The sequence below is a fragment of the Cherax quadricarinatus genome, chromosome 27 (assembly GCF_038502225.1).
Source record: "Cherax quadricarinatus isolate ZL_2023a chromosome 27, ASM3850222v1, whole genome shotgun sequence".
NCBI classification, from domain to species: domain Eukaryota; kingdom Metazoa; phylum Arthropoda; class Malacostraca; order Decapoda; family Parastacidae; genus Cherax; species Cherax quadricarinatus.
In genome coordinates, this window is record NC_091318.1 from 18,351,713 (window position 1) to 18,418,604 (window position 66,892).

At 42.1% G+C, this 66,892-nt stretch overlaps 1 protein-coding gene across 1 annotated transcript; it reads right to left on the reverse strand.

Annotated features, from left to right (window-relative positions):
* Positions 1–19,962: 19,962 nt before the first annotated feature.
* Positions 19,963–58,583, reverse strand: LOC128691213 (guanidinobutyrase). Its single transcript, XM_070089060.1, is given in 11 exon segments — positions 19,963–20,767; positions 22,979–23,073; positions 23,974–24,118; positions 34,725–34,792; positions 34,795–34,878; positions 34,881–34,922; positions 35,334–35,374; positions 35,376–35,447; positions 44,789–44,978; positions 48,530–48,828; positions 58,428–58,583. Coding segments are annotated over 10 exon segments (1,122 nt in total). The 5' UTR covers positions 48,813–48,828; positions 58,428–58,583; the 3' UTR covers positions 19,963–20,665.
* Positions 58,584–66,892: the final 8,309 nt, after the last annotated feature.

Sequence of the window (66,892 nt, forward strand, 5' to 3'; positions counted from 1 at the left end):
TGAACGTATAGACTCAGGCTGAGGGACTGATTTCCTCAAACTTCTCATCCTCCCCCTTTCTTTACATTGGACTAAAGAAGCCACTGAGTGGCGAAACGCTGCCAGAAATAAAGATACCCAATTGTTGCACGTGTCTCATTAATGTATCAACTTGATTCCTCATAGCACTGCCAGACATACTTTTAAGTATCCCTCGGACCACAGCATGCAACTGGAGTTTATGTTCCCATTTTACTTCACATTTAATGTTTTGTTTGGAAGTATTCTATATTTGTATTTATGCCACTGTAGACTTTTACTGTAGCATGTTGTAACTTATATAGTTTCTCATCATATGGTAGTTTAAATTTTTTTAAATAATTTACCTTCATACCGTGTGATAATAAATTTAGAATAAATACTGTAATTGCTGTTATGTATGATTTCAACATTTTTGTGGGAAAATATGTGGGTTTACATATGTCTGTGGAAAATTTGCGGGAAAAAATCTCACTCATTTGTGGGAAGTGGCCGAGATCTAATTGGCAACACTGATGTCAAGCTTCACCAGTGGTGTACCCGCCCTCGTGTTGAAGGACTCCCGGTGTCCACTGCACCCAGTCAAACCAGTAGTGCCTTTGTTTGCCAAAGGCACTAGACAAGTGCAACGACCTTCATGGCGAGTAATTAAGCCCCTGGCATAGCAATATACTATACCATTGAGATGCAATGCCTCACTACATATACCAGAGATGAACATGGGGAATATGTATTTGCTCAATATACAGTTAAAACATAAGGGCCCCATTAGCACTAATTATAAACTCAACAAGCATCACTTTACTGATGGTAACTTGACCATTAATGTTACCCAGACAGAGGACTCACAAATGTACCAAACCCATGCGAATTACCGAGACATCTGCATCTTCTATTGACCACACCCCTCAAGGTTCCTCGAGACTGGTGAGGGGCTCTTGATCAAGGGAATTGGATCTGTGTTCCAGTTCCGTGAATTAAGCCTGAATACCTTCTACATCCCTCTCCCCACAGGCGCTGTATAATCCTACAGGTTTGGCTCTTCCCCCTTGATTATAATAATAATTCTCTTGACCACATTTGGACACACAATATCTAATAGTTTGCATCATCACTGCTAACAACTATCATTACCTAACTTAGCTTACCTCCAACTCGCTAGACCTTATAAATATTCTGTTTTTTCCCCAGAATATGCCTGCCAAAATTGAGGTGCGCCTTATATGCTCGCGCGCCTTGTATGCCAGAAAATACAGTACATCTTGTGCAAACTGTTATTTTGGGAGATATTAGCAATGTGGTCCGAATGAAGTGTCAGCGCCAATCATTTAGTATTAAGAGTTAGTCGATGTGCCTGGTAAATAAAGACACGTTACTTCCATTTGTGCCAATAACGGAAAAGTTAGGCTCTGTTACGTAGGGTAATTTATGTTTGGTTACCTTAAGTTACGTTAGGTTTCGTCAGTTTTCCCCCCGGGGGGGGGGGAACTAACGAAACTGGGGAGCCCCCAATTTCACAACATAATAAGTTATTATAAAGCTCCTCTATACAGTTTTTTTTTTTTTTTTTTTTTTTGCAAATGCAATTATAAGAGCTGACTGTAAAACTATTTCCGTGGTAGAACTATTTAAAATTGAACATCTTAAACTATATTTTACTGCTAAAAAATGTAGAAGATAAACATTAAATTATTACTACTGAACTTACTGACATATTAAATGGTTTCTAAGGACAATTAGGCAAAGTGGCCGTCCATAAAATATAACCTCAATCAGCCAAGTGGAAAAATCCAAAATGGACGCCGCAAATAATAAAACTCCAAATCTAATATCTAGCACTGCATTTACCCTTGATTCAGCCATGTTACATACATTCAGAATGTTGTCACAGACAACTATACCTTAGCCTACAAGGGAATTCAACCTTTTTCCTTAAAATTTTATCGGAGTGGCACTTTAACATTGAATTACACAAGAGCCTTTCCCCTGACTGTGCAAGTCGGTGTCCTTAATTAGGCTCAGTTCTTCCCACAAGTATCTGGTCATCTTTATATGTTGATAATTTTGCAGTTGGTTGGGTTCGTAGCAACCACTCTGAAGTACATTATATTACTGATCGTGCTACTTACTTTACTTCACATGATTTCAAATTTTCTATTGCTAAAACAAATTAGATTTTCTTCACAAGATGCCCTATCATCGCACAGCGTATTTTATACCTGTATGGTTTCCCTATCCCAGTACATAAGGTTCAATTTCTAGGCCCTCTTTTTGATTGTCAAATTCTCACATCTGTCTTAGCTGAATCTATTGAGAACTTCAGCTCACTTGTCTTGGGGAGCAGATAAACAATCCTTTCTTCGCCTTCATTCAGCCCTAATCTTCAACACTTCCAATCACATCTTCATGTCAGTGCAGCATACACCAATGGATCCAAATCCCCTGAGGAAGTAGGAGGTGAGGCTGGCTTTCCAGATAGAATAATTCCAGGACATTTACTAAAGTCTGCCACATTTTCACAGCAGAGAGATATGCAGTACTTGCCACTTAATCTACTGCATCTGACCATCTCCATCTGTTTCAGACTCCCAAAATGCATTACAAGCTTCCTAGAAATTACTATCATATATCCTACTGTGCTTACTATCTACATCCTCCTGTGCTTTATTTACAAGAACGTGGCATTTTCAGCAGACAAATAATTTTTTGCCAAGTCAGGGCAATGAAATGACTCGACCGCTTGATCCGCTAATCAATTCAATTCAATTCAAAGTTTATTCTCTATAAAGATTACAATGTTGAATTTACAGAATTTGGTTGTTGTGTGGTTTACATGTAGTTAAATAATGATTACAGAGTGTACCACTAGAACGCCAAGCATGGCTAGGCATTTCGGGCAGACTTAGTTTAATTCTTTATTTTAAAATATTACAAATTATGAGGTAAGTTGGTATTATGGCTAAGTGACTAAATACTAGTTTGTGAGTTTAGCAATGTGAATGCTTTTGTTTTGGCACAGTACATAGTTTCAGTATTGGAGTATCATAGGATTCATTATTTTAAGATTGAGATTAATATTTCTGTTTATGGTCAAATGGGTGAGTGAGTGTAAGTGTGAACCATCAGGTGGTATTCGTGTAGTTAGTTGATGGGGTTTATCAGGGAGATAAGGTGTTTTCTAATGGTAGTTTTGAATGATAAATGTTCAGTTCTAGAGTTCTCGGGTAGGGTTTTCCGATTTTGGGGGGTTTTAATACATTGAATTTTTGTAAATTTTTATGGACGGGGGAATGTCGAGATGTTTGTGTCTGGGTTTCCCTGGGGTTCTGTCACAACTATCAAGAAAGCTTTTTTGTAAGGGGATATTGGAGTTTAAGGTCCCAGATGAAATTGACAGAGAAATGGGGATGTACTAACGGGGAGTAAGTTTAGACTATAAGAGGGGGGTTGAGGAGGGGATTTGTGATTATTCTACTGCAACTTTTTTGGGGTTATAATTTTTTAGGTGTTGGCAGTTGTTTTCCCAAACACAAATAGCATAGGTGAGGATGGATAAAAAGTGAGGGTATGGGGAGAAGGGCTTTTTGGGCATGGATCGTATCGGGGAGAGGACCCCAAAAACTGTTTTGGATACATTTTTGGTTATGTGTTGAATGGGTGCTGAAATTTCAGGTTGTCAAGGTATAGGCCTAGAATTTGCCTCATTATGTCTGGAATTAATGTTGGATCTTAATTTTAAATTTTGGGCTTTCCCCGCTCTGCTCCCAAAACATAATATAGTAGGTTTTGTCGGGAAGGTAATTTATTGGCTGTCATCCGCGATATTTTGATAGCCCCTGCAATGGTGTTGAGGGTAAGATTGGGGTGAGATGAATAAGTCGTCCAGCAAAGAGAATGGGTTTGGGTTGGGATATTTTTAAGATCATTGATGATATGGGGAAGAGCGGGGGACCAAGGAACTTCCCCAAAACCCCCATCCCCGTTTGTTGATGCGTCTTTAATGGTAAATACTGATACCTTTAGTAAGGTAAGATTTGAAAAAACAAGCCCAGGGCCCCTTATACCAAAATTTAAGTTTGGGGAGTGGGATTTTTGGTCTACTGTGTCAAAAGTTTTTTCTTAGGTCAAAAAAAATTTCCCTAGGGGATATTCCTATTTCCAATGCTTTTAAAGAGTTTCAGCATTTTAGATTGCATCATTAGTGCTTTTTTTTTTCCTAAACCAAAATTGGTTGAGATTTTTGTGCGAAAAAATATTTTCCCCTGATAGTTTCTCAAAGTTTTTGGATAGAAATTTAAGTTTGATTTTGGGCCATAGTTGTTTAAGTCTGTAGGGGCACCATTTTTGATTGGGTAACTTTCCATCTTGAGAGTTTGGAAGGTGCTAGTTTCTAGTGACTTGTTAAAAATAAGAAAAGCATAAAAGGGTATGGGGCCCGGAGAATGGTGGGACATTAAAAATTCCTGAGTTGTTTTTTGGGGCTTTATAACCGGGGACTTGAGGGCCAGGGCAAGATAGGGAATTTAAATTCCCATCTAGGTAGTTCCCCGAGGGGTTAGTATGTTGGATTTTATTGGCAGATTAGACCTATGGTTGGGAAAAAGTCGTTTATCTTTTTAGCTGTGTCAGTGGGGGTGTAGTGGGGTTTCATTAGGTTTAGTTAGGACAATATTCTTTTTTTTTTTCAGTTAGGTCCCTAGAATCTGAGAGAGGTTTTCCGGTTTTATATTCCCCTAGTGTCTTAATTACTGGAGTAGTATAGTTGTTTGGCTTTCTTTATTACTTTTTGGGGAGAACTGATGAATAGTGTTTAAGAAACTTTTGGGATTAAGCCCGCATATTGCTTTTCATATTGGTGTTTTTGTCAATGGATTTAGAATGGGGCTGGGTTTGCCAGGCAACCGTTTGTTTGGACTTTTTGTTTTATAGGGCAATTTTGTTGTATAGTCTAAGTAATTTGTTAAGAAAAATTCTGTCCATATCAATACCATTGGCTTGAGAATTTGGGCCGCAACAATTTAGGTCAGGGAACTTCCTTTTTGAGGTTTTTGCATGGAGCAAAAGAGACTTTTTTTGTATTCAAGGGTGGTTTTTAAAGTTTTTCGGGGGAAGGTAGGGTAATGGTCTGTAGTGCATCTGTGATTATCCCCGATTTAAGGGGGTGTATATTGGTCCAAAGTGGGCTATTATGGTAATTGTCTCAGGGGCCCGGTGGGTTTAGTTTTTTTGGGAGAATGGTTGTTTATATTGTTTATGAAATAGTTCAGGCTGATCACAGTGCCGGTGATGTGAAGTCTCCAGCTGAGAAGGTGGTGCATTCATTTGTTTTTGTTATTTGTGACTTTAATTTTCCGAAATTTGGGATGTTTTGTGAGGTATCCGAAAAGGCACGATTGTTTAAAGGGGTCTAAGGTTTTTTTCAGAAATTAGCAAAAAAGTATTCCCCTATTCATCATTAAAGCAAGTGGTGCTATACAAGATAACTGGGTTTGAGTAATAGATTGCAATACCCCCCCAACTTGGGTTTTGGGCGGGGAATTGCTGTGATCCTGGTAGAGGGAGAATTATCGGTCCCTTGCCAGGTCTCAGTAAGAATAATGCAGGAGAAGGGGGCTTAGTGATTAAGGAGTGCCGGGGGGTCATCATAGTGTTTGTTAAACCTGATGTTGATTTAAATACTGATAGGTTTTTGCATTGTTTTTGGGTAGTGCTCTTGATGCGGGAATAAACAGACCTTCTAGTCTTCCAAAGAGAAGTCCTTATCAGACTATTTTTTGCAGCACTCTTTCATTAACCCCAAAATGCTGGCAACAAGTTTGGGCAGAATGATAGATTTTGTTCCGATTTTAACCTCAGAAGGTTAGCCGCCCAGGGCCCAAAAGAGCCAGTGCGCATCAGGGATTATTTCCATTGAGGTCTTTAATTTGTCCCCCGGATGCGAAACACCAGTCACCAACACCACCCGGTACTAACATCAGGTAAACGGTAAACAGGTGCAAGGAAACATCCTGTTTCCACCCTTCCGGGGATCAATCGCGGCACAGCATGAAGCAAGAACGTTGCTTACCAGGCCACGGCCACCCTACAAACATTTTGCACAAACTGCATTAGATTTCCTGACCATTTTTCTATCCTTCTAGGGTGGGGGAATCTGCGATACAGGAGGGAGAGATGCCCAACACACGAACACTGCCGGCCCGAGTATTAATTCGCCATATCTTTATAGTCGGGTCCAGAGCACTCAAAGTTCACCTATTCTTTGTTAACAGAAACTAACCTATTACACCGACTTTGATATTAATCTTGCAACTGAACTCCCAACTCAACCCCTACCCTTTAAAAAGTCTCCACTACAGCACTGTACAACCTATATGAGTGAGGCGTTTATCTTTAATATGATGCAGCAATAATATTACATGATACAGAATAAGGCAGGCTAGTGATGTACAATGGGACTTTTTTGGCTGAAACTGAAATGATCTAACAAAGAAAAAAATTATAGTTTTTGTACAAATCAGTGTATATAGTAGTACCAATCCTCTGCCTAACATGACTATATTGTGAAATTATCACCCCGCTTGCAACGTCTCACCACTACGAGCCACTTTACATAAATAGGTTAGTTAGTTTAATATGTTTATTATGCACCCTATACCCATCCTGTGGGTGGAAAGTCAAAAGATTACAGAGGTATAAATGGGTCCGGGGACTGCATCCAAAGATTGATAGCTGAACTAGGTACAAAGGTAATGAATCCTGTAAGTAAAGTTATTTACTTAAGTTTATACATGGCTACAATCATGAACAAATTATAGAGTAATGAGTTATTCACACGTCCACACCCGGTCACAACTGTAATGAGTTATTGGTGCAAAAAATTTTTGGGTCACACACACACACACACACACACACACACACACACACACAGACACACACACACACACACACACACACACAACGCGAGGCGAGAGAGAGAGGAGAGAGAGAGAGAGAGAGAGAGAGAGAGAGAGAGAGAGAGAGAGAGATGGACAGACTGCATTTTCTTTACTGCAAGAAGGCCTTCACACGGTTCCTCATAAGAGGTTACTGGAAAAGCTAGAGGATCAGGTACATACAGGAAAGGCATACAATGGATCAGAGAATACCTGACAGGGAGGCAAAAACGAGTCATGGTACATGAGGTGTCAGAGGGGCGCCTGTGACAAGGGGTTCCACAAGGGTCAGTCCAAGGACTGGTGTTTTTGCATATGTGAATGACATAACGAAGGGATAGACTCAGAAGGTCCTTGTTTGCAGATGATGGAAGTTAATGAGGAGAATTAAATCGGTCGAGGATCAGGCAGGACTAAAAGTGACCTGGACAGGCTAAACAAGCCTGGTCCAGCAACTGGCTCCTTGAATTTAACCCGCCAAATGCAAAGTCATGAAGATCGGGAAGGGCAAAGAAGACGAGACAGAGATATCTAATGGCCAAAGATTGAAAACCTCACTCAAGGAAAAGGACCTTTGGGGTGAGTATAACACCGAGCACGTCTCCTGAGGCGCACATCAATCAGATAATCTGCAGCAACAGGCGTCTGGCAAACCTAAGCATAGCGTTCCGATACCTCGAAGGAATCGTTCAAGACTCTGACACCATTTACGCCCGGCCCATACTGAGTATGCAGCACCATTTTGGGAATCCACACCTGGTCAAGCACGTCAAGAAATTAGAGAAAGTGAAAAGGTTTACAAAAGACTAGTCCCAGAGCTAATGGACTGCCCTACGAAGAAAGGTTAAGGGAAATTGACTGACGACACTGGAGGACGGGAGGGTCCGGGGAGAATGGTAACGACATAGAAAATACTGTGCAAATAGACAAGGTGGACAAAGACAGGATGTTCCAGAGATGGACACAGAAACAAGGGGTCAACTGAGTTGAAGACTCAGATGAGTCAAAGGATGTCAAGTATTTCTTCAGTCAGAGTGTAGCAGTGGAACAGCCTAAAAAGTGACATAGTGGAGGGGGAAACCCATACATAGTTTTAAGACGAGGTTTGATAAAGCTCATGGAGCAGGAGAGGACCCAGTAGTAATCAGAGAAGAGGGGGGCCAGGAGCTATGACTCGGACCCTGCAACCACAAATAGGGAGTACAAACAGGTGAGTACACATACAACACAAAACCAGAGACAGACAGACAGACAACACACACACACACACACACACACACACACACACACACACACAAAAAGGTTTCAAGGAAAACTGGACAGGCTGGACCCCTGGTCCAGCAACTGGCTTTTCGAATTTAACCCTGCCAAATGCAAAGTCGCCAAGGAGAAAGATCTTGGGGTGAGTATAACCCCGAACGTCTCTGGAAGCACACATCAACAAGATAACTGCTGCAGCATATGGGCGCCTGGCAACCTGAGAACAGCGCCCGACACCTTAGTAAGGAATCGTCAAGACACTGTACAAAGTGTACGTCAGACCCATACTGGAGTATGCAGCACCTGTTTGGAACCGCACTATCAAGCACGCAAGAAATTAGAAAAGTGCAAAGGTTTGGGGACAAGGTTAATTCCAGAGCTAAGAATGTCCTATGAAGAACGGTTAGGGAAATCGCCTGACGACACTGGAGGACAGGAGGGGCAGGAGACATGATAACGACATACAAAATACTCTGGAATAGACAAGGTGGGCAGAGACAGGATGTTCCAGGAGGGGAACAGAAAAAAAGAGGTCACACTGGGGTTTAAGACCCAGATGAGTCAAAGGAATTAAGAAGTATTTTTCAGTCATAGAGGTGTTTCTTTTTATTTTTCATGTTCCCATTAGAAAATGGGTACCTGGGTGTTAGATGGTGGTGATCCTGGGACAAAACCTAATTTTCCTGAAATGCTCAGTATAACAAGCGGCTTTCTATATAGTACTATGTCACTAATGTCAGCTAGACTGTATACCTTGTACATGTACTTGTAGTAAAATAAAAATATTATAGTCTTATTAATACTTATTAAATATCATTAATGAATTTTTCCCAAATTGCTTGTACTATAATGTTTTTAATAGGACAACAGTACATATAGTGATATTTTCTGTCTCCTTTACCTGTCCGTTGTCTTCTATTAATGATTTGTTAAACGTTTGCTTAATTTAGGATATTTTTTGTCTAGTCTTAAAATTCTAAAGCATAGTCATCTAACCCAGCTGATTTGTTGACATTTAACCTCACTACTGAAGGTATCATAGGAATGTGATCCTTGAGGGGATGAACGCACGGGCTCAGATTGAACCACTTGCCTTGTGCTGCCGAAGTACGCTGTCTTTTTATTTCATTAGTGATGATTAATTATACATAAACAATATACACTAACCTGACCAAGAAAATTAAACTTCACAGGTGGTGCCATCGAAGATAACCAAACGAATAAAAATTCAAAAAAACTGAGCACTGTAATACGAGAGGTTGATCGTGTTTTGAGAGGATGGGCCCCCACGCACACACGGTTAAGGGAAGGAAATCCGTCAACAAACCTACTGAGTTTTATGACAAGGTAACAGAAGTAAGAGGAGAGAAGGGGTGGATGGACTGCATTTTCTTGGACTGCAAGAAGGCCTTTGACACAGTTCCTCACAAAAGGTTAATGCAAAAGCAGAGGATCAGGACACAACAGGAAAGGCACTGCAGTGGATCAGAGAATACCTGACAGGGGGGCCACAAGAGTCATGGTATGACAGGTGTCAGAGTGGGCGCCTGTGACGAGCGGGGTTCCACAGGCAGTCCTAGGACCGGCTGTATTTGGTATATTGAATGACATAACGGAAGGGACAGAATCAGAAGAAGTGTCCTGTTTGCAGATGTGAAGAATGATAGAATTAAATTGACGAGGATCAGGCAGGGCTACAGAGAGATCGCACAGCCTGGTCCAGCAGCTGGCTCTCAAATTTAGCCCCGCCAAATGCAAAGTCATGAAGATCGGGAAGGGCAAATAAGACGGCAGACAGAGTATGCCCCCGGTGGCCAAAGACTGCAAAACCTCACTCAAGGAAAAAGATCTTGGAGTGAGAATACTAGCACATCTCCTGTGGCACACATCAATGATAACTGCTGCAGCATACGGCGCCCAGCAAACCGAAGAACGGCGCAAAATAGAGATACTGCTGGAGATGGATCAAAATGGGGTGATGCCTCGGGGAATAGTGTCGACACACTACTAGCAAAACCTGGTGGAAGCACTGATGTCCATACAGGGGTAAAAGATAGGGAGGAAACAGGAAAAATAAATGCACCAGCAGCGAACGCAGCTACAATAAATCCTAGCAAACAAAATTACAATCTATGTAAATACTATGCCTTGGGTATCTGCAGGCATGATATATCTAGTAAAACAGGTGGGACATACACCTTTGACCATCCCAAAAAATGCCGCACCTGCATGACAACAGGAAAGTGCAACTTCCCTTCTTGTAACTTATTTCACCCAGAAATGTGTCACTCATCAAACCATGAAAGAAAATGCTACAATGCATACTGCCAGGCACATCATCTAAAGGGGACTAGAAGACACAGACCAGCCAGACTATGGGAAACAAAAGAGAGGAGCCACAACCTCTCTAGGGACAGACTTTTTTTTTTTTAGGGCCAGAAGGTAAAAGAAGACTGGCAAGAAATGACAATAATCCTACACCACCTGAAAACACTTCTGAAGCAGAGGCATGGACATTGGCCTCTACCCCAGAACAACAGATATTAAAGCCAGCAAATAAAACCCCCCTAAATTCCACCAATACGACATTTGTCTTTGCAAACATACAGGGTCTAAAGCTGAAAAAAAAAATCCTTACATCAAGGGACTGCTCATGGAGTCAAATGCAATGTTTGCAGCATTCACAGAGACCCACATAAAGAATCATTATGACAACGAAATATGGATCGCAGGTTATAGCCTATTCCGATGTGACAGACTAAACAGGCAACAAGGGATGGTTGGCCTGTATGTCACAGAGTCGCTCATTTGCACAAAACTACTGAACACCTCAAATGATGTAGTTGAAGTTTTGGTGGTAAAGATTGAAAACCAAAACCTTGTCATTGTGGTAGTATACAAGCCTCCAGATGCAACTTCCCAGCAATTCCAGGAGCAGCTTTAGGAAATTGACCACTGTCTGGAAAATCTCCCAACTCCTGCCCCAAACATCTTACTACTGGGAGATTTCAACTTGAGACACGTAAAATGGAAGAATATAGCAAACAATGTTTTAGCAGAGATCACCCCAGGAGGCAGCTCTGATGAAAATCCACACACGAACTATTAAATCTCTGCAACAAATTCACCTTAAACCAGCAAATAGTAGAGCCTACAAGACTAGAAAATAAGCTGAACATCATCTTCACTAACAATGACGATCTGATACATAATATAACTGTATCAAAGACAATTCACTCAGATCACAACATAATAGAAGTACAGACATGCATGCACAGGGCTCCGGACCAGCAAAAGGTGAGCAGTCATGAAGGTCTCTTCACGAAATTCAATTTCAATAACAAAAACATACAGTGGGATCAAGTAAACCATGTCCTAAATGAAACAAGCTGGGAAGATATCCTGAACAACACGGATCCGAACATTTGCCTTGAAAAAATTAATTCTGTGGTTCTTGAGATCTGCTCAAGACACATTCCATTAAGAAAAAGAAAGAGAAGATGTAACCTGGAGTTTACCTGGAGAGAGTTCCGGGGGTCAACGCCCCCGCGGCCCGGTCTGTGACCAGGCCTCATGGTGGATCAGAGCCTGATCAACCAGGCTGTTGCTGCTGGCTGCACGCAAACCAACGTACGAGCCACAGCCCGGCTGGTCAGGAACCGACTTTAGGTGCTTGTCCAGTGCCAGCTTGAAGACTGCCAGGGGTCTGTTGGTAATCCCCCTTATGTATGCTGGGAGGCAGTTGAACAGTCTCGGGCCCCTGACACTTATTGTATGGTCTCTTAACGTGCTAGTGACACCCCTGCTTTTCATTGGGGGGATGGTGCATCGTCTGCCAAGTCTTTTGCTTTCGTAGTGAGTGATTTTCGTGTGCAAGTTCGGTACTAGTCCCTCTAGGATTTTCCAGGTGTATATAATCATGTATCTCTCCCGCCTGCGTTCCAGGGAATACAGGTTCAGGAACCTCAAGCGCTCCCAGTAATTGAGGTGTTTTATCTCCGTTATGCGCGCCGTGAAAGTTCTCTGTACATTTTCTAGGTCGGCAATTTCACCTGCCTTGAAAGGTGCTGTTAGTGTGCAGCAATATTCCAGCCTAGATAGAACAAGTGACCTGAAAGTCATCATGGGCTTGGTCCCTAGTTTTGAAGGTTCTCATTATCCATCCTGTCATTTTTCTAGCAGATGCGATTGATACAATGTTATGGTCCTTGAAGGTGAGATCCTCCGACATGATCACTCCCAGGTCTTTGACGTTGGTGTTTCGCTCTATTTTGTGGCCAGAATTTGTTTTGTACTCTGATGAAGATTTAATTTCCTCGTGTTTACCATATCTGAGTAATTGAAATTTCTCATCGTTGAACTTCATATTGTTTTCTGCAGCCCACTAAAAGATTCGGTTGATGTCCACCTGGAGCCTTGCAGTGTCTGCAATGGAAGACACTCATGCAGATTCGGGTGTCATCTGCAAAGGAAGACACGGTGCTGTGGCTGACATCCTTGTTTATGTCGGATATGAGGATGAGGAACAAGATGGGAGCGAGTACTGTGCCTTGTGGAACAGAGCTTTTCACCGTAGCTGCCTCGGACTTTACTCTGTTGACGACTACTCTCTTTGTTCTGTTAGTGAAGAAATTATAGATCCATCGACCGACTTTTCCTGTTATCCCTTTAGCACGCATTTTGTGCGCTATTACGCCATGGTGACACTTGTCGAAGGCTTTTGCAAAGTCTGTATATATTACATCTGCATTCTTTTTATCTTCTAGTGCATTTAGGACCTTGTCGTAGTGATCCAATAGTTGAGACAGACAGGAGCGACCTGTTCTAAACCCATGTTGCCCTGGGTTGTGTAACTGATGGGTTTCTAGATGGGTGGTGATCTTGCTTCTTAGGACCCTTTCAAAGATTTTTATATTATGGGATGTTAGTGCTATCGGTCTGTAGTTCTTTGCTGTTGCTTTACTGCCCCCTTTGTGGAGTGGGGCTATATCTGTTGTTTTTAGTAACTGTGGGACGACCCCCGTGTCCATGCTCCCTCTCCATAGGATGGAAAAGGCTCGTGATAGGGGCTTCTTGCAGTTCTTGATGAACACGGAGTTCCATGAGTCTGGCCCTGGGGAAGAGTGCATGGGCATGTCATTTATCGCCTGTTCGAAGTCATTTGGCGTCAGGATAACATCGGATAGGCTTGTGTTAACCAAATTTTGTGGCTCTCTCATAAAAAATTCGTTTTGATCTTCGACTCTCAGTCTGGTTAGCGGCTTGCTAAAAACTGAGTCATATTGGGACTTGAGTAGCTCACTCATTTCCTTGCTGTCATCTGTGTAGGACCCATCTTGTTTAAGTAGGGGCCCAATACTGGATGTTGTTCTCGACTTTGATTTGGCATAGGAGAAGAAATACTTTGGGTTTCTTTCGATTTCATTTATGGCTTTTAGTTCTTCCCGCGATTCCTGACTCCTATAAGATTCCTTTAGCTTGAGTTCGATGCTTGCTATTTCACTGACCAGTGTCTCCCTACGCATTTCAGATATATTGACCTCTTTTAGCCGCTCTGTTATTCTTTTCCGTCGCCTGTAAAGGGAGCGCCTGTCTCTTTCTATTTTACATCTACTCCTCCTCTTTCTTAGAGGAATAAGCCTTGTGCATACATCGAGTGCCACCAAGTTAATCTGTTCTAGGCATACGTTGGGGTCTGTGTTGCTTAGTATATCTTCCCAGCTTATATCGGTTAGGACTTGGTTTACTTGGTCCCACTTTATGTTTTTGTTATTGAAGTTACATTTGGTGAATGCTCCCTCGTGACTAGTCTCATTATGTCGGTCTGGGGCTCCACGCATACATGTCTGAACCTCAATTATGTTGTGATCTGAGTATATTGTTTTTGATATGGTGACATTTCTTATCAGATCATCATTGTTAGTGAAGATGAGGTCTAGTGTATTCTCCAGTTTAGTAGGCTTTATTATTTGCTGGTTTAAACTGAATTTTGTGCAGAGATTTAAAAGCTCGTGTGAGTGTGAGTTTTCATCAGAGCTGCCTCCTGGTGTTATTACTGCAACAATATTATTTGCTATATTCCTCCATTTTAGGTGCCTTAAGTTGAAATCCCCCAGGAGCAAGATGTTGGGTGCAGGAGCTGGAAGATTTTCCAGACAGTGGTCAATTTTTAACAGCTGTTCCTGGAATTGCGGGGATGTTGCATCCGGAGGCTTGTAGACTACCACAATGATTAGGTTTTGGTTCTCGACCTTTACTGCTAAAACTTCCACTATATCATTTGAGGCATTTAGCAGTTCTGTGCAAACAAGTGACTCTGCAATGTACAGGCCAACCCCCCCCCCCTTTTTGCCTGTTCACTCTGTCACATCTGTATAGGTTGTAACCTGGGATCCATATTTCGTTGTCCAAGTGATCCTTTATGTGGGTCTCAGTGAAAGCCACGGACATTGCATTTGCCTCTGGAAGCAGTCCACGGATGAAAGGTATTTTGTTGTTTGTTGCTGGCTTTAGACCCTGTATATTTGCAAAGAAGAATGTCATCGGACTGGTGGTATTGTTGGTACTGGGGGGGGATTTTTTTTCCGGCATTAGTATCTGTATCTGTTGGGTTGGAGTGGAGGCCATCGACTGTGGTTCCACTCCAGGAATGACTGGATTTTGTGTACGATTTCTGCCATTTCCTGCCAGTTTTTTTTCCTTCCTGGCACTAAAAAACCTCTCCCTCTTGAGTGGCTGTGGCTACCCAGGTTTTCCCATGGCCTGGATGTTTTGTATCTTTTTGTACCCTTTAGATGGTGTGCCTGGCAATTTAAGTTATAGCACAGTCTTTCCTGTACTGAAGAGGTACATATTTCAGGGTGAAAAAGCTTACAGGAAGGGAGTTTGCATTTTCTTGTTGTCATATGGGCATGGCATTTTCTAGGGTGGTCATAGTTGCACGTCCCGTCTGTTTTTCCAGATTTACCATGTCTGCAGATACCAAGTGCATAGTATGTGCACAGGCTTGGTTTCCGTTTGCCTTGGGTTTGTGTGACTGTATTCCCTGTTGGTGCATGTTTCCCTGTCTTATTCGTATCCTCCCTAGCACCAACAATGGAGCTCCCACCAGTTGTTTTTGGTAATATATCCTCACTATAGCTAGTGGAGTCCTCTTGTTTGCTATTTCCTGTGGTATTTCTAGTTTGCAATATTGGTTTTATCTTATCTTTGACTACACTTGTTTCCCCACTACGGCTCCTGTCCCCTATAAGGTCATTTATTTGTATTCCTTCCTGCATATAATTCCCGACTACCTGGACAAAATCTCCAGCTTCACCATTACTGTCTCCCAGGACAGCACCTCCAGCTTCACCATTACTGTCTCCCAGGACAGCACCTCCAGCTTCACCATTACTGTCTCCGAGGACAGCACCTCCAGCTTCACCATTACTGTCTCCCAGGACAGCACTATCAGCCCCACATTTACTGACTACCAGGACATCACCTCCAGCCTTACAGTTTCTGACTACATGGCCAGTATCAAGGGCAGTACCATTCAGCCCAGACTTTTTATGTTCCCATCTGTTGTAGATAGCTTCCAGGTTGTCTATGAAAGCAGCTTTGATGTTATTCTCTTTTAATACCCTTGTGATTTTAGTCCACAGATTTTCCTCATTTGGGCATACCCAAAAACACTTCCCTGTTTTAATACTGCTTGTAGCTAGTTCTTGGATATCTGCACAAGGGGCGTGACACCAATTTTCACAAAAATGACAATTTATCCATGTGGAAGCCCGTTTGTTTGATTGACTGCAGACTATACAGAGCTTCATAATGATTTGAGTGGTTGATTTACTGTAATTCTACTAGCAACCTCTTGAATACTCTATTAATAACCTCCTTAAATGAAGCTCTAGCTATTTGTATTTCTATTTCTAACTAATTGGACAGCTTACCGTGTACATTCCTGATTTATATTTATTGTTTGTGTTTGATAAGGGCGCCTACAACCCCATCCGTTTACAGTCTGCTTTATTGTCCAACGAAACCGTTTGAAACCAGTCAAGGGTTCGGACCATCAAGGGTTCGGACCAGTCGAGGGTTCGGACCAGTCGATCTGATCTGATCAGTGGGTCACTTATTTAAAACATACTAGTCGGTGATTTGGGCTAACACATGAAGGATCTACTTGAAATTATCTACCCGAGTAATATGTGATTTGATTGATACAAAAGTATAACTTGCGTGTTGAAGAGCCGGTGATTTCTGGCAGCTCCTACAGTGACGAACGGTCGAGCCTCAACCCTTGTTTATCAATCGCTGTATCTAGCTTTTCTAGTTTTTTTTTTCGTCTCCACCACAATAAATGCTATATTATCACTATAGTTGACTGGTGGAAATTTTGGAGGAAGGACGCTTTTTCTGTAGTAATAATTGCTTCTCGTTGTGTATATTGCGACCGCTGGTAACTACAGGTTATATGAAATTCACAGTATACGTCTGGTATTTCAAGAAAAAAGAAACTAATGAAAGTCACTCCACTCCACTAAGTACCATTATAATACTGGTTAGTTGCTACTACAACACTGTATTCTGCTATTCACTGGTATCACTAGATTATATGCGGGTACACTAGCAGGCCAGAAAGATTATTAAAACAGCTGACCACTGTGGTAAGTTTCTGGCGACTTCTGGCACCTGCCTCTATAGGCTTATCACTTCATTTACAAATTAACCTGTTTTCAAATGACACTTTAGCCTTTATCATCTATATACTAGGGAGCCACTGTAGTATACACTATACACTATACACTATGTATACACAATGTTATCAGGGAGACTTTCTTTCCTCTGACAAAGAAAAGTTCTAGTATTATTATTTTGCACACGGAACACAGGCCTATGATTCCCCTCTGGCAGTAAACTCTGCTAGGTAGTGCACACTACAGATGAAGGCGAAGAGTCACAGACCTGCTGGGTGGGGCCAATATATCCGAAATACGAAGGGGGAAACTAGTCAACGAAATTGCAAATATCGAACTTAAGCTGAAGGAATCTTATAGGAGACAAGAATCACAGGAAGAACTAAAAGCCACGAAGGAAATTAAAAAAAAAAACTTCTCTTATGCCAAATCTAAGGAAAAAACATCCAGTATTGGGCCCTTGCTTAAGCGGGATGGGACATACACAGATGGTAGCCAAGAAATGGGTGAGATACTAAAGTCCCAATATGACTCAGTGTTCAGCGAGCCACTGCCCACTCTAAGGGTCGACAATCCACATGAATTCTTTATGAACAAAACCCAAAATTTGGTCATCCCAAAAATCTCAGATATTATGCTAACTCTACATGACTTTGAAGAAGCAATTAATGACATGCCCATGCACTCTACCCGAGGCCCAGACTCGTGGAACTCCGTGTTCATCAAGAATTGCAAGAAGCCCCTATCACGTGCCTTCAGCATTTTTTGGAGGAGCATGGACACAGGGGTCATCCCACACACTAAAAACAACAGACATAGCCCCACTCTACAAAGGTGGCAGTAAAGCAATTCCAAAGAACTACAGACCGATAGCACTAACATCCCATATCATAAAAATCTTTGAGAGGGTTCTAAGAAGCAAGATAGCCAACCACCTAGATACCCATCAATTACACAACCCAGGGCAACACGGATTTAGAGCAGGTCGCTCCTGCCTGTCCCGGCTACTGGTCCACTGTGACAAGGTCCTGGATGCTGTGGAGGAGAAACAAAATACAGATGTAGTATACACAGACTTTGCAAAAGCTTTCGACAAGTTTAACCATTGTGTAATAGCACACAAAATGCGGGATAAAGGAATAACGGGAAAAGTTGGTAGATGGATCTACAACTTCCTGACAAATAGAACACAAAGAGTAATAGTAAACAGAGTAAAGTCCCAGGCAGCCACAGTAAAAAGCTGTTCCACAAGGCACAGTACTCCCTCCCATTCTATTCCTCATCCTCATTTCTGACACAGACAGAGATGTAAGACATAGCTCTGTGTCTTCCTTTATATATGACACCCGGATCACCATGGCAGTGACCTCCATCGAAGACACCGCAAGACTCCAGGCGGACATCAACCAAATCTTCGAATGGGCCACTCAAAACAATATGAAGTTCAACGAGGAGAAATTTCAACTACCCGGATATGGGAAACTTGAAGAAATTTAAAATGTGTCAGGGTATACCACTAATTCTAACCATACAATAGAGTGGAAACGCAATGTGAAAGACCTGGGAGTGATAATGTCAGAGGATCTCGCCTTCAAAGACCACAACAATGTATCTACCTCATCCGCTAGGAAAATTATAGGATGGATTATGAGAACCTTCACAACTAGGGACACCAAGCCCATGATGATTCTCCTCAAATCGCTTGTGCTCTCTAGGCTGGAGTACTGCTGTACACTAACGGCCCCTTGCAAGGCTGGCGACATTGCAGACCTGGAAAGTGTACAAAGAACTTTCACGGCACACTTAAGTACGATAAGGCACCTAAAGTACTCGGAACGGTTGAAGGTCCTTGATCTGTATTCCCTCGAACGCAGGCGAGAGAGAGACATGATAATATATACTTGGAAGGCCCTGGAGGGATTGGTACCAAACCTGCACTCGAAAATCACTCCCTATGAAAGCAAAAGACTAGTCAGGAGATGCAACATTCCCCCGATGACAAGCAGGGTCGCCACGAGTACACTGAGAGACAACACAATAAGTGTCCGGGGCCCGCGACTGTTCAATTACCTCCCAGCATACATAAGGGGTATTACCAATAGACCCCTGGCTGTCTTCAAGAAGGCACTGGACAGGTACCAGAAGTCAGTACCTGACCAACCGGGCTGTGGTTCGTACATCAGCTTTCGTGCGGCCAGCAGTAACAGCCTGGTTGATCAGACCCTGATCCACCATGAGGCCTGGTCTCAGACCAGGCCGCGGGGGCGTTGACCCCCGATACCCTCTCCAGGTAAACAGTAACTCTTCTTAAATTGGCTTCAACTGCACTGAGTGTAGGAACACAGGATTTTATCCTAAACTTATCTCTTGAAGAGAATTCATCTAAGGCATCAGGACCAGAAGCATTTACATCATTCCTTACTCTTGTCTCCTTGTGACAGTTCTGGAGTTAACGTTTGGCAAGGTGGCCTTCGCTTGCTGCTCAAGCTCATCAAATCCTGAAGTGAACTGCACAAACATGCACAAGTACTCAAAAACAATTCTAATTTCTGAATGGCTTTGCTGGCCTTGTGAAACTGACCTATCACACGGGTCCAAAAATGCATCATAAACAAATTCCAGTTCTTCCATTTTCTGCAAAAGTGTGTTAGCTTGAAACTTGGTATCACCCTTCTGATTAACATCAGGGTACAAATAACTGAGGGCCTCAGTCAACTTATCTATCTCACTGCTTTCTTGGAAGGAGAAAATCAACACAGAAATCAATGCTAATGTCGAGTTATTGGCTTAAGACAGTATTATTCTGAAATGGAGTGCAAGAAACATTACAGAAGGGTTGTTTAGAGACTACAGGGCATTATGACATGTGTAAGAAAGGCCTATTACAGTGTCAAAAATATACACTTTGGCCGGAGGCCTCCTTGATTTTGAGGCCTTATGCTTCAGCATGCCAGGCCTATAGGTAAATCCGGCACTATATGGGATGCATAATAAAGATATTAGATTAACTTAACCACTTTCTATGTTCTTGACATACAGTTGGGTGCATTATATTAATCATCAAAACATCTGTCAAGTACACTTTATTGGAATAGAAATTGATACAATGTAACAATGATTTGAGCAGCATGGTGATCACAATTGTCTTACATAATAACATACGTGTAAATTACTTAGGATAACCTCAAAAGTCAAAGTGACTTATTTCCACTGGGGTCCTTGTAATACCTTATTACTAGAAGCCTAACTATTAGATGCAATAGAAATCGGTCATGATTTTAACCATAAAAATAAAACAAGTAAGTCAACTGTGTGAAAATCACTTACCATAAAAGAATATAAAACAAGAATAAAGTTTTATTTGTTTTGAAGGGAAACCAGAATTACAAGAATAAAGTAAACTGAGTAATTTACATGAACATTAAATCGAATGTTCACTATCAGAAATCATTTTTCTCTTTTTCTATGGTTTCATTCATTAGGAACCTTTTAGTTCTCTTCTAGAACTGGTTCATGCTACGAGTGACATTGAAATGTTCAACCAATCCGTTCCACTACTTTACTGCTGCGTAATATTTGAGGCCTGGCCACCTACTCTAGGTATTACAAAATTGTTTACTTTCCCTAGTACCATATTGGTTTTAGTTCTGACTGTGTTTTTATGAATATAACCGTTCACTGGTTTGTTGTTATAAAAATATGCACTTAATTTGTGTTATTGCTGACCTTAATAAACCACAATTTCTGTTTATTATAAAGCTACGAGATATGCTATTTGTTGGCAGTTACTCCCGGGAGAGCACACAGCATTTCGAAGAGCAGGTTAGCGCCAGTAAGAGCAGTCGTTCCCTGGAAGTCATATGGAGGAGATACCTGAAACAGCATAATATATAAATTTAACTTCAGTAACAAAAACAAAAGGTGGGACCAAGTGAACCAGGTCCTAAATGACATAATCTGGGAAGATACCCTAAGAAAGACGGATCCAAACATATGTTTAGAACATACTCGAGGTATGCTCAAGGCATATTCCTTTAAAGAAAATGAAGAGAAGATGTAAACTAGAAAGAGAAAAGTGCTCCCTATACAGGCGAAGGCAAAGAATAACAGAACGGCTAAAAGAGGCCAATATATCTGTAATACGAAGGGAGGCACTGGTCAGAGAAATAGCAAACATTAAAAGAATCGTACAGGAGTCAAGAAACGTGGGGAGAACTAAAAGCCATAAATGCAATTGAAAGAAACCCAAAATATTTCTTTTCTTATGCCAAATTTAACTCGAGAGCAACATCCAGTATTGGAACCCTACTTAAGACGAGACGGGTCCTACACAAATGACAGCAAGGAAATGAGTGAGCTATTCAAGTTCCAATATGACTCGGTTTTTAGCGAGCTGCTAACCAGACGACGAGTCGAAGACCTAAATGAATTTTTTTATGAGCGAGACAGAATTTGGCAGACTCAAACCTATCTGATATTATCCTGATGCCAAATGATTTCTAAAAGGCGATAAATGACATGCCCATTTACTCTGCCCCAGGCCCAGACTCATGGAACTCCCTGGACTAGGTAGCGTATCTTTAATCTATCACTGGACTAGGTTGCATATCTTTAATTTATCAATGGCGAGATGTGTTCATTTATATCCCATACCTGCAAGTCCCTCCCAAGAAGCTCATTACTAGTAATCCCTTTCTTAAATCACTTGTTAAAGCAACTGCTCAAGAAGAAATTTCTCGCCTAGCTGGTAGTAATAAGTTATCCCAAGTTATATACATTGATGGATCAAAGCAGGAGTCTTCTGGCAGGGCTGCATCTACTCTTGTTGCCACCTCCCTAGATAAGAACGATAACAAATTTGTTGAGTTAGGCATAAGAATTAAAACTGGGCGTCTACACTGTAAACTGAACTGTTTGCAATCCTAATGGCGATAAAGCTAACTTATGACACTGAGCTTGAATCTATCATCATTACTGATTCTATGTCATCATTGAAGGCTCTTGACTCATATAATGACTCCAACAACATGCTCATTGGACAAGTCAGGTATAGATACTCAAAAATCAGGGACAAAGGAATTAATGTACAATTGCTATGGATCCCATCACACATTGGATTACTTCATGATAAAGTTGATATGTTAGCCAAGAAGAGTACCCAGAAGGAGAATGTAGAATATAACTTTGGTATATCTGTGTCTAGCATTAGGAATAATACTAGGAGAGAAGTATATAATGAAAATGATTGTTATAGGAATGCAGTTAGAAGTTGTAGTGGCCAGACTTAGGCTTGGTTACAAGTACTTCTGGCAGTTTGGGAGACACACAAATGATGATCAAACTAAATGCAAATTATGTGATCAGGCATATGGTCACTGTCTTGAACACTATGTGCTTAATTGTCCACTTATCGAGGAATACAGAGACACGCAGTATAATAACATATGTGACATGTCAAGATATCTTATTAATGAAAATAAGATACCAGATATACTAAGCAAATTTCCTAAATTTGCATGTAACAGATAAGTGAACTGCAGATATGTAGATAAATGAAAACCCATATGTACACCGGTTAACCCTTTTGGGGCCTAGTTCCTAGGCCTTTTGTGTATCCATATGTTCTTACGCTACAGTCCACAGAATGTATATGGGGTGCACAATAAACTAGCCACTTTGTGGCAAAATCTAAATCTCTAACCAACTATCACAGACCAAGTTGTGGACCTCTGGCCTAACATCAGACCAGGTTGTGAACGGCCCAGGTTATAAACTTTTAACCTAAAACTAGACCATGTTATTGACCTTAAGTCTATCACTAGACTAGGTTGTGGATCTTTGACCTATCTCTGGACCGGAATGTGTGCCTCTAACCTATCACTGGACCGGAATGTGTGCCTCTAACCTATCACTGGACCGGAATGTGTGCCTCTAACCTATCACTGGACCGGAATGTGTGCCTCTAACCTATCACTGGACCGGAATGTGTGCCTCTAACTTATCACTGGACGACAGTCCATCAACAGTTTGTGAACTTCCTCCGAATAGTAGGTATGTACAGCTATCCTTCACCCGGAGACTCACCTCCACTAGGTCGCATCCTACTAAGTTTAGTCCCCGACATCCTCGGACGATCTCCAGCGCCTGTATGGGAGTCAGCCCTCCTATTTCTGGAGTACCTGCAATCCAAAAAGAGTTTTTTGAGTTTTAGGTATTCATTAATGCACAGTCAATAATAGTCTATTATCTGTCGTTATCCATATCATGTGTATATCCCGATAAGTACCCAACTACGGTACTTAAGAGTTAGTTTGTTAACTGAATTATGTACCCCTTACCCATTCTGTGGGCGATAGTCAAAAGATTACGAAGGCATAAAATGGGTCCAGGGATTGGACCCCAAAGTTTTAATAGCTAAGCAAGTTACAGTTTTAATGAAGTTTTTACATGTTTATATCTGGTTACAGTCGTAATGAGTTATTTAAGCGGACATGAAATCAGTCACAAAATATTACAGTGAAACTTATATGTTGATTTGAATTGATCATGTTATCTTATGGCCCAAACATTGTTAGTTAAGGAAGTTATAATAGTAATGAACTATTTATAACAAATGAAAAACTAATAATAAAACAGTTCTATTTGTAGTTGTCTCTAGCGAGTCATATTTTAGTTGTACTTCAATTTAAAGAAATTCTTATAGATGTTAATGTTATACTAGAATGCCTATATTTTTTTACACCTTTTCTAAAGAATTTAGTCGCCAGTTATCTTAATCAAGAAACTTGATAAACAGGTTTAGCATGACGTTCGACAAATCAGAACATATCATTGATAAGCTGGAATGTTAAGTACAGAGCACAGTTTATATTGTTATCAAGATATCAGGACTAGAGTCGTCTTACTAACGTTTCTTGCTCGTGATATTATCTCCAGGTAGTCTGGAATATTCTTACACATGATAAACTTCCAGCAGGACTGGAGTTATCTGATAAATTTAATTAGTGAACCAGCGTGTGTTCCCAACTTGTGGTTTTAAACCACGACGCTCTATATGAGTACCAGAATGGTCAACTTACCAGTGCCAGGACAGAAGCCAGGATCAATACCATCAATATCAAAGGAGAGGTAGACTGGTTTGTCACCCATCTTGGCTCTCACCTCCTCCATGAGTGGCACCAGAGACTTGTGCCAGCACTCCTCAGCTGATACTACGCGGAAACCCTGCCAGGTTTTTGAGTTTTAAGATAATAATAATAATAATAATAATAATAATAATAATAATATTAATAAATAATAAATCTTATAGGTAGTAGGTTGGTAGACAGCAACCACCCAGGGAGGTACTACCGTCCTGCCAAGTATGTGTATAACGAAAGCCTGTAATTGTTTTACATGATGGTGGGATTGCTGGTGTCTTTTTTGTCCCATAAACTTGAAAAAGATTTCAGGTACGCCTTGTTACTTCTACTTCAGATCTAGGGAGGCCAAGCCCATTACGATTCTCTCCAAATCGCTTTTGCTCTCTAGGCTGGAATACTGCTGTACACTAAAGGCCCCCTTCAAGTGTGGCGACATTGCAGACCTGGGGAGTGTACAAAGAACTTACACGACACACATAAGTACGATAAGGCACCTAAACTACTGCGAACGGTTGAAGGTCCTTGATCTGTATTCCCTCGAACGCAGGTGAGAGAGATACATGATAATATACATTTGGAAGGTCCTGGAGGGATTGGTACCAAACCTGCACACGGAAATCACTCCCTATGAAAGCAAAAGACTCGGTAGGAGATGCAATATTCCCCCCGATGAAAAGCAGGGGCCCCACGAGTACACTGGGAGACAACACAGTAAGTGTCCGGGGCCCGCGACTGTTCAATTGCCTCCTAGCATACATAAGGGGGATTACCAATAGACCCCTGGCTGTCTTCAAGAAGGCGCTGGACAGGCACCTAAAGTCTGTACCTGACCAACCTGGCTGTGGCTCGCACGTTGGATTGCGTGCAGCCAGCAGTAACAGCCTGGTTAATCAGACACTGATCCACCATGAGGCCTGGTCTCAGACCGGGCCGCAGGGGCGTTGACCCCCGAAACCCTCTCCAGGTACATTTAGGTCACACTACATATACATGTACACGTTTATATATACACACTGATCTGAGTTTTCTTTGATTTTATCTTAATAGCTCTTATTCTTATTGATTTTCCTTTTATATCCATGGGGAAGTGGAATAAGAATCTTTCCTCCATAAGCCATGCGTGTTGTAAAAGTCAACTAAAATGCCGGGAACAATAGGCTAGTAACCCCTTTTCCCATACAGCCTACTAAAATAGAAAAAGAAGAAGACCATCAAAGTGGGAAGTCTGAATGTGTGTGGATGTTGTGCAAATGATAAGAAAGAGATGATTGTGAATATTATGAATGAGAAGAAGCTGGATGTCCTGGCTTTAAGTGAAACAAAGCTGAAGGGGGTGGGAGAGTTTCAGTAGGGAGAAATAAATGGAATTAGGTCAGGGGTTTCAAATAGAGTTACAGCTAAAGGAGTAGCTATAATGTTGAAGGATGTGTTATGGCAGGAAAAGAGGGAATATAAATGTATTAATTCTATTATTATGTGGAGTAAAATTAGGGTTGGATATGAAAAGTTGGTTATAGTAAGCATTTATGCACCTGGAAAAGAGAGAAGTGTAGAGGAGAGAGAAAGATTTTGGGAAATGGGAGAAGGGGAGGGGAGTTTTGAACAAAGTGTGAGAGTACTTGTGGTTGGGGATTTTAATGCTAAAGTGGGTAAAAATGTGGTGGAGGGAGTAGTAGGTAAATTTGGGCTGCCAGGGGTAAATGAAAATGGGGAGCCTTTAATTGAGCTATGTGTAGAAAGAGGTTTGGTAATAAGTAATACATATTTTATGAAAAAGAGGATAAATAAGTATACAAGGTATGATACAGCACGTAATGAAAGTAGTTTATTAGATTATGTATTGGTGGATAAAAGGTTGATGGGTAGGCTTCCGGATGTACATGTTTATAGAGGGACAATTGATATATCAGATCATTATTTAGTTGTAGCTGCAGTTAGAGTAAGAGGTAGATGGGCTGAAAGAAAAATGGAAACAACAAGTAAAAGAGAGGTGAAAGTTTATAAACTTAGGGAGGAGGAAGTTAGGGTGAGATATAAGCAACTATTGGCAGAAAGGTGGGTTAGTGTAAGTATGAGTAGTGAGGGGATTGAAGAGGTTTGGAATAGTTTTATAAACGCAGTATTAGAATGTGGGGCAGAAGTTTGTGGCTATAGGAGGGTGGGTGTAGGAGGAAAGAGGAGTGATTGGTGGCACGATGAAGTAAAGGATGTGATAAAAGAGAAAAATGTAGCTTATGAGAGGTTTTTACAAAGCAGAAGTGTTATAAGAAGAGCAGAGTATATGGAGAGTCAAAGAAAGGTGAAGAGTGGTGAGAGAGTGCAAAAACAGAGCAGATGATAGAGTGGGAGAGGCACTGACAAGAAATTTTGATGAAAATAAGAAAAAATTATGGACTGAGATAAACAAGTTAAGAAAGCCTAGGGAACGAACGGATTTGTCACTTAAAAACAGAGTAGGGGAGTTAGTAGATGGGGAGATGGAGGTATTGGGTAGATGGCGGGAATATTTTGAGGAACTTTTAAATGTTGACGAAGAAAGGGAGGCGGTCATTTCATGCACTGGCCAGGGAGGTATAACATCTTTTAGGAGTGAACAAGAGCAGGATGTGAGTGTAGGGGAGGTGCTTAAAGCATTACTTAGAATGAAAGGGAGTAAAGCAGTAGGAACTGATGGGATCATGCCAGAAATGTTAAAAGCAGGGGAGGGGGATATAGTGTTGGATTGGTTGGTATTTTTGATAAATAAATGTATGGAAGAGGGGAAGATACCTAGGGATTGGCAGAGAGCATGTATAGTTCCTTTATATAAAGGGAAGGAGGACAAAAGAGATTGTAAAAATTATGGATGAATAAGTTTACTGAGTATACCAGCAAAATTGTACGGTAGGGTTATTATTGTTAGGTAAGACACATATGCAACAGTTAGGTATCTTTATTTCGAAACGTTTCGCCTATTCAAGAGGTTGCTAGTAGAATTACAATAAATCAACCACTCAAATCATTATGAAGCTCTGTATAGTCTGCAGTCAATCAAACAAACGGGCTTCCACATGGATAAATTGTCATTTTTGTGGAAATTGGTGTCACGCCCCTTGTGCAGATATCCAAGAACTAGCTACAAGCAGTATTAAAACAGGGAAGTGTTTTTGGGTATGCCCAAATGAGGAAAATCTGTGGACTAAAATCACAAGGGTATTAAAAGAGGATAACATCAAAGCTGCTTTCATAGACAACCTGGAAGCTTTCTACAACAGATGGGAACATAAAAAGTCTGGGCTGAATGGTACTGCCCTTGATACTGGCCATGTAGTCACAAACTGTAAGGCTGGAGGTGATGTCCTGGTAGTCAGTAAATGTGGGGCTGATAGTGCTGTCCTGGGAGACAGTAATGGTGAAGCTGGAGGTGCTGTCCTGGGAGACAGTAATGGTGAAGCTGGAGGTGCTGTCCTGGGAGACAGTAATGGTGAAGCTGGAGATTTTGTCCAGGTAGTCGGGAATTATACGCAGGAAGGAATACATATAAATGACCTCATAGGGGACAGGAGCCGTAGTGGGGAAACAAGTGTAGTCAAAGATAAGATAAAACCAATATTGCAAACTAGAAATACCACAGGAAATAGCAAACAAGAGGACTCCACTAGCTATAGTGAGGATATATTACCAAAAACAACTGGTGGGGGCTCCATTGTTGGTGCTAGGGAGGATAGGAATAAGACAGGGAAACATGCACCAACAGGGAATACAGTCACAGAAACCCAAGGCAAACGGAAACCAAGCCTGTGCACATACTATGCACTTGGTATCTGCAGACATGAGAAATCTGGAAAAACAGACGGGACGTGCAACTATGACCACCCTAGAAAATGCCATGCCCATATGACAACAGGAAAATACAAACTCCCTTCCTGTAAGCTTTTTCACCCTGAAATGTGTACCTCTTCAGTACAGGAAAGACTGTGCTATAACTTAAATTGCCAGGCACACCATCTAAAGGGTACAAAAAGATACAAAACATCCAGGCCATGGGAAAACCTGGGTAGCCACAGCCACTCAAGAGGGAGAGGTTTTTTAGTGCCAGGAAGGAAAAAAAACTGGCAGGAAATGGCAGAAATTGTACACCAAATCCAGTCATTCCTGGAGTGGAACCACAGTCGATGGCCTCCACTCCAAACCAACAGATACAGATACTAATGCCGGAGAAAAAATCCCCCCCCCCAGTACCAACAATACCACCAGTCCGATGACATTCTTCTTTGCAAATATACAGGGTCTAAAGCCAGCAACAAACAACAAAATACCTTTCTTCCGTGGACTGCTTGCAGAGGCAAAGGCAATGTTCACGGCTTTCACTGAGACCCACACAAAGGATCACTTCGACAACGAAATATGGATCCCAGGTTACAACCTATACAGATGTGACAGAGTGAACAGGCAAAAGGGTTGGCCTGTACATTGCAGAGTCACTTGTTTGCACAGAACTGCTTAATGCCTCAAATGATGTAGTGGAAGTTTTAGCAGTAAAGGTCGAGAACCAAAACCTAGTCATTGTGGTAGTCTACAAGCCTCCGGATGCAGCATCCCAGCAATTCCAGGAACAGCTGTTAAAAATTGACCACTGTCTGGAAAATCTTCCAGCTCCTGCACCCAACATCTTGCTCCTGGGGGATTTCAACTTAAGGCACCTAAAATGGAGGAATATAGCAAATAATATTGTTGCAGTAATAACACCAGGAGGCAGCTCTGATGAAAACTCACACTCACACGAGCTTTTAAATCTCTGCACAAAATTCAATTTAAACCAGCAAATAATAGAGCCTACTAGACTGGAGAATACACTAGACCTCATCTTCACTAACAATGATGATCTGATAAGAAATGTCACCATATCAAAAACAATATACTCAGATCACAACATAATTGAGGTTCAGACATGTATGCGTGGAGCCCCAGACCGACATAATGAGACTAGTCACGAGGGAGCATTCACCAAATTCAACTTCAATAACAAAAACATAAAGTGGGACCAAGTAAACCAAGTCCTAACATATATAAGCTGGGAAGATATACTAAGCAACACAGACCCCAACGTATGCCTAGAACAGATTAACTGGGTGGCACTCGATGTATGCACAAGGCGTATTCCTCTAAGAAAAAGGAGGAGTAGATGTAAAATAGAAAGAGACAGGCGCTCCCTTTACAGGCGACGGAAAAGAATAACAGCGGCTAAAAGAGGTCAATATATCTGAAATGCGTAGGGAGACACTGGTCAGAGAAATAGCAAGCATCGAACTCAAGCTAAAGGAATCTTATAGGAGTCAGGAATCGCGGGAAGAACTAAAAGCCATAAATGAAATCGAAAGAAACCCAAAGTATTTCTTCTCCTATGCCAAATCAAAGTCGAGAATAACATCCAGTATTGGGCCCCTACTTAAACAAGATGGGTCCTACACAGATGACAGCAAGGAAATGAGTGAGCTACTCAAGTCCCAATGTGATTCAGTTTTTAGCAAGCCGCTAACCAGACTGAGAGTCGAAGATCAAAATGATTTTTTTATGAGAGAGCCACAAAATTTGGTTAACACAAGCCTATCCGATGTTATCCTGACGCCAAATGACTTCGAACAGGCGATAAATGACATGCCCATGCACTCTGCCCCAGGGCCAGACTCATGGAACTCCGTGTTCATCAAGAACTGCAAGAAGCCCCTATCACGAGCCTTTTCCATCCTATGGAGAGGGAGCATGGACACGGGGGTCGTCCCACAGTTACTAAAAACAACAGACATAGCCCCACTCCACAAAGGGGGCAGTAAAGCAACAGCAAAGAACTACAGACCGATAGCACTAACATCCCATAATATAAAAATCTTTGAAAGGGTCCTAAGAAGCAAGATCACCACCCATCTAGAAACCCATCAGTTACAAAACCCAGGGCAACATGGGTTTAGAACAGGTCGCTCCTGTCTGTCTCAACTATTGTATCACTATGACAAGGTCCTAAATGCACTAGAAGATAAAAAGAATGCAGATGTAATATATACAGACTTTGCAAAAGCCTTCGACAAGTGTGACCATGGCGTAATAGCGCACAAAATGCGTGCTAAAGGAATAACAGGAAAAGTCGGTCGATGGATCTATAATTTCCTCACTAACAGAACACAGAGAGTAGTCGTCAACAGAGTAAAGTCCGAGGCAGCTACGGTGAAAAGCTCTGTTCCACAAGGCACAGTACTCGCTCCCATCTTGTTCCTCATCCTCATATCCGACATAGACAAGGATGTCAGCCACAACACCGTTTCTTCCTTTGCTGATGACACCCGAATCTGCATGACAGTGTCTTCCATTGCAGACACTTCAAGGCTCCAGGCGGACATCAACCGAATCTTTCAGTGGGCTGCAGAAAACAATATGAAGTTCAACGATGAGAAATTTCAATTACTCAGATATGGTAAACACGAGGAAATTAAATCTTCATCAGAGTACAAAACAAATTCTGGCCACAAAATAGAGCGAAACACCAACGTCAAAGACCTGGGAGTGATCATGTCGGAGGATCTCACCTTCAGGGACCATAACATTGTATCAATCGCATCTGCTAGAAAAATGACAGGATGGATAATGAGAACCTTCAAAACTAGGGAGGCCAAGCCCATGATGACACTCTTCAGGTCACTTGTTCTATCTAGGCTGGAATATTGCTGCACACTAACAGCACCTTTCAAGGCAGGTGAAATTGCTGACCTAGAAAATGTACAGAGAACCTTCACGGCACGCATAATGGAGATAAAACACCTCAATTACTGGGAGCGCTTGAGGTTCCTGAACCTGTATTCCCTGGAATGCAGGCGGGAGAGATACATGATTATATACACCTGGAAAATCCTAGAGGGACTAGTACCAAACTTGCACACGAAAATCACTCACTACGAAAGCAAAAGACTTGGCAGACGATGCAACATCCCCCCAATGAAAAGCAGGGGTGTCACTAGCACGTTAAGAGACCATACAATAAGTGTCAGGGGCCCGAGACTGTTCAACTGCCTCCCAGCATACATAAGGGGGATTACCAACAGACCCCTGGCAGTCTTCAAGCTGGCACTGGACAAGCACCTAAAGTCGGTTCCTGACCAGCCGGACTGTGGCTCGTACGTTGGTTTGCGTGCAGCCAGCAGCAACAGCCTGGTTGATCAGGCTCTGATCCACCAGGAGGCCTGGTCACGGACCGGGCCGCGGGGGCGTTGACCCCCGGAACTCTCTCCAGGTAAACTCCAGGTAACAGTAGGCTTCTGTTGCATATGTGTCTTACCTAACAACCTGTCGGTATTTTATACCATTTTAATGTTCAATCTGTCAGACACTGCAACACAAGGGTATCTTGGTACAGACCTGCAATCAACTTCGACAACCTCTACTAGTGAGAACGGCTGGATTTGAGAGGGACCTGACCTCCCAACATCTGCGTTCTTACTTCTACTAGTGACCTACGTCTCACCTCCTGGCGCTATATAAGGCTCCATCCTGTCACTTCAACTCCATATTGTTTCAGACTATGAAACAATGCTCTTCTCCAGACTGAGGGACTGACCACCTCAAAACTTTAAATGTGATGGACTGATTACATCGTCTTCAAGTCTCTTCTGCTTCTATCAACTTTTCTGTACTCGACTGAAGAAGCCTACTGTGTAGGCGAAACGTTTCGAAATAAAGATACCTAACTGTTGCATATGTGTCTTACCTAACAACCTGTCGGTATTATATACCATTTTAATGTTCAGGGTTATTATTGAAAGAATTAGAGGTAAGACAGAGAGTAGGATTGCGGATGAGCAAGGAGGCTTTAGATTGGGTAGGGGATGTGTTTGCATTGAAGCATATATGTGAACAGTATTTAGATAAAAGTAAGGAAGTTTTCATTGCATTTATGGATTTAGAAACAGCATATGACAGAGTAGATAGGGGAGCAATGTGGCAGATGTTGCAAGTATATGGAACAGGTAGTAAGTTACTAAATGCTGCAAAAAGTTTTATAAGGATAGTGAGGCTCAGGTTAGGGTGTGTAGAAGAGAGGTAGAAAGTTGAAAGTGAACAAAGAAAAGAGTAAGGGTATCAAGTGATTTAGATAAAGAAAAATTGGATATCACATTGGAGAGAAGGCGTATGAAAGAAGTGAATGTTTTCACATGTTTGTGAGTTGATGTATCAGCGAATGGGTTTATGAAAGATAAGGTTAACCATAGAATTGATGAGGGGAAAAAAGGTGAGTGGTGCATTGAGGTATATGTGGAGTCAAAACACGTTATCAATGGATGCAAAGAAGGGAATGTATGAAAGTATAGTGGTACCAACACTCTTATATGGGCGTGAAGCTTGGGTTGTAAATGCTGCAGCGAGGAGGCGGTTGGAGCCAGTGGAGATGTCCTGTCTAAAGGCACTGTGTGGTGTAAATATTATGCAGAGAATTCGAAGTGTGGAAATCAGGAGAAGGTGTGGAGTTAATAAAAGTATTAGTCAGAGGGCTGAAGAGTTGTTGAGGTGATTTGGTCATTTAGAGAGAATGGATCAAAGTAGAATGCCATGGAGAGCATATGAATATGTAGGGAAAGGAAGGCGGGGCAGAGGTCGTCCTCAAAAAGGCTAGAGGAAGGGGGTAAAGGAGGTTTTGTGGGCGAGGGGCTTGGACTTCCAGCAAGCGTGTGTGAGCGTGTTAGATAGGAGTGAATGGAGACGAATGGTTTTTGGGACCTGACGAGCTGTTGGAGAGTGAGCAGGGTAATATTTAGTGAAGGGATTCAGGGAAAACAGTTATTTTTATATAGCCGGATTTGAGTTCTGGAAATGGGAATACAATGCCTGCACTTTAAAGGAGGTTTGGGATAATGGCAGCTTGGGGGGATGTGTAATAGGACAGATATATATAAAGGGGCTGATATTGAAGTTTATTTCAGGTCACTTTTTATATTGTATCTTATTATATGCCTAGAACTTTGTATCTGCATCTCTGCGAAAATAAGTGATTATATGAGTGAGTTGAAAGTGTTGAATGATGAAATTTTTCGTTTGGGGACTTTCTTCTTTTGGGTCCCCCTGCGGGAGAACAGCCACTTGTTGAAAAAAAATTTCTTCTCAAGTACATGTCAACTATAATTCTTTTATAAGAAAAATAATACTAAACCTACGAGGTCATACAGGAAGCAGGCAGGGGTACCTGGGTACCTGGAGAGAGTTTCGGGGTCAACGCCCACGCCGGTCTTGACCAGGCCTCCTGGGGGATCAGCCCGATCACAGGCTGTGCTCGGCTGCACAAACCAACGTACGAGCCACACCGGCGGGTAGGAACTGACTTTGGTGTTTGCCAGTGCAGCAAGACTGCCAGGGTCTGTGAATCCCCCATGTGTGCTGGGAGGCAGTTGAGTAGTGCAGGATCATAGAAAAAACAAGGTGGAGGATAACAGAAGAGAGTTAGAAAGGGCTGTGAGGAGTGCCAGAGGAAGGATTATAAAAGGGGTTGTGTAAAAATCAGTTACAAAAAATGTCAAGGAGTCTATGTCAAAGGTGTGGCCGTCAGCAAGGAAGGAAGGTAAAGAAAGGGCGTTAAGTACTTCGGGAAAATTTGCGTGCTCGTTGATAGACAGGACAGTCAATAGAATATGGGAAATTGAAATCAGACAATTCTCGGGATGGAGCGGGCGCTCTCCGTAGATACGTATATAGGCCTAGCTGACATCAATGATATATTACGATATTGAAATCCCTTGTTATGCAGAGCATTCGGGAAATTGGGTAAATTTTGCCCCAGGATCGATAAAGCAGTCGGCTATTTTAGTGTTAGGTGAATGGGGACAGCAGGTCATGAAGATTAGAGAAGGGCAAAGAAGACTTTAGAGTCAGGCTAGGGGGCAAAAGAATGAAAACCTCACTTAAGGCTAAAGGATCTTGGGGTGAGTATAATACAGAGCATATCCTGAGAGGCACATCAACCAAATAAAGAAAGCAAGTTACAGGATATTGAAAAGTGATAGTCAGCCCAAATTCACATCTAATCACTATCAACTAATCTAGTGGCATATAAAATAATGTTCCCTTTGTGATTAATACACCACACACACAAGTTTTATGTAACTCTCTAATTAATATATATATTGTTACCCTACACTACTATACATCAGAAAATGTTCCAGAAAGTACCAGAAGAGAAGATTCTTTAAAGATCCCTACATTTTTTACCTACTATCATATTTACTCCCCTGCAACAAACACATACTAAATATTGAATAATAACTGATTCCTGATATGAAAAAGCTGAGTGTCTTCTATCATTGGGAAACTTTATTTTTCCTGGCAACACATGCTGCTAGTAAGTATAACAGTCAATCACCTATATGTTGATGGATGTAGTGCAGTTACCTTAACCTGTGATTCAGGATATTTTTAAGACTGAATGTCTATCACTCAGTTCCCAGTTACCCATGTCTACCTTCTTGGTTATCCCAGGTTATCCTTGTGAACTCTTGCTGCGAGAGTGGGATGCTGTCTCAATGATTGGCAGACAGAAATGAAGGCTCCATAACATCTTGAGCTTAATTATCCATATGGGTTTTTCGCTCCACATATATAACATAATAATCTCCACCTTACTGACGCTGAATGACCCACAGAGTTTTAACTTAACATAAATCAAGTAAATTTACCTGGTTTATCTGCCAGGCGTTACCATCCTGTGCATGACAAGAACCTCAGACAATCTGGAAGGTGGCGTGGGGTCTATGAGGTCTTCCCCGAGCGCTCTTCTGAAGGGTGATCCCTGGTTGATCTTGGCTCCTAGGGTGATGTCTGATACATCGGATGAGCATCCACATGCACCAGTCCCCCCCTGCCCCTCTGAGCCTGTACACAAGAAGTAATACACCTACATTAAATATATCTATACATATTTAAACTAGGGTAACTCCATAGCGAGGATGTCATCAAAGGAAGGTGGTGTTCGTTAGTTTAATATGGGTTTTTAGCCCCTTACCCATCATGATGGGCGTAGTCAAAGGATTACAGAGGTACATAATGGGTCCCGGGGGCTGCACCCAAAGTTTTGATAGCTGAACATGTTACAATGGTAATGAACCATCAAAGGAAGGTGGTGGCAACAATGTTTAAACATAAGTATATTAGTCTTGCCATGAGATTTTTTTTAATCTAAATCATTCCTGCTAGGCGCTCTTGGAAAGACATATGCATTTTGAGATTCCTTTCTTTCCCTTGTAAAAAGAAATGGTTATGTATGTACAGTTAGTGAGGGTTACCTTTTATGGCCTGTAGGATGGGGTAAGTGATAGTGTGGTCGCCCCATCGTCAAAGGGAATACAGCCAGTGCTGAGGGTTCCATATGCGATCCTGATGTGTTGCACGCCTCAGGTAAACTGTGGATGGGCCATGGCACCTTCAGTGTCTGCTATTTTGCAACATACGAGGTGCTACCAAAAGTTCCAGGACTGCAGCGAAAAAAAATATATAGGCTTATTTTATCACTTCGTGGAGGTTCTCCATCGAAGTACTCTCACTAAAAGGCTATTCCCCTGATCCCAGCGTCTCTGCAACTTCTCGAAACATTACTGCAATTCTTTCCTAACGACGTTAGCGCGGCCTGCGATTCTGCTTGAATCTCATCCACGTCTTTAAAACGCAGCCAATTTAGGCCATTTTTATTTCTGGGAAGAGAAAGTCACCGGGGCTAGATCTGGGAGCAGGGAGGGGGAGGGACGACCACAAGTAGTTTTCGCCGGAAAATGAGTTTTAATGTGATGAACGACCAGTGTTTATTTCTTAACTGACGTTCGTTCTGTTTTGAACTTAAAAAATTTCAGAACACTGTGTTCGACCCGTGCTTTCATCACCGAATGCTTGCTGAAGCATTTTGTGAGTTTCAACAGCCATTTTACCAACTTGGAAGCTGAGCTTCACAACACATTCTGTTGTTTCTTTTAAAGATTCCTTTCTGTTACACAAAAATCGCAGCCACGCGCTGACAACCGACAAAAATGCCTGTCTTACCTGAACGGAATAACCAACCACATTGAAACTCGCCACATTACTTTCCCCAGGAGCGTACTGCGCAGGTTGACCTGCGATGCCGCCATATTTTACCTAGGGAAAGCATGAAAATTCCAGTCTGGAAGCATTTTGATAGCACATCGTACCTGTTTTATCAATGGAGCATTGATTATATATATATATATATAATATATATATATATATATATATATATATATATATATATATATATATATATATATATATATATATATATATATATATATATATATATATATATATATATATATATATATATATATATATATATATTTTAAGAATCAGCCTCTCCCCCGGGCAGGGTGACCCCAAAAGAAAAAATCCCCAAAAAGAAAATACTTTCATCATTCAACACTTTCACCTCACTTACACACAATCACTGTTTTGCAGAGGTCAGAACAAAACAATTTAGAAGCATATACGTATAAAGATACACAACACATCCCTCCAAACTGCTAATATCCTGGCCCTCCTTTGAGAGCAGGCATTGTCCCATTCAGACTCAAGTCGCTAATAAATAACTTTTTCTAATCCTCACTAAATATTATCCTGCTCCTCCAAAAAGTTCTCAGGTCCCAAATACCATTCGTCTCCATTCCTCCTATCTAACAGCTCCACACGCTGCTGAAGTCCAAGTCCTCGCCCACAAAACCCCCTTCCCCCTCCTCCAACCTTTTCAGTACACCCTACCGCTTTCTTCCCCTACAGGTTTATTAACTCTCCATGTCATTTACTTTGATCCATTCTTCTAAATGACCAAAACCACCCCCAAACCTTCTTCAGCCCTCTGACTAATACCTTTATTAACTCCACACCTCCTAATTTCCACACTTCGAATTCTCTGCATAATATTTACACTACACATTGCCCTTAGACAGGACATCTCCACTGCCTCTAACCGCCTCCTCGCTGCAGCATTTATAACCCCCAAACTCCCCATAAAGTGTTGGTATCACTATATTTTCATGCTTTCCCCTAAAATCTGGAACACCCTACCTGAAAATTCCAAAACTGCAGACACATTCATCACCTTAAAAACTACCATCAGAAATCTTATCTCCCTGATACCCCCTGTCAAGTAATAAAAATACCACCTGGTTTTCACATTACACTCACTCACCCATTTGACCATAAACAGAAATATCAATCTCAATCTCAAAATAATGAATCTTAACTAGTCAAAAGTTGGCCTGTGATACTCCAATACTGAAACTATGTATAGTGCCAAAACAAAAACATTCACATTGCTAAACTCACAACTAAATATTTAGTCATAGCCATAATACCAACTTATCTCATAATTCTGTAACATTTTAAACCCCAGATTTAATATAAGTCTGCCCGAAATGCCTAGCCATGCTAGGCGTTCTATGGTACACTCTGTAATTATTATTTTACTACATTAAACCACACAATAACTAAATTCTGTAAACTCAGCATTGTAATATTATAGAGAATAAAGTTTGAATTGAATTGAATTGAATTGAATTCTTTGCCTCTATAGATAACGTTTTTGTCTCCCCATATACCTCAACGCACCATCTACCTTTTTTTCTTCATCAATTTTATGGTTAACCTCATCCTTCATAAATCCATCCACTGACAAGGCAACTCCCAAATATGAGAAAACAGTCACTTCTTCCTTCCCCCCTCCAATTTGATATCCAATTTTTCTTTATCTAAATCATTTGATACCCTCATCACCTTACCTTTTTTTCTATGTTCACTTTCAACTTTCTACCTTTGCACACTCACCCAAACTCTTCCACTAACCCTTTGAAACTTTTCTTTAGGATTCCCATAAGCACAGTATCATCAGCAAAATGTAACTGTTCATTCCCATTCCCGGAAGTAATCTCCCCCCTCCTACACACCTAACCTGAGCCCCCACTATCCTCATAAAACTCTTTACAGCATTTAGTAACTTACTACCCCATTCCATATTCTTGCAACATCTGCCACATTACTCCCATATCCACTATATCCTATGCCTTTTCTAAATCCATAAATGCAAGAAAAATTCCCTATCTTTATCTAAATCCTGTTCACTATATGCTCAAGTGCACTTGATCTAACACATCCCCTACCCACTCTAAAGCCTTGCTCATCCGCAATCCTACATTCTATCTTGCCTCTAATTTTTTCAATAATAACCCTACCATACACTTTTCCTAGTCTACTCAGTAAACTTATTCATCCATAATTTTTACATTTTTTTTGGTACTCCTTCCCTTTATATAAAGGAATTATACATGCTCTCTGCCAATCCATAGGTACCTTCCCCTGTTTCATACATTCATTAAACAAAAATACCAACCTCTCCAACACTATATCCCCCCTGCTTTTAACATTTCTGTCATGATCCCGTCAGTTCCAGCTGCTTTACCCCCTTTCATTCTACGTAATGCTTTACGCACCTTCCCCACACTCACATCCTGCTCTTGTTCACTCCTAAAAGATGGTATACCTCTCTGGCGAGTGCATGAAATTACCGCCTCCCTTTCTTCGTCAACATTTAAAAGTTCCTCAAAATACTCCCGCCATCTACCCAATACCTCCATCTCCCCATCTACTAGCTTCCCTACTCAGTTTTTAACTGACAAATCCATTCGTTCCCTAGGCTTTCTTAACTTGTTTATCTCCAAATTGTTTCTTAATTTCATCAAAATTTCTTGACAGTGCCTCTCCCACTCTTTCATGTGCTCTCCTTTTGCACTCTCTCACCACCCTCTTCACCTTTTTTTTTTAACTCTCCATATACTCTACTCTTCTTATAACACTTCTGCTTTATAAAAAACCTCTCATAAGCTACATTTTTCTCTATTATCACACCCTTTACTTCATCATTCCACCAATCACCCCTCTTTCCTCCTGCACCCATCCTCCTATAACCACAAACTTCTGCCCCACATTCTAATACTGCATTTTTAAAACTATTCCAAACCTCTTCAACCCCTTCCCCCCACTACTCATACTTGCACTAGCTCACCTTTCTGCCAATAGTTGCTTATATCTCACCCTAATTTCTTCCTCCCTTAGTTTATACAATTTTATCTTTCTCTTACTTCTTGTTGCCATTTTCCTCTTGTCCCATCTACCTCTTACTCTAACTGTAGCTACAACTAGATAATGATCCGATATATCAGTTGCCCCTCTATAAAGATGTACATCCGGAATCCTACCCATCAACCTTTCATCCACCAGTATATAATCTAACAAACTACTTTCATTATGTGCTATATCATACCTTGTATATTTATTTACCCTCTTTTTCATAAAATATGTATTATTTATTACCAAACTTCTTTCTACACATAGCTCAATTAAAGGCTCCCCATTTTCATTTACCCCTGGCACCCCAAATTTACCTACTACTCCGTCCACCACATTTTTACCCACTTTAGCATTAAAATCCCCAACCACAAGTACTCTCACACTTGGTTCAAAACTCCCCACAGTCACTCAACAATTCCCAAAATCTCTCTCTCTCCTCTACACTTCTCTTTTCTCCAGGTGCATATACACTTAATAAAAACCACTTTTCACATCCAACCCTTATTATACTCCACATAATCTTTGAATTAATACATTTATACTCCCTCTGTTCCTGCCATAGCTTATCTTTCAACATTATTGCTACTCCTTCTTAAGCTCTAATTCTATTTGAAACCCCTGACCTTATGCCATTTACTTCTCTCCATTGAAACTCTCCCACCCCCTTCAGCTTTGTTTCACTTAAAGCCAGGACATCCAGCTTCTTCTCATTCATAATATCCACAATCATCTCTTTCTTATCATTTGCACAACATCCACACACATTCAGACTTCCCACTTTGACAATTTTCTTCTTATTTTTAGTAATCTGTACAGGAAAAGGGGTTACTAGCCCATTGTTCCCGGTATTTTAGTTGACTTTTACAACACGCATGGCTTACGGAGGAAAGATTCTTATTTCACTTCCCCATGGATATAAAAGGGAAAAGTAATAAGAACAAGAACTATTAATATAAAATCAAAGAAAACTCAGATGAGTGTGTATAAATAAAACGTGTACATGTATGTGTTATGTGACGTAAGCGTAAGTAGAAGTAGCAAGACGTACCTGTAATCTTGCATATTTATGAGACAGACAAAAGACACCAGCAATCCTACCATCATGTAAAACAATTACAGGTTCTCGTTTTACACTCACTTGGCAGGACTGTAGTACCTCCCTGGGTGGTTGCTGTCTACCAACCTACTACCCACACACACACACACACACACACACACACACGCACACACACACATACGCACACACATACGCACACACATACGCACACACACACACACACACACACACACACACACACACACACACACACACACACACACACACACACACACACACACACACATACACACACACACACACATACGAACACACATACGCACACACATACGCACACACACACACACACACACACACACACACACACACACACACACACACACACACACACACACACACACACACACACACACACACACACAAACTTACTGGAGTTTTATGACAAGGTGACAGAAGTAAGACAAGAGAGAGAGGGGTGGATCGACTGCATTTTTTTGGACTGCAAGAAGGCCTTCGACACAGTTCCTCACAAGAGGTTGCTGCAAAAGCTAGAGGATCAGGCACACATAACAGGAAAGGCACTGCAATGGATCAGAGAATACCTGACAGGGAGGCAACAACGAGTCATGGTGCGTGACGAGGTGTCAGAGTGGGCGCCTGTGACAAGTGGGGTTCCACAGGGGTCAGTCCTAGGACCTGTGCTGTTCTTGGTATATGTGAATGACATAACGGAAGGGATAGACTCAGAAGTGTCTTTGTTTGCAGATGATGTGAAGTTAATGAGAAGAATCAAATCGGATGAGGATCAAGCAGGACTACAAAGAGACTTGGACAGGCTACAAGCCTGGTCCAGCAACTGGCTCCTTGAGTTTAACCCTGCAAAATGCAAAATCATGAAGATTGGGGAAGGGCAAAGAAGACCGCAGACACAATATAGTTTAGATGGCCAAAGACTCCAAACCTCACTCAAGGAAAGAGATCTGGGGGTGAGTATAACACCGAGCATATCTCCTGAGGCGCACATCAATCAGATAACTGCTGCAGCATACGGGCGTCTGGCAAACCTGCGGATAGCGTTCCGATACCTCAGTAAGGATTCGTTCAAGACTCTGTATACCATTTACGTCAGGCCCATACTGGAGTATGCAGCACCAGTTTGGAATCCACACCTAGTCAAGTACGTCAAGAAATTAGAGAAAGTGCAAAGGTTTGCAACAAGACTAGTCCCAGAGCTAAGGGGATTGTCCTACGAAGAAAGGTTGAGGGAAATCGGCCTGACGACACTGGAGGACAGGAGGGTCCGGGGAGACATGATAACGACTTATAAAATACTGCGCGGAATAGAGAAGGTGGACAAAGACGGGATGTTCCAGAGAAGGGACACAGACACAAGAGGTCACAATTGGAAGTTGAAGACTCAGATGAATCAAAGGGATGTTAGGAAGTATTTCTTCAGTCATAGAGTAGACAGGCCGTGGAATAACCTAGAAAGTGACGTAGTGGAGGCGGGAACCATACATAGTTTTAAGGCGAGGTATGATAAAGCTCATGGGGCAGGGAGAGAGAGGACCTAGTAGCAATCAGAGAAGAGGCGGGGCCAGGAGCTATGACTCGATCCCTGCAACCACAAATAGGTGAGTTCACACACACATATATATATATATATATATATATATATATATATATATATATATATATATATATATATATATATATATATATATATATATGTAACAACACTGCACTAGCCAAGGACTCGAACCCATGCTGCTTTGGCCTGCCTCATGGTGGGCGAAAACACATGACGCCCTTATCCACTGGACCATACCATCCTTAGGTAGGGAGTACAGCATTCAGTTCCGCTGGATGCGCTACTCTTAAGGATGGTATGGTCCAGTGGATAAGGGTTTCATGTGTTTTCGCCCACCATGAGGCAGGCCAAAGCAGCATGGGTTCGAGTCCTTGGCTAGTCGCTGTGTTGTTGATTATATATATTATGGAAAATTTTCTAGGGTGGTTACCTGTACGTACCTCAACATTACATGCATACGAGTAATCTCATTGGGAGACAACAACTATATTGTTTACCGTAGTCACCCCGTGTAGACAGTTGAGAAAACTTAACCACCTCTGGTCACTGCTGGTGGCCCCCTCGACCTGGAGTTTACCTGGAGAGAGTTTCGGGGGTCAACGCCCCCGCGGCCCGGTCTGTGACCAGGCCTCCTGGTGGATCAGCGCCTGATCAACCAGGCTGTTGCTGCTGGCTGCACGCAAACCAACGTACGAGCCACAGCCCGGCTGATCAGGAACTGACTTTAGGTGCTTGTCCAGTGCCAGCTTGAAGACTGCCAGGGGTCTGTTGGTAATCCCCCTTATGTGTGCTGGGAGGCAGTTGAACAGTCTCGGGCCCCTGACACTTATTGTATGGTCTCTTAACGTGCTAGTGACACCCCTGCTTTTCATTGGGGGGATGGTGCATCGTCTGCCAAGTCTTTTGCTTTCGTAGTGAGTGATTTTCGTGTGCAAGTTCGGTACTAGTCCCTCTAGGATTTTCCAGGTGTATATAATCATGTATCTCTCCCTCCTGCGTTCCAGGGAATACAGGTTTAGAAACCTCAAGCGCTCCCAGTAATTGAGGTGTTTTATCTCCGTTATGCGCGCCGTTATGCGCCGTTATGCGCCCCTCACAATCTCATCCATATCTATCCAAGACCAGTATAAATTGGATAGCACCCCCAAGTACAGCGCTACTAATTAATTGTGGACTGTATAGATTATATTAGTTTAACTGAATGAAGGAGGGGGGGGTAGGTTACACATGGATATATCCATCAAAGAAAACATATGTACATAATCCCACCACTTACCAGATATTCTCTGGTGGTCACTTGATGTAGCTGGATCACCCATAACCTATCCAATTACAACATACCTAACTGGCCAGTATCAGTCTGCTATAACTAGAAGGGTTACTTAACTGTGGGTGATTGATGCTCCTTATTTCCTCCATTCACCATCTCATTTTGATGTCCTGCTACACCGACACGGTTCTTATTCCAGCAGGACGAGGTATCCATTGGTTTGTCCCGGTTTAGAAGTCGTGACTCCATAAAAACTTCACTATCCTCGGGACGGGAACCACGAGGACAACGTTTTCACTCGGAGCAGGGCGACTTATTTCACTTCCCGCATTCTCTTAACTTAATGTTATTATCACTGATTACATTACCATTCACAAGACGATTTATGTCTCATAATTATTATACACACTGGAGGCCACTCCATTAAGATCTGAGACTGATGAGTGATGATTAAACCACAGGTAATTTTCCCCGGGACACAGTCCATGGCGACGCGCCAGTCACAACCAGTCCTACCCTTATTCACTCATTTTACCACTCTATTAAGGTGGTCCCGTAAATCACGTTCCCTCACTCTTTACCAGGAACAGTTACGACACTTCCTATTATGAAGTGAGGCCTATATTAATCCTTAGGCCGCCGTGAACGCCAATTTCCTGGTCCCATGTTTTCACAGCCTCCTCACTCCATTCAAAACACTCCCGCCTCCCTCCATACCCTGTGTCGACCTCTTCCCCCGCACATCTGCGCAGGCGCAGAAGGAACTCTTGGTTCTATTCTATTTTCAGATACATTTTTGACCCAAATCAACACATTAAACACCTATTAGGCACTATAGCTTCGGAAAATTAAAATATTATATATATATATATATATATATATATATATATACATATATATATATATATATATATATATATATATATATATAGGCTTAAATAGCAGTGCTCTGCTTGCCGAGTAAGGAGAGCGAAAATTTGTGCATGAAATAATTTTGCAAAAATAATTTTAAACATAACGATAAAATATATTTCATTGTGTTTATTATTAAATTATTGTAAACTTATCTAAAATATATTTAGTTGGATTAGTCTAAATTAAATCACGCTTGTTATAATAAAGTTAGGTAAGTTATCTAAGGTTCTTGGGGTACAAAATTATTTATTAATTTTTACGTTAACATAAATGAAAAAATATATCTTTAAACGTATAACAGAAAATTATAGAAAGGACTTAACTTAATTTTAAACAAGTTCTTGCTAATTATCCAATTTTACCTGTTAACACATCGGCCGTTTCCCACCAAGGTAGGGCGGCCCGAAAAAGAAACTTTCACCATCCTTCACTCCATCACTTACACTACAGTTATAAAACTGCAACATTAACACCCGTCCTTCAGAGTGCAGGCATTGTACTCCCCGTCTCCAGGATTCAAGTCCAGCCTGCCGGTTTCTCTGAATCCCTTCATAAATGGGCCAGTAGGCCTGCTGCAGTTAAATGCACAGTACCGTGGCTAGAATAAAACAAAAAAATATACCAACTGAAAATAAAAATATACGATATTTCGGTCCATCCATTACCCCTCGTGACCTGTGAAATGTCTAGGACGGACCAATATTTTTCCAATTTCTATTTCCAGTTTGTAGGAATGTTGTGAATTATTCTGAAGAGAGATGGAAGAAGTGGTGAGGTAACATACTTGAAGATATTAATGAATACATCACCGACGTCTGCCACGTTGAGGCAGTCGTATGGGGCTGCACCAGTGGCAGAGTTGTAAGGCCTCAGGAGGACTGACTCACAGCGGATCTGACGAGGTCCCAGACGTGTTCCACTCCTGTTAGACGCACCAATATCCAGAGGAACACCCACGAAACACGCGTCCAGACCTGATATATCTCTTTATTATCTATACATTTAGGTACTTTATCTGCAGTTAAGTATATTATCTCTACAGTTGGGTGCACCGTATATTGATTACAACACATGTGCAACAGTTGGGTATCTTTATTGTTGAAACGCTTCTCCTACACACTAGGCTTCTTTAGTCAGAGGCAGCAGGTGTAGTAGTGAAATGAAGATGAAATCAGTTTATCAACTTGGAGAAAAAATATTTGAGATGGTCAGTCCCTCACCCTGGAGAAAAGGTCAGCTCCATGGTCTGGAAGATGAAGAAGTTTGTTTGTTTGATTAGTCAGGAACTGCATCCTGACACGGATCTTAATCCTATGATGACCCGTCTGAGGATCTCGAAAAGATGTCGATCTAATTCAACTGTTCTGTGGCCGCGATAAGGGTCTTGCTGTAGTCCCTGTATGATCTACGGCAAAACATTTTATATCATTTTCAACAAAACATTTTATGTAGATAAATGGTTCAGAGAACCGACAACTTGATGAATTAGACACATGTGCAACACTTGGGTATCTTTACTGTGAGAACGTTTCGCCACACAGTGGCTTCATAAGTTTTAAACAAAGAAGAATGGTGAAGATTGAGACATTAATCACACACAAGAATGGTGAAGATCAGGAGAAGTTTGAGGTAATCAGTCCCTCAGCCTGTCTATGTAATCAGTCCATCAATCTTGAAAAGAATACACTTAGCTCAGTGGTATCTGTACTTAGCTTTATCAAGACGTGACTAGTGTGCTCTCTGTTCTTAGCTACCTGAGATGATGGCTTAAGGCAGAATTAACTGAAGCAAGAAGAGAAATTCAACATAACCTTCTTCATGGCGGCGGCGGCGGCGGCTGCTGCTGCTGTTTTAAAGATTATTCCAAAAATCATCAGCTTCGAGGCACCAGATGACTTGCAAGATATGATTTCTGCAGAGGCCACCTGCTCTACTTCGCAATCCACCAATAAGAGACCGCCTCCTCCTCCAGCAACCAACACTTCCAGGAACCAATCAGAGCACTCACTGCCTCACGTACCTCCACCTCCCTCCACCAATGAGAAACCGCCTCCAACGCCAGCCACTACATCTGTCAAGACACGAGCAGCGTCCTCGTCTTCCACCACCAACAAAACTATCCAATCAACGACTTCGCCTGCCTCTGACTTTGAGGATAATCGTCCCAACAATTCAATACGTGGAGTCTCTTTCTTCACCACTCGGCAGTATCCTAATGAAATGCATGCACAGACATTGATCCCACTCCTCCAGAGCGACGAAGTCAAGTACGTCTGTAGACCATCCTTTATCTCATCCTTGCAGAACTCAATACCCTTACTGCTCCAGGGATAGTCCCTGACTGCAAGTTTAAACTCATCTACATGCCAAAACCGAAGTTCAAGACTCTTTCTAATGGGAAAGTAGCCTAACAAGCCTCAAGCCGACTATCACCAATACAACTTATCCTGCTTGTCGCCTTCTGACACTCCCAGCTCTTGCCGCCGCCTTCGCCATCCTCTCCTAGTGAGCCAAGTACCGACGTCGTTCATCCCTCTCCTTCTACGTCTGCTGTACTTATGTACCACATGTCCCAAAGTGGTTGGGCCACTTGCTTTTTTTCCTCCTCCCTCCCATCCTTTTCCAGTATTTCCATCCTTCCTCATCCTTCCCACCTCACGACAGCTCTAGTCGTCTTCGTGCTTCGTGCCCCTTCCCACCTGTCGCCAGTATACAAGGACCAGCCTTCTTGTTTGTGCTCCATAATCTTCACGACTACGGTGCTCTTCACACCAACTCCAAAGCTGATGGACTGATTACATTATCTTTTGTATATAGTTCTTCTGTCATACATTATGTCCTCGAATTTGTATTGATAAAGCCACTGGGTGGCGAAACGTCTACAATAAAAATGCCCAGATGTTGCACATGTGTCTAATTTTTCATCTTATCGGTATTGTATACCATTCATGTAATGTTCGCCAAGACCGGGGTCCAGAATGAAGCATGAGGATGGAATCTTAAATACTGTCGAAGGTGAGGTGGAAGATCTCGAAGATGTTGCAAGGGACGGGATTCACTAGTAGAAGCAAGAAGGTAGGTCTTCACTCACAACTAATAAATACGAGATGAAATTTGGAAGATGTCTTTTGTACCAAGATACCGACCATTGTACTGCAGTGACTGATAGTTATGTCGTAAAAAGTATAAAATACCGTCAAGTTTATGATTAAGACACTTGTGTAACAGTTGGGTATCTTTATTGTTGAAACGTATCGCCTACTCAGTAGGCTTCTTCAGTCAAATACACCTGCTGCCTCTGTAATGTCATGACCTACTGAGGCAACCTGCATTAATTTCTTTGAGAGTGCTGAAGTAGAATGTTTAATTTGCAAGATTTGCCATTTTGTTTGGCACAAAGTAAATAACTCATTGTTCGTCACTAGTAATCATCCTATTAAAAACTTCCGAGTTCGTGAAAAAAATTTACATCTCTCGAAAAAGAAATTCATTTTGAGTACAATGAGGATTTTTTTCTAATTGCCTTTACTGACAGTCTTCTTCCTTATGTGTCGAAAATCAGTAATGAGCGCCTAGACTGAGCAATTTTTGTGTACTCACCTAGTTGAGGTTGCAGGGGTCGAGTCCTAGCTCCTGACCCTGGCTCCTGTGTGTGTACAGGCTGGAAGCTGTACAGTGTACACTCACTTTCATTCATTACAGTCTGTAGAAAACATGAACTCTAGTTTCATGTTCTTTTTGTGATACTCTTATCTTGAGTCATCTTAGCATCTGCTCTATCACTCTTATACTAAGCAAATTTATTTATTAATACACTTACGATATATTAATTCCAAATACTCAACACATGATTATTTCATCTTGTGAAGGGCTCTTCAGATTTTATCTTATTGCCTTCCATTCCCAAGGCGCTATGTGATTTCTGTGGGCTTAGCGTTTCTCAGTGAATGTAATACATTAATACAAATAGACTTAACATTAAAATGGTATAAAATACCGACAGATTGTTAGGTAAGACACATATGCAACAGTTAGGTATCTTTATTTCGAAACGTTTCGAAATAAAGATACCTAACTGTTGCATATGTGTCTTACCTAACAATCTGTCGGTATTTTATACCATTTTAATGTTCATTCTGTCAGACACTACAACACAAGGGTATCTTGGTACAGACCATCAACTTCGACAACCTCTACTAGTCAGAACGGCTGGGTTTGAGAGGGACCTGCCCTCCCAAAGCAACCTACGTCTCACCTCCTGGCACTATATAAGGCTCCATCCTGTCACTTCAACTTCATATTGTTTCAGACAACGGAACAATGCTCTTCTCCAGACTGAGGGACTGACCACCTCAAAACTTTAAGGGTGATGGACTGATTACATCGTCTTCAAGTATCTTCTGCTTCTATCAACTTTTCTGTACTCGACTGAAAAAGCCTACTGTGTAGCCGAAACGTTTCGAAATAAAGATACCTAACTGTTGTATGTGTCTTACCTAACAAATAGACTTAGTGTAGTTATTACCTTGCGTGTCGCTCTGGACGGGTAGCCGCATGAAGGAAGCGATGCCTCCTGGACGTGGCATTTCACTTGAGGCCAGTGGTTTGTTAAGATTGCTTCTTGAGCTGGCTTGACAAGTGACGGAGAGGTGAAAGGACCTGGCTACATTTGCTCCACACCTGCTCCCTCCAACACTTAGGCTGCTTCCATCAAATACTACTGCACACCTGGTACCTCCCACACCTACTACTCCACATCTGGTGCCTCCCAAACCTGTTGCCACCACACTCCGCAGACTTCTCCACATGGTGGTCGCGTCTGTCCTGCAATCATGACATCTTTGATGATGTTAAGTGTGGTGAAGATCTTTATTGATACAGCGTTTCACCCACAGGTGGGCATTTTCAAGTAACTGAAAAAGCCCACAGCAGGTGAAACGTTGTACCAATGAAGGACTTAGCTACACAGTCTTCATAACCGCCACTTGTCTGTGTTACGCCTCCAGTCTGCACCAGCTTTGAGACCTACAAACCTGAACTTGTATGAAATTCTGTATGATGATTATTTTCAGTGTTAGTATAGCACTGAAATATCTAGAAAAAAGAAACAGATTAAGTAATTTAAATATTTATTTAATCTTTATTGTTGATGCAAAGTGGGCTATATTTCTTCAAGTTAGAAAGGAGCTCTGTATGTGTCCACAAGTTGGAAGGGGTCTCTTTATATGACCAAGTTAGAGAGGGTTGTTTATATAAAGGCAAGTTAGAAGTAAAATTGTTTATATGGCTGCATATTAGAAGAGAGGGGAATAGATTATTATTATAATCGTGTGGAGCCCTAAGCTCGTAGGGGTTAGGGCTCCACATTCAGGTTCGAACCAAGGAAGGGGAGCACAGGCTGGCATATTAGTCTCCATACTTCTCTGCCTTCAGAAGAGAAATAGAGAATGTTGACAGTTGGCAACGGTTCTCTCCAGTAGTGAACTTACAACCGGTCAAGCCATTGAAGGTAAACTGCGAGGTATTACTATAATGTTTTTATATTAAACATCATGTTAGACCTTTTAAACTGAACAACAAACAAATATTTGACAAAGAAAGAATAAAAGGTTTCTAGTCGGACTAAAATGTCGTAATAAGTTTGCTCCCTACATAAGGGGTTAGTTGTGTAGAAATTTTCAAACACACACACACACACACACACACACACACACACACACACACACACACAGAAGACTGGGGAATGAAACTAGAAGAGCTTGGCAGGAAAATGGAGGAGAGGTTAGCTGCAGAGAACAGGATGTGGGAGAAACAAGCCATTGTAGCAGAAGCTAAGATACAGTGCTTAGAAGAGGAACTGAGAAACCTGAAACAGCTTAAATGACAGTACAGACATAACATCAGGAACTTCTGCATCAGGCACAGATAAGGGGCCTGGAGGGAGCAAAGAAGCTATCAGACCCACATGGGACCAAGGCAAAGATGAGGAGCACACTAGGAACAAATGAGAGGTCTGAAGATAATGAAGAGCTATGATATATGTGGAGACTCTAACAGACACCTGCAGGGGCCAAGGACAGCTGAGCAGGAAAGACAGTCCACTGAGCACAGGGGCCTCAGCCAGGAAAGAGACTGAAGGAATGCTCCAATGGAAGGAACTAAAACACCTCAGAGGATGCAATGGGAGACAAAGGGAGGACAAACGGGCAAGATCAGTTTTTGTCTACAGGCTCCAGGAAGTTGAAGGGGAAACCTACATTGAAAGAAAACAGGAGGAGAAAAAAAGTGATTGAAGGTATCATGAAAGCAATAGGTGAGGGCGACGTGACCCCAGGTGGCAAATTTTCGGAGAATTGGGTGGTTTGCAAGGGGGCAGAAACGGCCTCTCAAAGTAATTTTCAAGGCAGAATAAACTCAAACCATGATCCTTCAGGAGAAAGCACAACTGAGAGACAAACCCGAGTACCAGAGTGTGTACCTCGATCGAGACAGAACACAAGAGGAAAGGATGATACTGAAAGAAGGAGTACAAAAACGAAAGAAAGAATGAGAGGAAATGGCAAAGATGAGCAGAAGAACCCAGACACAGGTGGAAGGGCAAACACACCCTCCAGAAACACCTGCAGAAGGACTCCAACCACGACAACCCCAGGGCAACTGAACACTCTAAACTGACACTCACACACTGATCCCTCTGTCCCCACCCCCACACCACAAACCCCACCCCTACAGCAACCCCCTATGGGAACTCTGCCCCCACCCCACCACAACCCCCGATGGGAACTCTGCCCCCACCCCACCACAACCCCCCATAGTCCCCCGCCAGGGCTCCCGATACCCCAAACCCCAATCTTCTCCCAGGATCACAGTTTTAGACAAGATGTTGAAAGTTTGGTACACAAACGCGGATGGAATAATGAATAAATATGAGGAGTAGCATGAAAGAATCAATGAGAAGTCCCCAGATATCATAGCAATCACAGAAACGAAACTCACTGAGACAATAACAGATGCAATCTTCCCACCAGGATATCAGATCCTGAGGAAAGATAGAAGGAGTAGAGGGGAAGGAGGGGTTGCTCTGTTCGTAAAAACCCGATGAAGATTTGAGGAAATGGAAGGCATGGACGAGATTGGAGGGATTACATAGTAGGTACACTTCAGTCTGGGGAACATAAGGTAGTTATTGCACTGATGTATAATCCACCACAGAACTGCAGGAGGCCAAGAGAGGAATATGAAGAGAGCAACAGAACAATGGTGGACACACTGGCCGAGGTGGCAAGAACTCACACGAGCAGAGCAAAGTTACTGGTTATGGGCGATTTCAACCACAGGGAGATGGACTGGGAAAACCTGGAGCCACACAGGGGTCCTGAAACCTGGTGACCCAAGATGATGGATGTGGTACTGGAAAACTTTATGCATCAAAATGTTAATAAGATACTACCAGAGAGAGAGAGGGAAGGATGAACCAGCAAGACTGGACATCGTGTTCACCCTGACCAGTTCAGACATTGAGAACATCACATATGAGAGGCCTCTTGGGGCTAGTGATCACATGGTTCTGTGTTTTGAATACATAGTAGAGTTACCAGTGGAGAGAGGGTAACAGGAGTTGAATGGAAAAAGGCAAACTATAAAAGTGGGGACTACACAGGTATGAGGAACTTCCTGCAGGAGGTTCAGTAGGACAGAGAATTGGCAGGAAAGTCAGTAAATGAAATGATGGAATACGTAACAACAAAATGCAAGGAGGCAGAGGAAAGGTTTGTTCCCAAGGGCAACAGAAATAATGGAAAGACCAGAATGAGCCCTTGGTTTACCCGAAGGTGTAGGGAGGCAAAAACTAAGTGCACTAGAGAATGGAAAAAGTATAGAAGGCAAAGAACCCAGGAAAATAAGGAGATTAGTCGAAGAGCCAGAAACGAGTGTGCACAGATTAGGAGGGAGGCCCAACGACAGTACGAAACAACATAGCATCAACAGTCATATCTGACCGGAAACTGCTGTATAAACACATTAGGAGGAAGACAACAGTCAAAGACCAGGTGATCAGGCTGAGGAAAGAAGGTGGGGAACTCACAAGAAACGATCAAGAGGTATGTGAGGAGTTCAACACGAGATTCAAGGAAGTATTCACAGAAGAGAGAGGAAGGGCTCTGGGAAGACAGCACAGAGGGGAACACCAACAGGGAATATACCAACAAGTGTTGGATGACATACACACAACTGAGGAGGAGGTGCAGAAGCTGCTAAGTGACCTTGATACCTCAAAGGCGATGGGACCAGGCATCTCCCCATGGGTCCTTAGAAAAGGAGCGGAGATGCTGTGTGTGCCACTAACCACAATCTTCAACACATCCCTTGAAACTGGGCAACTACCTGAGGTATCGAAGATGGCAAATGTAGTCCCCATTTTTAAGAAAGGAGACAGAAACGAGGCACTAAACTACAGACCAATATCACTGACGTGTATAGAATGCAAAGTCATGGAGAAGATTATCAGGAGAGTGGTTGAGCACCTGGAACGGAACAAGATTATAAACGACAACCAGCACGGATTCATGGAAGGCAAATCCAGTGTAACAAACCTTCTGGAGTTTTATGGCAAAGTAACAGAAGTAAGACACGAGAGAGAGGGGTGGGTTGATTGCATTTTCCTGGACTGCAGAAAGGCCTTCGACACAGTTCCTCACAAGAGATTAGAGCAGAAGCTGGAGGATCAGGCGCGTATAACAGGAAGGGCACTGCGATGAATCAGAGAATACCTGACAGGCAGGCAACAACGATTCATGGTACGTGATGAGGTATCACAGCGGGCGCCTGTGACGAGCGGGGTCCCACAGGGGTCAGTCCTAGGACCAGTGCTATTTTTGGTATATGTGAATGACATGATGGAAGGGATAGACTCTGAAGTGTCCCTGTTCGCAGACGATGTGAAGTTAATGAGGAGAATTAAATCAGATGAAGATCAGGCAGGACTCCAATGAGACCTGGACAGGCTGGTCACGTGGTCCAGCAACTGGCTTCTCGAATCCAACCCCGCCAAATACAAAGTCATGAAGACTGGGGAAAGGCAAAGAAGACAAGAGACAGAGTATAAGCTAGGTGGACAAAGACTGCAAACCTCACTCACGTCTCCTGAGGCACACACCAAATAGATAATTGCTGCAGTGTATGGGCGCCTGGCAAACCTGAAAATAGCGTTCCGATACCTTAGTAAGGAATCAAGACACTGTACACTGTGTACGTCAGGCCCATACAGGAGTATGCAGCACCAGTTTGGAACCCACACCTGGTCAAGCACGTCAAGAAATTAAAGAAAGTACCAAGGTTTGCAACAAGGCTAGTTCCGGAGCTCAGGGGAATGTCCTACGAAGAAAGGTTGAGGGAAATCGGCCTGACGACACTGGAGGACAGGAGGGTCTGGGAAGACATGATAATGGCATACAAAATACTGTGTGGAATAGATAAGGTGGACAGAGACAGGATGTTCCAGAGAGAGGATACAGAAACAAGGGGTCACAATCGGAAGCTGAAGACTCAGAGGAGTCGCAGGGATGTCAGGAAGTATTTCTTCAGTCATAGAGTCGTCAGGAAGTGGAATAGCCTAGAAAGTGATGTAGTGGAGGCAGGAACTATACATAGCTTTAAGACGAGGTATGACAAAACTCAGGGAGCAGAGAGAGAGAGAGAGGACCTAGTAGCGATCAGTGAAGCGGCGGTGCCAGGAGATGAGTCTCGACCCCTGCAACTACAATTAGGTGAGTACATACACACACACACAAAATATATATATATATATATATATATATATATATATATATATATATATATATATATATATATATATATATATGTATATATATATATATATATATATATATATATATATATATATATATATATATATATATATATATATATATATATATGTATATATTTCATAGTAATTAAGGTGTATTATTTCAACCATAGTAATCTGAATTTATATTTTGAAGGCAATGTTGTTATCTAGGGTTAACAGATAAGTAGAGCAGATAACGGCTCTAACAGCGTTATATCAACATATATTGACAAACATACACATCAAATGTACTTGATAATCATCTACCGCCACTTAATATATAAGCTATTCATCAAGATGGTATTACTGTATCCATTCTCAGTAACTCAAGACCTGCTAGAACTAACTGGAACTTTCAGCTAGTAAAACTACTTGGAATAACATAGTAAGTGGCAGCTCGTTAGGAATCGGCTCACAATCGAAGGATCCAGGTTCAATACTACTGACAGTCAAGATGCAAGAGCAAATCTTATTACACTTGCTATTCACCTGCCCACCTAGCAGCAAACAGGTACGTGGGTGTTATCCCACTGAAGTGGGTAGCATCCAAGGATAGAGAAAAAATTAGTCTCCAAGAGAAATAATTAAGCCACGTTTCTTGGCTTCTTGAATTATCGTGGGTTTGTTATCCTCCGGGAATAATCCCATGGATGACAACCATGTTGTGTGATGGGCGTGTTAGGTAAGTGAGTTTATTCTGGTATACACACAGTTTCACAGATTATCATACATAGCAGCATATGTGTAAAGTACCTAGGATAACCCACAAAACTTAGAGAGAGTGACTTATTTCCACTGGGGTCCTTTAAGTAAACAAAGTTCTTGTGAAATGTTTTATAGATCACAGAAGATCAACACTGAGGTTATTCTAACATTTATTATAAAAAATAATAAAAATTTGCCCTACACATTTATAAATTCTGTCCTACAACTCTGGCAATACTGTCCTACAACTCTGGTAATACTGTCCTACACCTCTGGTAATACTGTCCTACACCTCTGGTAATACTGTCCTACACCTCTGGTAATACTGTCCTACACCTCTGGTAATACTGTCCTACACCTCTGGTAATACTGGCCTACATCTCTGGTAATACTGTCCTACACCTCTGGTAATACTGTCCTACCATTGCAGACACTGCAAGGCTCCAGGCGGACATCAACCAAATCTTTCAGTGGGCTGCAGAAAACAATATGAAGTTCAACGATGAGAAATTTCAATTACTCAGATATGGTAAACATGAGGAAATTAAATCTTCATCAGAGTACAAAACAAATTCTGGCCACGAAATAGAGCGAAACACCAACGTCAAAGACCTGGGAGTGATTATGTCGGAGGATCTCACCTTCAAGGACCATAACATTGTATCAATCGCATCTGCTAGAAAAATGACAGGATGGATAATGAGACCTTCAAAACTAGGGAGGCCAAGCCCATGATGACACTCTTCAGGTCACTTGTTCTATCTAGGCTGGAATATTGCTGCACTCTAACAGCACCTTTCAAGGCAGGTGAAATTGCCGACCTAGAAAATGTACAGAGAACTTTCACGGCGCGCATAACGGAGATAAAACACCTCAATTACTGGGAGCGCTTGAGGTTTCTAAACCTGTATTCCCTGGAACGCAGGAGGGAGAGATACATGATTATATACACCTGGAAAATCCTAGAGGGACTAGTACCGAACTTGCACACGAAAATCACTCACTACGAAAGCAAAAGACTTGGCAGACGATGCACCATCCCCCCAATGAAAAGCAGGGGTGTCACTAGCACGTTAAGAGACCATACAATAAGTGTCAGGGGCCCGAGACTGTTCAACTGCCTCCCAGCACACATAAGGGGGATTACCAACAGACCCCTGGCAGTCTTCAAGCTGGCACTGGACAAGCACCTAAAGTCAGTTCCTGATCAGCCGGGCTGTGGCTCGTACGTTGGTTTGCGTGCAGCCAGCAGCAACAGCCTGGTTGATCAGGCGCTGATCCACCAGGAGGCCTGGTCACAGACCGGGCCGCGGGGGCGTTGACCCCCGAAACTCTCTCCAGGTAAACTCCAGGTACACCTCTGGTAATACTGTCCTACACCTCTGGTAATACTGTCCTACACCTCTGGTAATACTGTCCTACACCTCTGGTAATACTGGCCTACACCTCTGGTAATACTGTCCTACACCTCTGGTAATACTGGCCTACATCTCTGGTAATACTGTCCTACACCTCTGGTAATACTGTCCTACACCTCTGGTAATACTGTCCTACACCTCTGGTAATACTGTCCTACACCTCTGGTAATACTGGCCTACACCTCTGGTAATACTGTCCTACAACTCTGGCAATACTGTCCTACAACTCTGGCAATACTGTCGTACACCTCTGGTAATACTGTCCTACAACTCTGGTAATACTGTCCTACAACTCTGGTAATACTGTCCTACAACTCTGGCAATACTGTCGTACACCTCTGGTAATACTGCCCTACAACTCTGGTAATACTGTCCTACAACTCTGGCAATACTGTCGTACAACTCTGGCAATACTGTCCTACAACTCTGGTAATACTGTCCTACAACTCTGGCAATACTGTCCTACAACTCTGGCAATACTGTCCTACAACTCTGGCAATACTGTCCTACAACTCTGGCAATACTGTCCTACAACTCTGGCAATACTGTCCTACAACTCTGGCAATACTGTCGTACACCTCTGGTAATACTGTCCTACAACTCTGGTAATACTGTCCTACAACTCTGGCAATACTGTCGTACACCTCTGGTAATACTGTCCTACAACTCTGGTAATACTGTCCTACAACTCTGGCAATACTGTCGTACACCTCTCGTAATAATGTCCTACAACTCTGGCAATACTGTCCTACAATTCTGGCAATACTATCGTACACCTCTGGTAATACTGTCCTACAACTCTGGTAATACTGTCCTACAACTCTGGTAATACTGTCCTACAACTCTGGTAATAGTCCTACAACTCTGGTAATACTGTCCTACAACTCTGGCAATACTGTCGTACACCTCTGGTAATACTGTCCTACAACTCTGGTAATACTGTCCTACAACTCTGGCAATTCTGTCCTACAACTCTGGTAATACTGTCCTACAACTCTGGCAATACTGTCCTACAACTCTGGCAATACTGTCGTACACCTCTGGTAATACTGTCCTACAACTCTGGTAATACTGTCCTACAACTCTGGCAATACTGTCGTACACCTCTGGTAATACTGCCCTACAACTCTGGTAATACTGTCCTACAACTCTGGCAATACTGTCGTACAACTCTGGCAATACTGTCCTACAACTCTGGTAATACTGTCCTACAACTCTGGCAATACTGTCCTACAACTCTGGTAATACTGTCCCAGTCCTACAACTCTGGTAATACTGTCCTACAACTCTGGCAATACTGTCCTACAACTCTGGTAATACTGTCCTACAACTCTGGCAATACTGTCCTACAACTCTGGCAATACTGTCGTACACCTCTGGTAATACTGTCCTACAACTCTGGTAATACTGTCCTACAACTCTGGCAATACTGTCGTACACCTCTGGTAATACTGCCCTACAACTCTGGTAATACTGTCCTACAACTCTGGCAATACTGTCGTACAACTCTGGCAATACTGTCCTACAACTCTGGCAATACTGTCCTACAACTCTGGTAATACTGTCCTACAACTCTGGTAATACTGTCTTACAAATAAATATCAAAAAAAGGCACAATACCGTGACTGGAACGATACACAAATAACCCGCACATAAAAGAGAGAAGCTTACGACGGTCCAAGTCGGACCGAAACGTCGTCGTAAGCTTCTCTCTTTTATGTGCGGGTTATTTGTGTAACTGTCCTACAACTCTGGCAATACTGTCCTACAACTCTGGTAATGATATTGTTCGGATTTTTAACCTGGAGGGTTAGCTACCCATGATAATCCAAGAAAATCAGCGCAGACTGTCATATTTTCATTGGGGTCCTTCAATCTTGTTCCCCAGGATGCGACCCACAGCAGTCAGCTAACACCCATGTACCTACTTACTTCTAGGTGAACGGGGACAGCAGATGTAAGGAATCGTGCCCGCTATTTCCACCCCGCCGGGGATCGAACCACGGACACTCAATGTGTAAGGCGAGAGCGTTGCCTACCAGGCAACGGGACATCTCTGATAATATTCTCTTACAACGCTAGTAATAGTCTAACACGTCTAGTAATGTTTACATACATTTGGTAATTTTGTCTTACACACCTCTTAATAATGTCTAACACCTGATATTTTTGTCTTAAACACTTGTTAATGTTGTTTAATACCTGGCATTTTTGTCTAACACACCTATTAATACTGAAATACCTGGTAATTTTGTCTTACCCATTAATACTGTTCTTCACACAGTAATATTGTCCTATACTTGGTTATACTGCTCTATACACCTAGTAATACTGTCCTACACTCCTGATATTCTCCTACACTTGGTAATACAACTGTACACCTTCATTTACACTGTCCAAGGGTAAGGTGCAGGGCATGTAATAATATTAATTATAATTATTTTCCTTACCTGACTTTGTTGACAAAGACGTAAAAATATTTGAAGTTTTATACTTGAGATTATTCCCTATAAAAAAAAACGAGAATCAACGAATTGAGTAAAGTAGAAAAAAAAATGTTAATAAATCGCAAGTGATGTTTGATGTGTCCTGTACAAGGAAGAGTGGTGAACTAAACACTTGATCAAGCAGACAGTCAGATAACCTTGGATGCTCTCTTGGCAACCTTCCAAAAGCAACACCGACGTAAACATCATCTTTTTCCTCCCCAAAAGAAAAGAAACACACACACACGCTGAACTACTCGAAGCTCAGTGGCTATAAATCGAATACATGGTATGTGAGTCCTAAAACTGGCACGCCAGTACTCCAATTACAACAACATTCCGGCCTAATGCCTTCATCTAATTAACTTATTTGAAGAGACTTCAGGTAAATCTTGCTACATCTATGTTGGTGGTCTGTAAAAAACTTGAATTTGTGACCACTGTGCTGCCTTAGTGTATAGAAATATACCTAGTTGGATGTATTTTGTTAGGCTGGCCTAATGCAGCGATTAGACCACCGGGGTGCTAATTTTAGGCCTAGGTTGTCATGGGTTCGGATTCTATACGTTCCGTGAGTTATTTACAATAGTGGTATTACGATTTCGAGAATCAGTATTCTAAGTATCTAGTAATACCATCCTTTCCAGGGATTGCATCTGCGTCGGGTTCAGACTTAGTGTAAGGAATATTGCAATCATCTTCCCTGCTGGGGCATGAAACGGGCTAGTTTCTGGCATCATGTGTGGCCCTTAATTTCGACTGTGTAGCAATGGGTATATTGTTATAGCTAGATGTAGCAGTCCAAGTATTACTAACTCATTTGCTTTGTGTAGATGGTGAGGGTGCGTGTGGAAAATTAAATTTACCTGGATGTAACTCATAAGATACATACCAGTAAATGGTAACAAAGATAATTATTCTTTATCAAGGTTACAGAGACAAGTAGGAATTTTAGGACACCTAGGTCGCAAAAAATGTCCCCCTTCGATACCTACTACTGTCATATCCACAAGTCACTCTGGACCTATATTAATTTCAAATGAAATATACATCACCAGGAATTCTGGTAAAAACATTAATATAAATATGTGGACTGTATGTTAAAATTAATAAATGATTACGTATACAAATTTAGGTAACAGAAGGATAATTTATAATCATAAAACTCACCAATTTGTCTGGAGATTACTGTGTATCTTACCAACCCCCTTGCCTAAATTTATGACGAAAATACTGGCAAGAATTCCAACATAAATAGACAACTTAGCTGAGGTTCTGAAGGTGTCCTGTCTATCAGCTTAATGCTCACATTATGCAGAACTGCAAATCCAACAATTTCGGCTCCTATTTGAGAGGTTTTAAGCCCAATGTAACCCTTAGAGCGACGAAAATTTATGCACATTACACTAACGTGCTTGTATCACATTCAAAACAATGGCGTCTTTCCCCCTGCTCGTCAGCGCAGGCGCAGAGCTTCCCTGTCGATTCTCTTCTTTAAAATACACTTTAGATCAATAGTAATGTATTAATCAGGTATATTTACATTATAAAAATATACCGCATAATTTTGGGAAAATTATTTTCCACAGTGCGAGAACTACCCAGTTTGTTTGCTGAAGTGCCATATGATCCCTGCCAGCAGCAAGGATTGTAATCACGGGTGCAATTTTTCAGTAAGATAGGCATAGTTTTCTAGCAGTACAGTTCAGTACCCAAAGTTTAGGATCATTATAATACTGCAGCTCACACACTGAGGGTCCGGGAATCGATGCTGGCAAGGGTCAAACGGTGAACATGTTTCCTTGCACCTGTTGCCGCTGTTCACTTAGCAGTGAAGAAGTACCTGGGTGGGTCGCATCATGGATACAAGAATAACTTAGGTTGCCCGAAATTATTCTGCGTAACCAGGGCTTTCTATATACCAATGATGTCAGCTAGGTTTGTAATAATTGTAGCATGCACTTGTAGAAATAAAAATTATTATAGTGGAAAATTTTGACAATTTTCCTGTAATTTGTGTAATAATTGATAGGAAAATTTTTTTTTTGTAATAGTGTAGGTGTGTATCTTCAATGCGACTTTTAAAAGGTGTTAAGTCATATGAGAACCTATATTCTCTACACTTTCCTTATTTATTGTAATTTTTTAAGTAAAATGTAATCAATGTAATTTAAAGGAAACTGATATTCTGATACCTGGAGTTTACCTGTAGAGAGTTTTGGGAGTCAACGCCCCCGCGGCCCGGCCTGAGACCAGGCCTTATGGTGGATCTGCGTCTGATCAACCAGGCAGTTACTGCTGGCCGCACGCAAGCTGACGTACGAACCATAGCCCGGTTTGGCAGTTACTGACTTTAGGTGCCTGTCCAGTGCCTTCTTGAAGACAGCCAGGGGTCTTTTGGTAATCCCCTATATGTATGCTGGGAGGCAATTGAACAGTCGCGGGTCCCGGACACTTTCTGTGTGGTCTCTCAATGTACTCGTGGGCCCCCTGCTTTTCATCAGGGGAATGTTGCATCTCCTGCCGAGTCTTTTGCTTTCATAGGGAGTGATTTCCGTGTGCAGGTTTGGTGCCAATCCCTCCAGGACCTTCCAAGTGTATATTATCATGTATCTCTCTCGCCTGCGTTCGAGGGAATACAGATCAAGGACCTTCAACCGTTCGCAGTAGTTTAGGTGCCTTATCGTACTTATGTGTGTTGTGAAAGTTCTTTGTACACTCTCCAGGTCTGCAATGTCGCCACACTTGAAGGGAGCCTTTAGTGTACAGCAGTATTCCAGCCTAGAGAGCACAAGCGATTTGAAGAGAATCATCATGGGCTTGGCATCCCTAGTTTTGAAGGTTCTCATTATTCATTCTATCATTTTCCAAGCGAATGAGGTAGATACATTGTTGTGGTCTTTGAAGGCGAGATCCTCTGATATTATCACTCACAGGTCCTTCACATTACTTTTCCGCTCTATTGTATGGTTAGAATATGAAAATGCACTACACATCTAGAACTGTCGCTGAATATAAGTAAATATATTTGTATAATATAATCGTGCAGGGAAAGACATCGAAAAATGACGGAACGTAAACTTGAATTAATTGGCTAAACTGTATGCTTTCAAAGAGGGAGAAGATTACAATCTTGGGTTGTCAGTTAGCAGTTTGAGAACAATTTTACGAAAAGAACTTCAACTGAACTTTATTGACTTAAGACTTAGGGAAATTAACACAAGTCAGTCCATCTATCATCATTCCATCATGCAGGAGGAACCACATGTCTATGGTGCATCCAACAAAATAAGCAGACTCTTGGATGTCACTACCGCCCGGCTCCGGCTGGGTTACAAGTATCTTTGGCAGGTTAAATCACCACCACCAGATGTAGACCAAACGAAATGTAAACTTTGCCAGATGGACTATTGTCACACCCTGCGTCATTATGTACTGGAGTGTGATCAAATTAATGAATTTAGAGACAACTCACTCAGAAGTGTTCAAGATATGGCGAAGTATTTTATCCACAGTGGTATATTACACACCATTCTGGAGAAATACCCTGACTTTGCTACCTGTAAATAAAGAATTACCACGTGTGTGTGTGTGTGTGTGTGTGTGTGTGTGTGTGTGTGTGTGTGTGTGTGTGTGTGTGTGTGTGTGTGTGTGTGTGTGTGTGTGTGTGTGTACTCACCTAATTGTACTCACCTAATTGTGGTTGCAGGGGTCGAGACTTAGCTCCTGGTCCCGCCTCTTCACTGATCGCTACTAGGTCCTCTCTCTGCTTCCTGAGCTGTATCATACCTCTTCTTAAAACTATGTATGGTTCCTGCCTCTACTACTTCACTTGCTAGGCTATTCCACTTCCTGACAACTCTATGACTGAAGAAATACTTCCTAACGTCCCTGTGACTCGTCAGAGTCTTCAGCTTCCAGTTGTGACCCCTTGTCCCTGTGTCCCCTCTCTGGAACATCCTATCTCTGTCCACCTTGTCTATTCCCCGCAGTATGTTGTATGTCGTTATCATGTCTCCCCTGACCCTTCTGTCCTCCAGTGTCGTCAGTCCGATTTCCCTCAACCTTTCCTCGTACGACATTCCCCTGAGCTCTGGGACTAACCTTGATGCAAACCTTTGTACTTTCTCTAGCTTCTTGACGTGCTTGACCAGGTGTGGGTTCCAGACTGGTGCTGCATACTCCAGTATGGGCCTAACATACACAGTGTACAGTGTCTTGAACGATTCCTTATTAAGGTATCGGAACGCTATTCTCAGGTTTGCCAGGCACCCGTATGCTGCAGCAGTTATTTGGTTGATGTGTGCCTCCGGTGATGTGCTCGGTGTTATGGTCACCCCAAGGTCTTTCTCCCTGAGTGAGGTCTGTAGTCTTTGTCCACCTAGCCTATACTCTGTCTGCGGTCTTCTTTGCCCCTCCCCAATCTTCATGACTTTGCATTTGGCTGGATTGAATTCGAGAAGCCAGTTACTGGACCACATGTCCAGCCTGTCCAGGTCTCTTTGCAGTCCTGCCTCATCCTCATCCGATTTAATTATTCTCATCAACTTCACATCATCTGCGAACGGGGACACTTCAGAGTCTATTCCTTCCATCATGTCGTTCACATATACCAAAAATAGCACTGGTCCTAGGACCGACCCCTGTGGGACCCCGCTCGTAACAGGCGCCCACTGTGATACCTCTTCACGTACCATGACTCGTTGCTGCCTCCCTGTCAGGTATTCCTTGATCCATTGCAGTGCCCTCCCTGTTACATGCGCCTGATCCTCCAGCTTCTGCACTAATCTCTTGTGGGGAACTGTGTCAAAGGCCTTCCTGCAGTCTAGGAAAACGCAATCTACCCACCCCTCTCTCTCGTGTCTTACTTCTGTTACCTTGTCATAAAACTCCAGGAGGTTGGTGATACACGATTTGCCTTCCAAGAACCCATGCTGGTTTTCATTTATAATCTTGTTCCTTTCCAGGTGTGTGTGTGTGTGTGTGTGTGTGTGTGTGTGTGTGTGTGTGTGTGTGTGTGTGTGTGTGTGTGTGTGTGTGTTGTGTGTGTACTCACCTATTTGTGGTTGCAGGGGTCGAGTCATATATCCTGGCCCCGCCTCTTCACTGATTGCTACTAGGTCTTCTCTCTCCCTGCTCCATGAGCTTTATCATACCTCGCCTTAAAACTATGTATGGTTCCCGCCTCCACTACTTCACTTTCTAGGCTATTCCACGGCTTGACTACTCTATGACTGAAGAAATACTTCCTAACATCCCTTTGATTCATCTGAGTCTTCAACTTCCAATTGTGACCTCTTGTGTCTGTGTCCCATCTCTGGAACATCCCGTCTTTGTCCACCTCGTCTATTCCGCGCAGTATTTTATATGTCGTTATCATGTCTCCCCTGACCCTCCTGGCCTCCAGTGTCGTCAGGCCGATTTCCCTCAACCTTTCTTCGTAGGACAATCCCCGTAGCTCTGGGACTAGTCTTGTTGCAAACCTTTGCACTTTCTCTAATTTCTTAACGTGCTTGACTAGGTGTGGATTCCAAACTGGTGCTGCATACTCCAGTATGGGCCTGACGTAAATGGTATACAGAGTCTTGAACGACTCCTTACTGAGGTATCGGAACGCTATCCGTAGGTTTGCCAGGCGCCCGTATGCTGCAGCAGTTATTTGATTGATGTGCGCCTCAGGAGATATGCTCGGTGTTATACTCACCCCCAGATCTTTTTCCTTGAGTGAGGTTTGCAGACTTTGGCCATCTAAACTATATTGTGTCTGCGGTCTTCTTTGTCCTTCCCCAATCTTCATGTCTTGGCATTTGGCGGGGTTAAACTCAAGGAGCCAGTTGCTGGACCAGGCTTGTAGCCTGTCCAGGTCTTTTTGTAGTCAGCCAGGGTTCAGTTCTTCGTTTAATCCTAACCTCTTTAACTGGTGCAATATTATCAAGGATGGTAGTGAACATTGTTTTGAATTTTTCCCATGCATCGTTTACGTCCGTGCAACTTGTTATCTCTGTCCAGTCACAATTGTGTAGCCTATTTACCAGTGTTTCTTTACTGTAGTTTCTAGTTGACCTCATTTTTATTGTCCTGTGTAGGCCTATCCTATCCCTAGTGATTTTCCTGGTGCAGTAAATGATGAAATGATCACTAAGACCTGTGGTAATGACGCCTGACTGACTAATGTTCTCAGAGCGGTTACAAAGTATGTGGTCAATTAGGGTGGCTGAGAACTGTGATCCGGGTTGGTGAGTAACTATTTAAACCTAGAATTTGCTTATACCTTTTGCATAGCCCGTTATTTTTCTGCTGAAAACAGATATTGAAGTCGCCCAGTATTATTGTCTCGCAATTGTTTTCAAGTCCGGACAATACTCTGGAAAAGTCCTGGGTAGGAGGGCGGTAACTAGTTCCTACTAAGATGGGTTTGGTCTTGGGAAGCAGCACTTCAAACCATAGAATCTCCAGTTTATTGTTATTTAAATCAGGTCTTGGGTTGTAAGCTAAGTCATTTCTAATGTAGGCACATACTCCACCACCCTTTCTGCGCCTATCTAAGCGTTTTATATTGTAACCTTCTATTTTGACCTCGTCAGTCACCGTATCATTCAACCAGGATTCAGAGATGGTTATAACTGCCGCCCTAATTTTGTTAGCTAGAATCCTAATCTCAGCCAATTTAGGAAGAAGTGATCTTGCATTGACATGAATAAAGTGAAGGCCTGTTTTCATAAAACAATTATAATCATCAATATATGGCAATGGGTCATTTGTATTAAAATTAGGTAAATCAATGTCATCACTGCTAAAGGGTAACTGTGCCAAAGTGCATTTGTTACACACAAAATGAATTCTGGCACCGTTGCTATAATTGTACATACATCCATCATGCACCCACCCCTTACACATTTTACATAAGGTGCCTTTTCTGTTTTTAATACGTACTTTAGTACAGTGTATGCACCTGTTTGGTAGTGTTTGAGATAATAATGGCTGTATTGTCTCACATTGACCTATGTATGCATTACATATGGAGTTAAGGTTATCATTCCTAGCTACTAGACCGTCATTGTCACCGTCATTTATCTGTCTGTTTTGCCTCTGCACAATAGTTTGAGGTCCTGGATTAATTTGGATATCACCACGTAAGAGCGCTACAATAAGAGCTGTGTGCCACTGTTTTTGTTTGGGTATGCGGTGTTGCCATACCTTGCGGCGATAGTGATATTTACTTTTCTGGTAGGATGGCAACTGTTGGGCTTTTACTGTCCAGGGCGCTGTTACTCCATTCACCTTTTCCAACCCCCATGACTGATTTCTTTCTTCATGGAATTGAAGAAGAAATATAAATATAATTATGGCAGCCTGTACCCCCCTAATGCCTGCCATTTTCACTCTTCGCTCTTTTACTCATATACAATAATATTTATTTCTCTTTTCCAGTCCCTAGTACACTTAGTATCTGCTTTAGCAATTACCACTGAATTACTAGTAAAATTTCTTCTTCAAAACCCTCTTCACTGCTCACTTTTCCCTTAACTTCACACACCCCTTACAGTTAACCCCTTATTACACACTCCCCTTCCCGCCTCACTTCACAGTCTGACTTCACCAATTAACTTCTAACTCCTTTCCATTCTGGAAGACCAGAAAGGTTTAATCCATGGTTTTATCCTTCCAAATCCCCCTCATTTCCATTTATCGGGGGTTGTGTCGTTTTGTTGTCTCCTGACCTGGTCTGCTGACTCAGCCATTTTTAAAACACTGAGGGGAGTAACGCCACCTACAACCTGGCTTTCCTTGAGATTATAGATATATTTGGCGTTTTCTGCTATGATTCTCTCACTGTACACTGGTCAGCTGAATATAGGTCAGCTACTAAAATATTAACCTTGACTGTTTAACTAATGAATGTTTAACTGATGAAGCCACTGTGTGGCGAAACGTTTCCTCAGTAAAGATACCCAAGAGTTGCACATGTGTCTAATTTATCAACGTGTCGGTTCTCTGAACCTTTGATCTACAATCTTTGCAGGAAGTTCCTCATGCCTGAGTAGTTCCCCTTTTGTAGTTTGGTTTTTCCCATCCTATTCCTGCTACTCTCTCCACTTGAAGCTCAACTATGTAGTCGAAGCACAGAAGCACATGATCACTAGCTCCCAGGGGCCTTTCATACAAGATATCCTCGATGTCCGAACTACTCAAGGTGAATACAAGGTCCAGTCTTGCTGGATCAACCTCACCTCTCTCTCTGGTAGTGTCTCTAACATGTCGGTGCATGAGGTTTTCCAGCACCACATCCATCATCTTGGCTCTCCATGTTTCGGGACCCCCATGGGGCTCCAGGTTTTCCCAGTCAATCTCCTTGTGATTGAAATCACCCACAACTAGTAACTTTGCTCCCCCCATGTGTGCTCTTCTGGCCACCTCGGCTAGTGTGT